We start from the raw sequence: 70,574 nt of genomic DNA, 5'->3' as shown, positions 1-70,574 counted from the left end.
CTAACCAAGCTTTTTCAACACTGAATGTGCTCTCACTCTGAAAAGAGTAGCCCTATCAAGGTTGAAATTAATTCATGCACTTTTACACAAGACACTATAGCTAAATTTCCATGAAAGTAACATTTTTACTTTTGTTCTTGACAAGCTCCTATGTTAGAAGAGATTTTGTAACAATATCCTTCCATGGGCCTCTAATGAACTGATCAATTTGTCAGTATTTCATTTTAGGAAGGAGGCAAGGTAGAGGAAAGATACAGGGTAAGTACAAGTGAACTGACCACCTACATAAGGGATATAGACACACACATTTTAAAGAAACAGAATATGATTAAGTTGGCCGAGGTGCTTAATTACAGCCATAATACAGCAAAATCCATCATATAGCTCATCAATTTTATAACAGGATCTAATAGTTTCTTCTGTTACTGCCCTCAGATGTTCAGATTATATTCTAAATCACTGCTTTATTTCTTCCTTTTGACAGCCTCTATCAGAAAGAAAGAACAGCCTTAAAGGATGGCACTGCATGCATACCATGGTGTAATCCCAGATCCACAATTCCTACTCATTTTGAGGCATGAGATAAATGAAGTTAATTAAACTACAATAGAACACCACTGTAATTTAATGTTGTGTTATAGATTCAGATATACCATGCATCAAATCTGTGCACTCAAAAGCTACCCACAAGTCCGAAATGTGGGTCCCACAAGGTCGGTGTCAGGCAGTTTATTTCCAACACCAGATTACACAGCATGATCTCGTTTGTTTTTTTAGATCACAAGTTATCAAATACATATTACCCCAAAATAAATGTCAAATAAGAACAAAGAACATCAGAAAACAGACCTTTAAAGGATAAATAAACTTTAGGCTCAACATCAAAGCAATTCTATACCACTTTAAATACCATCAAATAAATTAGTAATACTGTAGGTAATGAATATTTAAAGACCTACCTAGGCTATAAACACCATATTGTTTTCTGATGATAGAACCATATGTCTTAGCTTGTGTGTGTCTGCAGGAAAAAAACCTCACTAGTAACACACAGGCATTTTAAGGAAACAGTTTAAGATAAGCTTTGTTAAGAGTACATTCTTTTAAAATATACTGGCCACGTGAAAACCTAACCCACAGATCACAATGTAAAATAAAAGGATCTCCATAAACCAACAAAATAAAACCCTACTAGATGTCAACCTCTAAAGTTCACGTTCAAAGTTTTTGTTATGTTACTTAGACCTAAGAGAACCCTTTGAGGGGAATTAGGTAAAATGAAAGCTTAGAAAAAACTATACTGTGCATTATTTTTATTAAAATCTGACCAAGAAATCCCAATTCTGAAACATTTGCTTTTATCTCAAAATTCCACATTTGAAGGTTTTAAAAAATATATATACAAATCAACAGACCACACCATGTATGACACAGTCATGTCAGTTCATAATTTTACATTAATCAGGACTTTAAAAAAAAACCAAAACCAAACTTAATATTAATTCAATGAAAAGAAGTATAATCATTGTAAAATATTTGAGTACCTCTTGTGTTCCAGGCAGTGAACTAAGTGCTGCAGGGTTAAGACCTAGGAAGATGTAGCAGTCCTTGTCTAAAAAAAAACCCTTCCCATAGAGAAGAGTGGGAGAAGGAAAAAGGAAGACAGAATAGTAAAAATGTACTGACATACAGGTACAACTAAGCTCAAGATGTTTCTTTACTCACATGTATGCATGTCACATAATCTTAGACAACTGTAAACATAGACGACTTAAGTGTGTTTCAGAGAAAGAACAGGAGATTGGAGAAAGGAGAGGTTAAGAAATAAGCAACAAAGTTAGCTCATTAGTCTACTTAAGAAGGGTCCAAGATCTGATGGAGATGAAGATAAGGCAAATGCAAAGATAGTTATAGGAATTAAAGGTAGTGAAATGGCATATTATTCAGCCCGACAAAACCTTCTTAAGGAACAGACAGATACAGTTAATGAGAAAGGTACCATGAGAATTTACCAATTATTCAGTAGCTATTATGATGCAATGATGACATTTCAGGTGTTTCGATACAATGTAACTTTTGTTTAATATACACTAGGCTAGCACTAAATTCAACTTTCCCAGATGCTTTCATCAAAGCACATGTGGCTAACTACCCAGCCTTGGCTTCAACAGATCTTAAAGGGCAAATTTCAAATTATCCCAATTCTCTCTTTTCTGGGGAAAAGTAAGCAATGGGAGACAGCACAAAATAAAAACATAAATGTTCTCCGGAACAGACTTTTCGCTGAAGCATTTGATGTGCTTAAATTCGCCTCAAATTCTCAAAACAGGATGGCGATTACTTTAGTTCAGAAAAATAGGAATAAAAGAGTGCAAGCCCACCCCAACCCCCCCCAAAATGAAACAAAAAAGCCAAACCATTGTAAATAGTTATCTATCTTCTTTACCCAATGGACTTTCTTTGGCAGAAGAGATGAGAACCTAGTCAAACTTCCTGAGTATCCACCCACCTTCATCTATTCCCCCAAAGTAATTTCCCCAACAGAGAGCAGAGCCAAGTGGACTATGATCATATCAATATCAGGCAGAGGCAAGAGAAAACAAAGCAGTGATCTGACTCCTGGTACTCGAGGTAGGTGCGCTGAGCTTCCAGAGGCTAGGAAAACCGAAGGTAGCCAACATTTGATTATCAATTACTCCGATTTTTTTTTTTTTTTTAAAAAATGCAGGAAAAAGAAAGGAGTGCCACACTATCCGGAAAGGAATGCAAATGCTGAGTCATCACTCTTCATTAGAAAAGAAAGGAAAACTCGAATAAGCGGTTGGAAGATGAAATTCATTCATTAGATCAGGCTTCAGGTAAAAAACAAAACAAAACAAAAAAACAGCAAGATAAAAGAAAAGGCGCTCAGAAGACACACATCGAATAGTGGCTAGACATCACTTGATCCAATTCTGAAGGTCTCAAAGCGCACACAGATTAGGAGGAGGTAACACCAAAAGAGCAAAAGCAGTTTAACAACTGGTTGTCAGTTTAGCGTAGGTAGAGCTCAAAGTAAACTTCCAAGAAGGGAAAGATGCTCCCGCGGCAAGAGGCATCCCTTTTGCACTTCAAAAGTAGCGGGCGCTTGGCGAGTATCTCTGACAGCGTGGGCGGGGGCACGTGGGGCAGAAAGAGAGAAGGGGGTTGAGTGGAGTCAGAGTGTCCAGTTTCCTCGGAGAGCTTAGCTTGGGAGAAGAGCCGGGAGCGATGGAGCTGGGGGACGTGCTGGGCGAGAGCGCTAATTCCTCGGGGCCCGCGGGGCACGAGGCTGCGGTCCCACCCCCGGTCCCACCCCCACCCAGGCCCTGCCCCCGTGGGGACCGGCAGCTCCCGGCCCAGTCCAGGGCCCCCACAGCAGAGGGGGAGCAGGAGCTCTCCCGGGCCTGACAGCCACAGCCGTGCAGAAACCCGGCCTCGGAGAGGTGTGCAAAGAAGGGCGCGAGAGGAAGAGGTCGAAACCAACCCCAGACCCCAGGAAGTGACTGGGGGAAGGGAGGGCTTCCTTCCCAAGGAAAAGGGGACAGACGAGGAATGCACTTCGCGTCCGCGCCACCCCGGCCAGGGAGCCGCCGTAAGTCCCAGCTTCGGCCCCACTCTCCTGCTCCCTCCCTCAGCGTCCCGCGGTGCCCGGGCCTCTCGGCGCCTGGCAACCCCCGTCTCGGGTACTCACAGAGTCCGGGGCTGCCCGTCGTCTTCCATCATGGTGGGTGCGACGGAGCGATCCCGGGACAAGGGGGAGGGCAGGGCTGGGGAGGGGAGGGGGTGGGGAGGAAGGGGAGGGGGGCTCCGGGCACTGGCTGGGGACAGAGGAAAAGCCACCGAACCCTGCTCTCGGGCTCTCTCCCCCCAGCCCGCTCCGGACACTGCGCTCCAACCAGGAGGAGCAGGAGGAGGAGGAGGATGAACAAAATGGCCACCGCCACCAGCCAGGCAGGAAACGGGGCAGAGCGCAGGCGCGGCCCGCCAGGTCACCGCTCAGGCCAGCCGCGACGGCCTGTAAAGGGAATAACTGAGTGGGGGGAAAAACTGGCCGCTAAGGAAACCCTGTGCCCAGTCCCGACGAATCACGTCTTCGCTGAGTGCCTGCTGGCCGGCTGAAGCCCAGCCAGCTCAAGAAGAGATCGAGTGAAAAGGGAACCGCCGTGCAGCTGAAGGTTCTGGGAATTGTGGTCCTGGAAATGAGAGAGGGAAACACTTCTCCAGAGGATTTCTGGGAACTGTAGTCCAGAGGAGAAGGCCGGTTCCCGCGGCGCGCTGGGTCGCGAAGAAGAGACTTCTGGGTAGTGTAGTCATACGTGAGGACGTGCGGCGACCAGGAAGTCGGCGTGCTAGAAGAAGAGGGAGACAATAAAAGCGACGTTAAGGCGGGGAGACGGGAATGGGAAAAAAACGCTTGCAGGGAAGTAAACTACAAATCCCAGAGTGCCTCGCGCTGGGGGCTGTCCTAGCCCTGCTACGAGCATTTTAGGGCTCTTCAGTGGGCGCAGCTTGTGCTACGGCTCCGCCTTCGTCCAGCCTGAGAGCGGTTTCTTTAACTGCGTCTGGATTCGTGCTTTGGCTCCGCGTGGTGTCCGAGCCTGCCGGCCTTTCTAGCCGTCCTCTGTTCATCAAAACAGCCGACCCTGGTCATCAACCGCCGACCCGCGCGACGTGCTGGAGGGGCTGTGGTGGACGTCGGGTCGGGGCTGAGCTGGGAACTGCGCTCTCTGGGTCCCCTCGGGCTTCCTAAGGTCCGGCTGTGTCTTTGGGGCGTGTTTTCCCGCAATAGGTATTCCTGGCCTAGGCAGGCTGTTTGTAGATTGCTTTATAAGTTTCAAAGGTTCCCCCACCCGTCATCTCGTCGGATAAGGTGGTGAGTAGAGCGCTCTACTTATCCGTTAAAATGACTCATCGAGGCCGTGTAAGGTGCAGTGATAATGCCCTCAACCCCCTTACTTAATTCTTGGAGTGGAAAAAAAAAAATCTTTGGACAGAGACGTGCACAGACTTAAGGTTGTGTTTGCAGATACCCATCCTGTAGACGGGAGATGAAGTCTTGCTTGAGAGGAGGGAGCCATTTTCAAACTGCTGTAGGCCTGTAGGATGTTTTTTTGTTTTTTTAAAGATTTAATTTATTTGACACAGAGAGGTCACAAGTAGGCAGAGAGAGAGAGGGGGAAAGCAGGCTTCCTGCTGAGCAGAGAGCCCGATGTGGGGCTCGATTCTAGGACGCCGGGATCGTGATCTGAGCTGAAGGCAGAGGCTTTAACCCACTGAGCCACCCAGGTGCCACCTGTGGTATATTTTTGTTTTTGTTTTCCCACAACCGTCCACGGTAGCTTATGTCCTCTCTCCCCACCACCTGTGGGAGAATGTTAGTGAATTTGTACCCGTTCCTAGTGAAAGGTGCTGATAAAGATTTCTTAGCTTGTTGCCCAACCTTAAAGGTCCCAGTTAAACAGCGCCTTAAGAGTTGGCTTTGCCAACAATTACTGAGGTTGAGGGGGATTTGAACCTGGAAAGCTTCATAGACTCGATGGCAAGGAAGTTGAACTCCTAATTTAGTCAGTGGGAATAGCAAAGGGCGTAGAGACCAGGATCCAGGGTTAAAGTATATAGTTATTTGGGGAGGGAGAAGAGGGGAAGTCATGGTGTAGGGGTCTTGAGAGCTGAGAGAGGTGGGCTTAAAGAATTGTGTTGTGAAGGATTTTTTGTTTGGGGTTTTTTGCTTTTATTGGACCTAGGTGTAGAACTGGATTTATCATAATCCACCTAATCCTTGATCCATGCCTGCCCCATTGTATTAGTTTCCTATTACTGCTGTCACAAACTTAGAGCCTTAAAATAATAGGAATTATTTATCTTAGAATTCTGGAGGTCGGAAGTCCAAAATCGGCTTCAGGAGCCTGACATCAAGGTATTGGCAGGGCTGGTTCATCCTGAAGTCTAGGGAAGGAATGGGTTCCTTGCCTTTTCCAGCTTTTAGAGGCTGCCAGCATTCCTTATATTTAGGCCTTATCCACCATCTTCAGAAACAGCATAGCAACTTCTTTCCTCTCTGACCTCTGCTTCTATCCTGACACCTCTTTCTGACTGATCTTCCTCCCTCCCTCTCACCTGCAAGGACCCTTTGTGATTACACTAGGCCCAGGATAATCTCCCCAACTCAACACCTTTAATCACATCAGCAAAGTCCGTTTTCCCCCCTGAAACACATTTACTGATTCTGAGGATTAGGATTTAGGCAACTTTGCTAGGCCATTTTTCAGCCAACGACACACAACCCACCTTTATTAATTTAGTTGCTTTCAGTGTAATAATAGCTGTGAACTCTCCACCCTAAAAAAAAGTGACAACAATTTAAAACCAAACGTGTGGTTTGCCTCCCTCACCCCCACACTAAGTGATCCTCTTGGATCTCCTCTCATGGGGTGAAAATAATCACCAATCTTCACCATTTCTTGTCCTCCTTTTTATAACTTTTTATTCCATGTATGTATTTTTTTTTTAATTTTTATTTATTTGACAGAGAGAAATCACAAGTAGGCAGAGAGGCAGGCAGAGAGAGAGAGGGGGGAGGAAGCAGGCTCCCTGCAGACCAGAGAGCCTGACATGGGGCTCGATCCCAGGACCCTGGGATCATGACCCGAGCCGAAGGCAGAGGCCTTAACCCACTGAGCCACCCAGGCACCCCTCCATGTATGTATTTAAACGGAATACAACTATATACAGAGAGAGACTGTTGTGTCTGTGTATACAACATATTTTTAATTGTTTTAAATATAATAAAAAAGAGTATGCTCCCCCCCCCCCAGAGTATGCCCACTACACACCTATTAGAATAGCTAAACTCCAAAAAAAAAAAAAGAATAGCTGAACTCCAGAACACTGACAACACCAAATGCTGGCAAGGATGCAGGGCAATGGGCACTCTCATTCATTGCTGATGGGAGTGCAAAATGGTACAACCACCTTCAAAGACATTTTGGCAGGTTTTTTTTTACAAAGCTAAACATAGGTCCTAGGTATTTACCCAAATAAGTTGAAAAATTAAGTCCACACAAAAACCTGTGCGTGGATATTTACAGCAGTTTCATTCATGATTGCGAAATGTTGGAAGCAACTACGATGTCTTGCGATAAGTGAATGGATAAACTGTGATATATTCAGACAATAGAATATTATTCCGTGAAAGAAAAAAAAAAAAAAAAGAGCTATCAAGCCAAAAAAGCCTATGGAAGAATCTTAAATGCATATTGCTAAGTGAGAGAAGCCAGTCTGAAAGGGCCACATACTGTATGATTCCAATTATGTGCCATTTTGGAAAAGGTGTAATTGTGGAGACTAAAAAGATTATGGTTGTCAGGGGCAGAGGAAGGAAGAGGAATGGGTGGTGCACAGAGTGTTTTTACTGCGGTGTAACTATTTTGTCCGATACTGTTTGGTGGATCCTGCAGAACTGTGCAACTCAAAAGAGTGAATCCTAATGTAAACTGTGGGGACTTTAGTAAATAGTAATGTATCAGTATTGGTTCATTACTTGCAACAAACATAGCAAATAAATGCAAGATGGTGATATTACAGAAACTGTGTGCTGTGGTGGGGAGAGGGTGTATTGGAACTTTGTACTTTGGGCACAATTTTTCCATAAACCTAAAACTGCTCTAAAAAAATAAAGCCTGGGGACACCTGGGTGGCTCCTTCAGTTAAGTGTCTGCCTTCAGCTTAGGTCATGATCCCAGCGTGCTAGGATTGAGCCCCATGTCAGGCTTCCTGCTCAGTGGAGAGTCTGCTTCTCCTCCTGCCCTCTGCCCCTCTCCCCTGCTTATGCTCTCTCTGTCTCTAATAAATTAATAAAATCTTTTTTTTTTAGATTTTATTTATTTATTTGACAGACAGAGATCACAATTAGGCAGAGAGAGAGGAAGGGAAGCGGGCTCCCTGCTGGGCAGAGAGGCCCCAGTGCTGGGCTTGATCCCAGGACCCTGGGATCATGACCTAAGCCAAAGGCAGAGACTTTAACCCACTAAGCCACCCAGGCGCCCCTAAATTAGTAAAATCTTTAAAAAAAAAAAAAAAAAAGTAAAGACTCTTATAAAGGAATAAATGTGCTTCTGTATCCTTTTGAGATTTTTCTCTCCTAATTTAAGATGCAGCCATATTTTATGTATCTGACTTACTCATTTTCACTATTGTGTGATTTCCAGTGTCTGAATAAATCACACTTTGTCTGATTTCTCATTAATGGATATTTGGGTCACTTCTGGGTTTTTTCTGTTATGGATGGTGCTGCTATGAACATACTTTCGTTTATCTCCTACTACATAGGTAGCTTTCTTTGGTCTGTTTGGGTTTGTACCTAAAGTAGAATTGTTGGGTCACAGGATACATGAATATTCAATTTAAAAGATAATGTCAAATATTTTTCCAAATATTTCCTTGAGCAGAAGGCAGATTCTTAATTGATTGAGCCACCCAGATGCCCAGATAACCATTTTATGTATGTATGTATGTATATTAGTCACCATACAGTACATCATTCGTTTTTGGTGCAGTGTTCCATGATTCATTATTTGTGTAGAACACCCAGTGCTCCATGCAATTGGTGCCCTCCTTAATACCCATCACTGAGCTCACCCATCCCCCCCCACCCCAACCATTATTTTTTAACTGCAGTTACTAAATAGCTCTCCCCGGCCCCCAGTTGATGGGATATGCTCCCTCTGTCATTGTGCAGTTTGGGTCCTCTAAGAAGACACCAAAATGGGATTTGATGTGCCAGAGATGCCCCAAGGGAACCCTGTGAAGGATGGAAGGGGGAGAGAACTGGAGTAGGTCAGGACTCCCACAGCAGAGGTTGGAGACTTGTCAAAGGAGAGAAGGAAGGAAGGAAGGATTGGCTAGCAATAGCCTCAGACATTGTGTGACTCAAAGTCTTGGCTAGGCCATCGAGGTGCCCCAGGGCAAAGAGTGGCCCTTAGAAAAACTCCCGTGTGGAGCAGAAATGGCCCAGCCCCAGTCATTCCGCCATCTCAGACAGGCTGAAAGCCCTGGGAGATGGCAGGATGGCGCCTGCGTGAATGCTGTGCAGGGATGAAGCCGCGGTCTTCTGTCCCGGAGGAGACCTGGAGGCCATCCCCCAACTACACTCCGTGCCGCAGCTTCTCTTGCAGGGCCGACTCAGCTGGGCACCTTCTTGGTCACCAGAGCTTCCTGTCCGCCCAGGTTTGTTTCTGGGCTCTCTTATTCCATTGGCCAACTTGTCTATGCCTGTGCCATGACAAAAATAGATCCTCCTAATAAATTCTACACGTGATCTTAGCCAAAGGATAAGTTCTAATCCTGGTGGCGTTAGTCACATCTTCAGACGTGTCCTTGTTCTTGGTCCTTACTCCTTCATGTGTATGCAGAGCTTTTAAGCAGAGGAGTCAGATCAGATCCGTACGATAGCCGAAGAACTCAAGCAGATGTGTGGGTCATTATAGGGATGGGAGATTTCAGGCTGAGAGAGCTCGTGGGTCGTAATTTCCATAGTCCACGCAAGAGATCAGGGGGTGTAGATTGAGTGAATTTCGACAGTAACAATGAGAAAAGACAGAAGGTTATGGATATAAGATACCCAGGAGGCAGAAGGGTGGGAGAGAGGGAAAAAGGAGAGAATTGCCACGGTAATGGCTTGGCGGGCTGCACACGTGGCCGAGCCCTTCACTGAGTCAGGAAGTGCAAGAGGAAGAACAGGTTGCAGGGAAAGTTAAGTTTGGTTTTGCATCTGCTGATGGGGCACGTATTTTTTTTTTTTAAGATTTTATTTATTTATTTGAGAGAGAGAGAGCATGAGAGTAGGAGAGGTCAGCAGGAGAAGCAGACTCCCTGCCGAGCAGGAAGCCCGATGTGGGACTTGATCCCAGGACTCCAGGATCATGACCTGAGCCGAAGGCAGTTGCTCAACCGACTGAGCCACCCAGGCGCCCTGGGGCACGTATTTAAAGCTACTTGATGTACACATGGATATAGACATCAGGAGCTCATGCAGAGGCCCAGACTAGCTTTGGGAGGAATCAGTCTTCAGGAGTCATTGTCGTCCAGACGTCTCAGTATGAGAGAAAGCATCACCTGGGGAGGGTGAAGAAGATAGGAGGGCTGAGAGCTTGGGAAGACACTAACCTATCAAGAGAAGTCAGAGCAGGAGGAACTATCTAAAAAACAAACTAAAAAAATTGATATAGAATAATCAAAAAGAAAAGCTATCTGAAACAGCTTGGGATGGCTACTGTCAGAAAACAAAAAGAGAAAATAAAAAGAATTGACAGCCCTGGGGATACAAATACATTATATGTTTATAAAAAATAATAATAAATAAAAAATAAATAAAAATTTTTAAAAATTGAAAATAAAAAGAATTGACAGCCCTGGGGATACAAATACATTATATGTTTATAAAAAATAATAATAAATAAAAAATAAATAAAATAAAAAATAAATAAATAAAAAATTTTAAAAATTGACAGCAATGCAGAGAACCCTTGTGCTCTGTTGATGGGAATGTTGAGCAGTGCAGGTGTTGTTGTGTAAAAAAGTATGGGCTGGATGGTTGGATAAACTAAATGTATCTGCATACAATGGAATATTATTTGGCCTTAATACGGTATTTTTTTTTAAGATTTTTTCTTTTATTTATTTGAGAGTGAGAGAGAGGCAGGGAAGAGTAGAAAAAGAGGGAGAAGCAGACTCCCTGCTGAGCGGGGAGCCTGATGGGGAACTTGATCCCCCCTGCCCGCCTGGGACTCCCGGATCATGACCTGAGCTAAAGGCAGATGCTTAACCGACTGAACCACCCAGGCACCCCAGGAAAGAAGGAATTTTGACACATGCTACAACATGGAGGAACCTCAAAGATGTCATCCTAAGTAGAATAAGCCAGTCACAAAGGACAAATATTATATGATTCCATTTACATTCAGAAGGATAGAGAGTAACATGGTGGTTGCGAGGGTGGGGAAAAGGGAAATGGAAGCTTCTGTTTACTGTTTAATGGATAGAGTTTCAGTGTAGGACGATGAAAAAGTTCTGGAGACAGATGGGATGTTGGGTGCACCGTGATATGAATGCATTTCATGCCGCTAAACTGTACATTTAAAAATGGCTCAAATGGTGAGTTTTATTTTACCACAATCGCTTGAAAGGCTCAGAGATTTCTTCAAGAATATGAAATGTGATGAACACCTGATTTATTTGACCTTATTGGAAGGAGAACAAACAAGTGAGGGAGTATTTGGGGATACGTTAATAATAAGTACACAGAAAACCCAATGAACAGAAAATAAGACATTTACCAGCTCCTTAAAAAGAGAGTTGTGTGGGGCCGCCTGGGTGGCTCAGTTGGTTGAGCATCTGATGCCTTTGGCCCAGGTCATGATCCTAGGGTACTGAGATCAAGCCAAGCAGGGAGCCTGCTTCTCCCTTTCCCTCTGTCTACCACTTCCCCTGCTTGTGTGCTCTCTCGCTCTCGCTCTGTCAAATAAATAAGTACAGCCATCTCAGCCCCTACTGTTATCAGAGGCTGCAGTGTGTAAATCATCTAGAATCAATTTAGAAAAATCACAAGCCGATGACCTACATGAAAAGGAAGGAGTCCTCAAATCTGTGGTCTGTGACTTTGAGGGCCAGGAATCTTAGTCCTCCAGAGGTCTCGACGTGCCCCACCGTGTCATCCTTGGACTCTCTGGTCTCAGAGTGGGCAAGCCAGGGTCCTGCTCAACAGGGTCATCAGTCAGGAGACTGCCCTCACTCCTCACCCCCTTGTCCTTCACCCCAAACCCCTGACCTTAGCTTCTTCTCTTTGCTCCTTTTCACTGGCTGTCAAGGATTGCCATAGAAAAAGTGGATAACCTCGTCAATGGTCACCATTACAGATTTACAGTTTCTGATCTCTACAGGGCCCTTAACTCCATTCAATGTTCCTTTGGTGCCTCTGATTCTCCTCTGTCAAATATGTATAAAATAGCACACAGGATTGCTGTAAAAAGTCAATGAAATAACACAGGTAACACATTTAGCTTTTATATACAAATTATTCCCAAGACTCTCTCTCCATTTCCTGAGCTCCCTGCTTGAATTCTGAATAATTTCATGGGCTCTTCACCCTCCTCAAAATTCCATTCTGGCATCTTTGTCTTGGTGAACGACATCATTCCTGCAAGCCAGAAACACTGACCATGTACGTTCCTCGCTCTCTTACTCCCTATATTCCTTTGATCCACAGTCCCTGTCCATTCCATTTCCCCTCTGATTTGTCATTTACACTCCCCCCACCAAGCCTTTGGTCTCTAATTTCCACGGGTTATAGGAATAGCTTTCCTTCCCGGTTCTAATCTCTCCCGCTTCTAATCTCTCCCGCTTCTAATCCACTACCCATTTTGCCCCTAATCTTTCTTTCTCTTTTTTTTAAATGGGACTTCAAGTAAACAGAACTGGATTTATCACAATTCTTGGTTTTCAGTGCATTGTCATCATTTGTCCACGTGTGGCCCTTTTAAAATGTATTCATGTTTTAGTGAAGTAATGAACAGCGGGGAGCGCCTAGGTGACTTAGTGAACTGTCTGACTCGATTTCAGCTCAGGTCGTGGTCTCAGGGTTATGAGAACGAGCCCTGCATCGGGCTCCACGTGACACGGAGCTGCTTAAGATTCTCTCTCTCCCTCTCCCTCTCCCTCTGCCCCTCCCTCCACCCTGCTCAGGTGCTGACGTGCTCTCTCTCCCTGTCTGAAAAAAGAAAAAAAAAAGAAAGAATGAACAATCATGATCTTGTCAGCTAACCTGGGAACCATTACATTAATACTAACATGGACTTAATAGGATTCTTTTATTTCTTACTCCTCTACCTTCTCCCCACAGATGGAAGTCCTATCCTTAAGTTGGAGTTTACCATTATTTTCTAAATTAGAATTATAATGCATGTGTATGTGTGTGTACATACACACACACACACACATACACACATAGATATATATATAAAATTTAGTTTTTCTTCTTATAACTGTGGAAAAGTATGTAAGGCCATATGTACTCTTGCTTTTTTCACTCCTTCATACTTCATACCTTGGCTAAAATTTAAAAAAAGATCTGACAATTCCAAGCAGGCAGCTTGAACTCTTACATGTTGCTGATAGAAATGCAAAAATGCTAGATATCCTACTCTGAGTTAGTTACCCAGTTGAAATGAAAACTTGTATCCACACAAAACCCATATGGAAATGTTTAGAACAGCTTTATTCACATTCACCAAAACGAGAAATGTACTGTGATAGTTAATTTTATGTGTCAACTTGACTAGACTATGGTACCCAGCTGTCTGGTCCAACATTAGCCCAGATGTTGCTGTGGGGGTATTTGCAGTTGTGACTGACATTTACAGTCTGTTGGCTCTACGTAATGGTTACTCTCAATAATATGGATGGGCCTCCTCAAATCAGTTGAAGGCCTTAAGAGCAAAAACAGGTTTCCTAAGGAAGCACTTCTACCTTGAAGCTGTAACATAGAACTCCTGCCTGAATCCCTAGCTTGCTGGTCAACCCTACAGATTTTTGGACTTAACCAGCATTCCTCTCCTCCAATCACATTCCTTAAAATGAATTCTTTCTTGTGCTAGATAGAGACAGGTACTGATCCAGGTGATAGAGATATAGATAGATATAGACATATGTATGCTTGTATATGTATATTTGTGTATATGATTCTATGGAATTTATTTCTCTGGAGAGCGCTGACCGATACATATCCCAAGTGTCCTTAAACTTCGGAATGGATACACAAACTGGTACATCATGCAGTGGGAAAACCCTTAGGAAGAGGAATTAGCTAGGCAGGCAACAATAGGAATGAACCTCCGGCATCATGCTAAATGAAATAGACCCGGTTCAAAAGGCTACATGCTGTGTGACTCCATTTGTATGAAATTCTGAAAAGGGCAAAGCTGTAGGAATGGGAAGCAGATCAGTGATTTCCACAGGCTGAGAAGGGCTAGTGGAGGAGTTGACCCCAAAAGGGTATAGGGAGATTTTGAGATGTGATTGAATTGTTCTATAACTGGATTTTGTGATAGTTATAGGACTAAATTATACCTTCATAAAAATGTGCTAAAAAATGAACAGGAGGCAGTCAAGTAAAAAAAAAAAAAATTAAAAAATTATTCTAGGGCGCCTTGGTGGCTCAGTTAGTTAAGCAACTGCTTTCGGCTCAGGTCATGATCCTGGAGTCCTGCATCGGGCTCACAGCTCCGGGGGAGTCTGCGTCTCCCTCTGGCCTTCTCCCCTCTCGTGTTCTCTCTCACTCTCTCTCAAATAAATAAAGTCTTTAAAAAAAGAAAAAGCAAAAGAAAATTGTTCTACTGAAAAGAAACTATATGATAACACAAAATTGCCAACTTAAATATATTAATGATACATAGGGATTGACAATAATTCTGCAATATAGTAGTTATCTTTTACTTACTATGTTTAAAATTTTAATTCCAGCATAGCCAACCAGTGTTATATTAGTTTCAGGTGTACAATATAGTAGTCATCTTAAACATGCTGTCATTAAACTTAATTAAGATAGGCACCCTACATAAAGTTAATATGTTTTGACTTTTAATTTAAATATTGCTATTTAAGAAATCTATACAAAAAAGTCAATAAATTGAAACTGATGAAAAGAACAAAAACCCCATGTTGTATGTGGCTATAGTTGATTTTTCGCTGCTGTACAATATTTCCTTGTGTGCCCACTGCAATTTATTCATTCTCCCTCTAATAATGCATTTTATGCTATCATGTATGGTATCACTACAAATATTAAATAATGATTTAATAAAATATTTGTCCTTTTCCTGAAAATCTTTAGTTACTTCCATTGCCTATAGGATAAAACCCAAGGGGACCTTTGGGGCTACATCAGTAGGATGTCCTGGACTCTGGCTTCTCTCTGGGTTTAACCAAAGGGGATACCAGCTAGACTTGCCAGATGAAATACAGGAACCCCCCCATTAAATTTGAATTTCAGATAAGCAATTTAATTTTTTTTTTTTTTTTTAGCAGAAGTATTTCTTATGTAATCTGGCAACCCTTTGTACTGGCAGGAAAGGGGAAAGAGAATCTCATTTATTCCCCAAACTTCCCACCTGCTGGACCACTGCAATGGACTGGCTGTAGGCCCCACATCAGAATCTGCCTGGCTGCCGTCAACACACAGCTCACAGGTTCTAGAAACTGGTCCTTCCTCTTGCTCTGTCAGGCCTAAAAGTGGTAGTTAATAGCTCCCAGCTATTATTAGTAGCAGGATCCTGTACCGACTTCTTATTGCTGTTACTAAGTCCTGCCCACACTTTTGGAAATAGATCCTGATTCAATTCTTTTCAATTCTCTACTTTTGGTGCGTTGTCCATGCCCTGCGGGATATCGACAAGCCTGGACGTGGCTCTTTGAGACAGAATGCACAGCTCCTTGCCCTCTTTTTTGGTACTCCCCCAGCAATTTATGTCTACCCATGGAGCTCCTGCCAGGATCAGAGTGTGGGACCCTCTCTCTGGCCCAACACACCAGATCCAGTCAAGCCCCTCTGATTCTTTCTGCTAGTTGGTCCCTGTTCTCTCCTCCCGGGTGGGATCTCCTACCTTGCTTTCCTCTCTGCGCCTTTGGTATGAGCGCGGTGCTCTAAGCTCTCTAGGCCCCCGGTCTCTGAGACCTCAAGAAACCTTTACTTTCTGAATAAACCCAGATCTTGTGATGGAAAGGTGGTGGCTTTCAAGGCCACTGTTATAGTTAAATGTTTGAAAAAATCCACTCAGAAGGCCTGTGAACTTCTAGGACCTTCTAGGCCTTCTGTGCCAGACCCTGACATTCTCCCCGGTGAGATGAGAAATGTTACTATCTTTATGGATGAGGGCGACAGGGCAGTGAGACGATGTCAGCACAGAATAAAGCCTCAGTTACCTCCGTATGTTATGCCACGGTGAGGTTATCTAGTAAGTGAGAGTTCAGTGCCATCGTGCTTAGGAAAGATTTAAAAAGAGTTAATAATAATAGGTGCCTGGCTGGCTCAGCCCATGGAGCGCACTACTCTTGATCTCAGGGTTGTGGGTTTGAGCCCCGTGTTGGGTGTAGAGATCACTTAAAAATAAAATCGTAGGGCTGCCTGGGTGGCTCAGTCGGTTAAGTGGCTCCTCGGGTCATGATCCCAGGGTGCTGGAATTGAGCCCGGTATCAGGCTCCCAGCTCGGCGGGGAGCCTGCTTCTCCCTCTCCCGCTGCCTGCTGCTCTACTTGTGCTGTCTGTCTCTATATCTTTATGTCAAATAAATAAATAATTTTTTAAAATTAAAAAAAAAATTAAAAAGTTAATAATACCGGTCCTTATCCCTTATCAAATGTTCCACCTGGGCTGAGCTCTGTGCACACACCATCAGTCGTCAACACGCCTGCAAGACTGTGAAGCACTGGGCGCCTGGGTGGCTCCGTGGGTTAAAAAGCGTCTGCCTTTGGCTCAGGTCATGATCCCAGGGTCCTGGGATCGAGCCCCACATCTAGCTCTCTGCTCGGCAGGGAGCCTGCTTCCCCCTCTCTCTCTGCCTGCCTCTCTGCCTACTTGTGATCTCTGTCTGTCAAATAAATAAAATCTTTAAAAAAAAAAAAAAAAAAAGACTGTGAAGCATTCCATCCGAGTCTCAGCTCCCACCACCCCCCCTTGCGCTCCGGGACGCTGGGCTGGGAGTCCGCAAGCCACAAGTCTCCTTTGTCAGAGGAAGTTTGGAAGGTGAAGGAAGAGACTTGCCCCTTCTTAAATCTGTTTACTGCTTCCCCTGGAGCAGCAGATGGTTCCAGTTTCCAACTTCTTTCCTCATTCCCAGCACAGCCAGAGGGCATGGGCGGTGTGGGGACAGTAGGGGGAGAAGCGGGAGGTGGGGTGGGGCATAAGGAGGGCGGAGGCCTGCACGCCCCACGTCTGTGCCCAGCTCCAGGACACCCCTCCTCCAAGATCCCGAGGTAGTACGTGGCCGGAAGCCCCTTCCTCTAAATTTGTAGGTTCGGTTCCTGTGATGGATTATTACACCGGTGACACCTCCCCCCCCCCCCCATGGATCCTGCCTTCTGATATCCAGGCCCTGGAGTGGTCCCCTTGGGCGGGACATGGCTAGATCAGGCGATCTGCTTTGGCCAATGGGACAGACAGGAATCCGAGGCTGGAGGAGCATCTGTGCTCTGAGGTGTCTCCTCTCCGGACTGTCGGGCTGGGAGGAGCGGGCTACCTCTCACACGACCCAGCCTACCTTCCAGTGCAGGACTGAAGTCTCGGTGAGACCAGGAGAAGAACTGCCTAGCCAACCAGCCAACCCCGAGAGCGGTAAGTCTCTAAGCTTTGGGGAGGTTTCTTGAGCAATAATAGGGACCTAAAGAGTTCTGGTCATCCAGGCTCTTCCCTCCACCGCGGGGATGGTGGCTGCTTCCCCACAGCTGTTCTCTGGGACCTCAAAACACCCGATCTGTTCTCTCAGGCCTCTGACACACGCTTCACAATTACCCTGTGTTCTCTTTGTGAACGCAACCAGAGTAATTTCTGTTTTCCTGACTGGACCCCACTGACACAAGTGCTATTATATCCATTCTACAGATGAGAAAACTGAGGTTCGGAGAAATTAAGAAATATGCCAAAGGTCACTGCTCACAAGGGCCCCAGGCTGACTCCGCAGCCCTTGCTATACTTCACAGTAACACTATTAATCTACGACAATAGATAACTGTACTGTACCATAAATGGGTTTTTCTAGATGATTATGAGGACAATTATTTGAAGTTGATGTCACCGCAAGAAGGGCTTTTGTTCAAGATCCAGAAGGCTCCAGCTCCTGACCAGCAGAGGGAGCTCTGTCCCTAAGGACTCAGCCAGAGGCTGGCTGACCCAGAGGGGAAAAAAGATGACAATTCCCGTCCCGGTCACAAGATTTGGAGGAGCACCTCATCATTGGAGACTGTAGGCTCTTTGAGGGAAAGGGAAAACAAGCAATGTAACAGTTGTTGGACGCGTAAGAACAATTTAAATGTGTCCATTTAAATTGTCAAAATATGGGATTGGAGCTGCCCTGTGTGAACAGGAGGGTCCTCCGAGAGAGGGAGTTCACGTTCCCTTCCTGGCCTCCTCCCAGCTCGGGCTGGATTCCACTCCAAGGTTAAGTTTCTCTGGGGTCGACCACATTTCCCCGTGACAGAGTAGCTGAGTAAAAAGGACCTTGTCTCCATCCGCATGTGGTTCTTTCCTGAGTCCCTTCCTGTACAGTGGTAATAGGAGGAAGGAAGGAATGGACTGCTTCCTCCCGGGAGAGCTTGTGACTGTCTCGCTTCTCCTTCCCGCTCCCTCGGCTCCCGGAGCTGCACCAGCCCTGCCCTTGCTCTAGAGGTCTTCTCACTCCCGCGCTCTGGAAGCACTCGCCCTGATGACAAGGGGTCTCTGTGAAACCAGCTCTTCCTCGCAGCACAGCAGCAAAACCTGAGACTCCAGTCTGAGCTCTGGGGTGGTAGATAAATACTAGACCTCGAAGCTTGTGAGCAGCTTTCACAGCCCAACCGATGTAGGGTAAAGGGGGCAGCAGGGGGCCAGCCCCGGTACCTCCTCTCCCTGCACCAGGGCTTGCAGGGAGCAATCACAGATCCTGTGGCTTCCCAGCTGCCTGTCGTGGCCTCCAGTTTGGGAACTAGGGCTAGGTAGAAGTAATAAGCCAAAGATCAAATTTGGGCATTCTTGACTTCCCCTAGCCAAAATGCCATTTTAAAACATGATGTAGTAGGTAACACAAACTAAGGAAATTTATCTTCTCACAATTCTGGGGGCTCTAAGTCTGAGACCAAGGTATTGGCAGGATTGGTTTCTAGTGAACCTCTCTCCTTGGCTTGCAGATAGCTTTTCCCCGTGTTTCCACGTGGTCTTTCCCTGTGTGTACCTCTGTACTAATCTCCTCTCCTAAGGATATCATGGCCCACCCTAATGACCTCATATAACTTAATCACCTCTTTTTAAAAATTCTCTCTTCAAAGCCAGTCACCAGGGGCTGAGGACTTCTACTATGTTTTTTGTGGAAGGGACACAATTCAGCCCTTTAACGATCAGAATGACAGTATATTCCATGTATGACAAATAGAAGGAAATCCATATCCCGACACAATGTAGTGAAACTGCTGAATGTCAAAGACAAGGAGAAGATCTTAAAAGCAACGAGAGAGAAAAGCCACACCTCGCAAAAACTGTAGGATGGCTCCCCATCGGCATTCCAAGATCCAGCTTCCAAACGGGGGCTTAGCCCCTGGCCCGTCTCTCGAGAGGTCTTGCCCTGAGGTTGGCCTTCTCTGAACCCATGCAGCATTCCAAGCCTGTAATGTGGCCTTCCTGTTCAGCTGCAGCCCGAGGGGGGCTGGCAAGGCCACCAGACCTTAAATCTGTCTCCCACACACACCAAACGTTGAAGATCCATTTAGGTTACAACACCACTTTAAAATCAGACCCGTGTAGGGGTAGCTACAGCGGGCAAAAGGGGTCTGGATGGTTGTCGGTGGGGGAGATGGGATCAGTCGGATTTCTGGGCCAGAAAAAAGAAAGGTGGCCTAGACAGGATATAGTTCACGTTGTTGCCAAAGGTCCTGAAAGCAGGTGTCTGTGGCGTGGGAAAGATCTTCCCTGACACCCCTGTCTCTAGTGCTCATGGTCACCAGTGCCTGAGGCCTGGCATCTTACAATTTAATTTGTCGGGGCGCGGGGGGTTGGTCTACTCCGTGAGACAGCATCAGTCCTAACCCCTGTGCTGGGCACGCCCTCGAGAGATGTTTTATGAACCAGCTGATGGGAACCCTTGGAGAATCTTTGTCTGCTAGAGCCTACAGTGGGCTCTGACCTACTTGGGGTGGGGGTGGGGGGCGGATTTAGAACCGAGCTGTCCTTCCACTGCTGTAGCCACTGCCTCCACCACCTCCTGCGTGGCAAGTGGCCTCCACCTCCCCCCCGACCTCCATTTCAGTGCATTCTCCACATTGCAATCAAATGATCTTTTTGAAAAGACAGGAATCAGACTACATCCCCGTTTTGCTTAAAATCTTCTGCAGCATTGAGAATGAAATCCAAACTCTTGGCTGTGGTCTGTGAGATCCTGCAAGACAACGGAGCCCACTGGTAGAGTTTCTTCTCTTTTCTTCACCGTGATCTAGTCATCTGGATTTTTCTCAGCTCATCAAACATAGCCAGCTCTTTCCCACCCCTTGTTCTTCCTTTTTGCTGAGAATGGTCTTCCACAGCTCTTCCTGGTGCCAGGCCCTTGGCATCTATCAAATCCCAGCCCATATCTCTCCTCCCTCACCTCCGATGGGAAGTGGATTCCCCTAGTTACTATTTCACCCCTATTTGTTTCCTTCTTGGTGGCAATCATAAGCTCTCTTGGTTTTGTTAGCTTGCTTATTTATGTCTGTCTCCCTGCCTAGAATCGGATAGGACAAGGACCCACCTTGTCACCTCGTCTTTTGCCCATTGGATCTCTAGCCCCCAGCACCGCGCTGGTGTCATCAGTAGGCTTCACATGCCGGGTGCTGTCCAGCTGGGGTCCCTGGACCCTTTAGCAGAATGCGTACACTCCAAGGGAACCCAAAGCCCAACAGAATCACAAGATCTGCACCCCTGGCCCAGTCCAGCTCAGTTCCCAACCATCCAGGCTACTCTGAAAATGTAACTTGACCCCAGGAGCCAAAAGTAGTTGAAATGCAGAGCTAGCAACAGTTTACCTCCATAAATTCGACTCCCTGTTGCTCGTGGTATTAACTCGGTTTCAGGCACTTCCACTTCAATTAAGACTTGGCACACTTCAAAATACCTCTGAACAGCAGGACACTGATTGAATTCGAGGTGCCAGGAAGCCAAATGGAAAAATAATAGTAAAACCACTGGTCCTTTTACATTGTAGTTAAAAGCTTGAACAAACAAGTATTACACCTCCTGTCATGTTCTCTTCTGTTCCAAATTAATCTGGAAGAAGCAGAGTAACTTACACTGTTTTTAACCTGCCCCATTAGGCATGTCCGGGCTGGTCCACGGTGCTCTCAATGTGACGCTCCAGTTTGTCACTCTGCAGCACTGTTGTCATACAGTGTGGGTCAAGTTTATAAGACCTGTAAGTTTTAGGGCGCCTGGGTGGCTTGGTTGGTTGGGCAGCTACCTTCAGCTCAGGTTGTGATCCCAGGGTCCTGGGGTGGAGCCCCACATCTGGCTCCTTGCTCAGCGGAGAGCCTGCTTCTCTTTCTGCCTCTCCCTGCTACTCCGCCTGCTTGTGCTCTGTCAATTAAATAAATAAAAATTCTTAAAAAAAAAAAACCTGTAAATGTTGAAAAGTTTTGATTATTCAAATGGCTTTCTGCATGTATTTTCAAATAAAACTTCTCAACAAATACTGTAATTGTTTAAATTGTATAAATGTTCATAATTCTATAATTGAAATGTTTCTCCTTTGGTCATAGAAATAATGGTACACCCATTCAGTGAAACGTTACCTGGTTATTGCCCAAGATTAGTAAGTGAAAACAGCAAGTCGCAGAACAGTAGATATCATATCTCCATGTGCATGAATATGTAAATATATTTTCTTGCAAGCATAGACTATTTCCAGAGGGAGACACTAAGCCATTGCTGGAAGGAGGACAGTGGTGGATGATAATCATTAACGTATGTCAGGTGCTCGCTCTGAGCCAGCCATGGCACCAGGCATTTCCCATACGCCTGCATTTAGTCCCCACAATGACCCTGAGAGCGGGGACTTAACTATTATCCCTCCTTTACAGATGAGGAAACTGGGTCAGGAGAAGTAAAGTAACTTAACTTCAGCATCCTATATTATTTGAGGGTTTTTTTTAACCTTAAATTTGCATGATTACTTTTCCATCATAAAAAACAAACTCAGGAATCATTTAAAATCTTTCCCTCTTGGATTTTGAGACCAAGAGAGGCAGTGAAAATACTCAGGGCCAACAAGTTCTATTGTGCCAGCAGAATACATAAAATACCATAATAAATAAAAACCCAGATTGTGTTGCTTCTAGCTTGTGCCCTTTTTCTGGCAGGCTTGTAGGGAGGAGGTGGTGAGGGGCTGCTGGAATCATCTGCAGAATTCTGTAGAAGCAGGAGCCCAGGAAAGGCAGGGGGAGGCCCTTCTGATTTTGGGTGAGCTGATCCCACTGGTCACCATGGTGACATTAAGGGAGGCCTCCGGACTGAAGGGCAGCACCATCCCCCAAGTAGCCTAAACAATTCAACATTAGCCACCAGCTGCAACCTTTCATCTAGCACTACCTGGATAGAACCCATTATTATTAAACACCCCCTACGATGCCTCCCACTCACACTTCATTCCACACCCATGATAACCCGGAGCTCCATTATTCCCCCTTTAACAGCAAAGAATCTGGCACTTGGTGCAGTTCAATAATTTGAGTCCCACAGGAAACTGCAAGGTTGGGACTTGAAGATGGGTCTGTCTGACTCCCTGTTGACTCCAACACTGGGGTTCCCATGGGTGAGCTGCTGGCAGCCAGGTCTCCAATGTTCAGCCCTCCCTTCCTAAGAGCCTTCCCCCAAATTGTGTAGGATACCAAAAAGAAAAAAAAAAAAAAAAAGATGCAAGGCTCCTGCTTCATGAGCCAGTCTGTCTCTCCCCGAGTCCCCATGCTGGAGCAAAGTGACTAAAGTAGCATCTGCTCTCAGATCACCCTGTTGCCACCTGCCTGACGACCTCCCAAACTGCCCGGTTCTGCCGCCCACCAAACCCGAATTCCAAAACTTTGCCCAACCGCATTCTGTGCTCAGAAACTCCACTGCCCCGCCTCTGCGAGAATGAGATTCTCAGAAGGGCACATCAGGCTCTGAATCTCACGCTCCAGAAATCTGACGTCTTAAAGGCAAGGTCCTGGGGCAGGTCCTAAAGGACTTTCTAATGCTAAAAACAATGGTGATAGGCAAAGGCAGGTAGACCCCGCCAGTCTCCTGGCACTTGAATAGGGTGTTGCCTGGAGTCACGTGCATACCCAAGCGCATGAGCACACACACACACACACACACGCACACGCGCGCGCGCTCGCTTTTATTTATTAATTTATTTTTATTTTTTTAAAGGTTTATTTTTTTGTCAGAGAGAGAGAGAGCACAAGCAGGGGGAACGGCAGGTGGAGGGAGAAGCAGGCTCCCCAGTGAGCAAGGGGCCCAATGTGGGACTCGATCCAGAGACTCCGGGATCGCAACCTGAGCGGAAGGCAGATGTCCAATCCGCTGAGCCACACAGACATCCCTACACCCTGTTTCCGCCCTCTGGGTCTTGGCTTGCTCTTCCACCTGCCTCCACACCACTGACTGGGCGTTGAGCTTGGAGAGCTCAGCCTCTCCCTCAAGCCAGGCTAGTGCTTTCCCGCCGCTGGGGTTTACTGCCCATCACAGGGTTCCCAGCCTCTGACGTTGAAATGTGGCTCCCGCTTTGGACTGCAAGTCTCACACTGGGGACCAGGCTGCTCAGGGTCTTGCGGGAGGCCCGGAATGCCATGGGAGTTGGGAGCAGGTAGGGCGCCCAGTCCGGCAGAGGTGCTCTCAGCCTCCAGGCGGCCTCTCTGCAGTGTCGTGGCAAGCTTCCCGCCGGGCAGATTCATTACATAATGCCAGGGCTGGTATGTCTGCCGCTTATCCAAGGTGCATCTGCAAGAAGCTGTAATTGAAATAGCTTCCAGGATGGAAAAATCACTTCTAGAATTTAATTTCCAAGCTTGTGGCCTGGATCGTTCAAGCTGATTACAGGAAATGGTTGGAGCGCTAATGTTCCCTGTGCTGAGTCCAGATGGGTGTGTTTACTAGGCTGAGAAACGTTAATCCTGTCTTTGGCATTCACTTTGGAAGAGAAGGAAAAAATAGGGTCAGTACCGCCAGCCAGCCTCCATTATACTTCTCCTAAAGAATGTTTATTCAAAACAAATCACGGGGGGGGGGGGGTGGTGGTCTGCCAGTTTGAACCTGGAGCTGCTGGGGGAACGTTGTTGTTCAGGACTCAGTGTGCAGCTGTTACTGGTTTTCAAAGTGCGGGAGGAGAATTTTGAAGAGTCGGTCCCCTGGCCGATGTCGAGAGGCTGAATGATGACAGAAGGTGTGCCCCGGGAGAGAGGAGCAGAGATCAGAATCTGCTCTCCGTCGTGGGATGTCATCAGCAAGACTGTGCATGTGGTCAAATGATGACATGACAAATACGAGCTCCACGTTGACTGAGCCCTGGGCTTTTTGCCGAAGATTATGCTAGAAACTTCACATTCTCTCTGTCACGTGATCCAACAACTCTGAGACAGAGCCCAATTTTATCCCCTCTTACTGTTGAGGAAACTAAGTTTCAGAAGGTGATTTGTCCAAAGTGGTGCTTGGCAAACACTTTCACAACTTGAAACAATTTTTAAAACCCCCTACAGCCACAGCGCCGCCAGCCCCTGTGTAGTGAGAATTCAAGTTCCTCCAGAGGGCGGGTCAGCAGGGGCTCCCCAGGCAATGGAGAAGCAGGTGCCCTGTTGGCCCCTAGCGAACATTCTTGCACACAGCACTCGAGACAACATAGACGACAGGTTCATTAACTCGATGAGTGACCAGCCACCTGCCTGCCCAGTCCAAGCCCTCTGAGAGTCTGTCTTTGGGTGTAAGGACAGCAAGCAATGAGGAAGGGAGTGGCGCTTGTTGAAGCCCCGTGGGTCACTCTGGCCTGGAGAGATTTCTGGGCCTCCCAAGCTCCCGTGAATGCTAAGGAGACAGCAAGGAAGGGAGGAGTCCCTCTTCGCCACTCAGGAATGCCTCTAGATGCTGGTGCCAGAGAGACCGTGGAACCCCCCCTGTGGCCCCTGAGCTCAGCCGTGTGACTCATCCCCACAGCCCTGCCTTGTGTCACTGTTCGTGGAGCACTGTAATTAGTTAATGAAGTAGCTAAATGATATTTCTCTAGTCATTCAACCACCCCATCCTCAGGGTGGTAATTGTATTTGAGGTTATTTAAAAACATTGTTGTATCCAAATAGAGTTTACATCAGCAGACATCGTGATTAGTAATCCTGCTATCCATGGTGTGTCTAAAGGGTGCTATAAACTGCCCGGTGAGTCGTGCAGAAATGGCTGCCCTGAGGAGTTCCTCTCCCCAACCCCAGCGGGGCTCCACTCCCTGAAAGGGAAAGCAGCAAAAGCAACCCATGGCCAGAATCCAATTACCCTTGTTTTAGAACAGACTGTTTCAGGGGATGTCTCCATTAATTTCATCCTCATCTTTAGACAGGAACCAACTCTTCCTTATCTTTGCAAGAAAATGTTCTGACACAGACCTTGGTCTGCCTTCCTTTACCACCTTTTTCGGAAATACGAGTGATACAGTTAAAAGCATGGGCGTGGCTTGCTAAGCATCTCTAAGCCTCCATGTTTTTGTCTGTAAAATGGGGATTTCAGTGTTTCTCGTGTGTCAGGCAACGTCCCAAGTGTTTTGCATGAAATCATTTCATATGGTCCTCAGGATAACTCTGAGATATTATTAGGTACTGTAACTAGGTATTATTATTATCCCCACTTTTCACGGCAGGAAACCCAGTCACGGAGAGGGTCACTAACTTCTCTGAGATCACTTCCCTACAACTAATGGAGATAGGATCCAAACACAGGAGACTTATTCTAGAACCTATGGAGTAACCACTCTGCTCTTCTGCCTTTTTTTTTTTTTTTACAAGATTGTGAGGATTCAGTGAGATTTGTTAAATAAATATTTACTGTGTGCCAAGTACTGTTCAAGGTGTGAGAGTTAAGGATAAACCCTTGCCCTCATGGATCTCACATCCTGGTATGGAAAGATTCTCCACGTAAACGTTACTGCAACCCCCAGGACAAAGCTAGCTGTTGGGGCTTTAGAAGTTTCTGTGTATTTTAGTTACTTATGTACACATCGTGATACTGCTATCAGATTATAAATTCCCTGAAGACAAATTAATTTCTGCTTCTTTTCTATATGTCTTCCAACTCCCTCTCCTTACACATAGTAGGGAGTCAGTAAACATTTATTGAGTAAGCAAACCTCTTGATCCTATACATATATGAAAGAATTGCAAAAAGGGCTTTCTCCATGTATTTTTGTAAAAGTTCTCAATGTAAAGTCAATCTGTAAGTGATAAGTATATCTGCAATGTAGAATTGCATAGCCATGTCAATTGCTAAGAGGTTCAAATGAGATGCGTACAAAAAGTTCTTTGAAAACTGTAACGCATCAAAAATAGGTAATGAGGGGTGCCTGGGTGGCTCGGTGGGTTAAGCCTCTGCCTTCAGCTCAGGTCATGATCTCAGGGTCCTGGGATCAAGCCCTGCACCGGGCTCTCTGCTCAGCAGGGAGTCTGCTTCCCCCTCTCTCTCTGCCTGCCTCTCTGCCTACTTGTGATCTCTCTCTGTGTCAAATAAATAAATAAAACCTTTAAAAAAATAGGTAATGAGTTATTGGTATATGTAATACAGAGAGGGAGAGAAAGATAGAGAGAGACTTCTGTGCTTCTAGTGGAGTGGATACTAATCCCAGGGCATAAATTGCCCCTTGTATGAGGATGGGAACCCACCAACCCGCACAAGGCAGCTGTGAGTAAATAGTATTCGCACACAAGCCAACACAAGGAAATTTTCTTGTAAAGAAGCAAAAAGGTATATTAGCTGTCTATTGTTGCATATTTCCCCAAAATTTAATGGCTCAAAACAAGAGCAAACATTTATGATTTCACACAGTTTCTGTGCATTAGGAATTTGGGAACAATTTAGCTGGATGGTTTTGGCTCAGTGTTTCCCACCGTCAAGATGTCAGCCAGGTTTGCAGTCATTGGAAGGCTTGGCTGGGGTGAGAGGAGCCACTTCACGGGTGACTCACTCTGCAGGCGGTGCGGGTCCTGGCTGGGGGCTCAGCTGCTCCCCACATGGGCCTCTCTACAAGGCTGTCTTCAAATGTGGCAACTGGTTTCTCCCAGCGGGAGTGAATTCAAGAGATGGGACAGAGCTCAAGAAGTATGTCTGCTTAGCATGGCCGTGGCTCACCGGGCACAGTGCCAGACAGAGGGGACCACAGGTGGGGAGAAGGAAGAAAATTGTGGACAAAGATTCCCATAACCACATAATTATAATTTGTTTACAGTAAGACAATACTGGAGGTTCCCTGGAGCAAGCGGGGGTAAGACCTCCTTTTTTTTTTTTTTTTTTAAGATTTATTTACTTATTTTAGAGAGAAAAAGAAAAAGCCCAAGTGGAGGAAGGGCAGAGGGAGAGAATCTCAAGCAGACTCCCCACTGAGCCCAGAGCCTGAGGCTGGGCTTGATCTCCTGACCCTTGAGATGATGACCTGAGCCGAAGCCAAAAGATGGGCCACTCTTAGGGAAGCATCCCCTTGGGGAAGACGTCTTAAGAAGACCCCTGCCGGGTCCTGAAGGGGGAGATGGAGAGGATCCAGATGAAAAGAAGCAAAGATGGCATTTTCAGCAGGAAGGAGCCACAGAAATGATTTGGGGAGAGTGGGACTCTGTGGTGGGACTGGAAGGGAGGGCAGATGGGAGAAAAGCTGGCGAGGTCGGTGACACTGCGACGGAACGAGGACTGTGGGTGTCTTGCCCCCCTCACCCTCTGCCGCCAACAGCAACCTTAGAGGCGGGTCGGGTCTAAGGCTTCCTATGAAGATCTGTAGAAACATGTGAGCATCCTCCCCTGCAGGGTCTAGTTCACGAGGAGCTGTGTAGGACTTGAGGAAAGTGGTAGTCTCCATTAAAAAAGACGCCCGTGCTTTTGAAGAACTAATGGCTTCTCCCCCTAATGACTAGCTCCCTGTAATAGCTATTCCTCCAAATATAATTCCTCAGGCATCCAAATTAAGCAAGGCTTTATTCAGCACCAAGAAGGCCACATCTGCATAATGAAAAGATTTCATCAGAAGCCCGAGAAATCTCCTGGTGGGCTCCTCATCAAATAATTCCTCATCCTCCTGCAAACAACCTCCCAACCAATTCAGAAAATAATGTCTGGAGAAGAAATCCCTTGGAGCAGTTCAGGCCCCGGCAAGAAGCAGCTTAGAGCTGATTCGAGAATCATACCAAGTGAACCCCACTGCAGGTACGTGAGTTCCAGATTTTACTATTTCAATGTCCTAGGGCCAATTTTATGTCTCACAGACCACGTTCAGAAGCAAAAGCAAGCTCCTGGACCTTCACTTGGAGAAATGTGTTGCGTTGGTGAAGCCCAACCTTGGGTCCCTTGGGTCGGGGGGAGCATTCTATTACAAAAGTTTCTGGAAACTGCATGGCTTGTGGTTAAGCCCCTGCCCCCTGCAGCCAGCCTGCCTGGGTTTATATCCTAGCTTTGACAATTTCTACTGTGTGACCTTGGCTAAGTCACTTGGCCTCTCTGCACCTCTGTTTCTCATTTGTGAAACAGGGATTGTCTTAGTCTGTTCAAGCTGTTGTAACAAAATAGCACACCGGGTAGCCTAAGATCAACAGAAATTTATTGGTCATCGTTCTGGAGGCCAGAAGTCCAAGATCAAGGTGCTTATGTGGTCTCATTCTGGTTGGAAGCCCTTCTCGCGGTTCACGGACAGTGCCTTCTCACTGGAAGAGGGCTGGGGATCTCTCTGGAGCCTTTTTATATAAGGTACCCTTGTGAATTAATCACATCCCAAAGGCCCCATTTACTGTTACCATCACCTTTGGGGGTCAGGATATCAACATGGGAATTATGAGGGGTTCATAAGCCTTCACCCCAGAGCAGGGATGAGAACACTAATACCTCCTTTTCAGTGTTCTTGTGAGGCTTAAGTGAATTATCCTCATAGAAGATCGGGAGTGCCCGGCACATGGAAAGCTTCATGTGTTTGCCGCTATTATTATTCTAGTGCAAATTAATTCATCTGTAACTCTTCTCCCATTAAGCTGCAACTGTAACAAATTGTCACTTGCAGTTAGCTGTTCTGGCCATAATAAACGGCACCGATCATCTGGCTATGATCATGGAAGAGAGCCTCCAATCACCAAGCTCTGTGGCTTATTATTCCCAAGTACACTTTGAATCTATCCACTTTTCTCCAGTATAGATAGTAATTATGCAGCAGGCTCTGGACCCAGAGTGCCGAAGTCCAAATCCTGGCTGGGTGACCTAGGGCAAGTTTCTTAACCTCTCTGAGTCTTAGTGTTATCTGTAAAATAATAATAATGATACCTACTTGAGAGGGGTTTGCGAGGATTGAATGATCGTGCAGGGGCGCTTGGTCACACACTCAACCAGACCTACTTTTCATGACTTATTCCCATTCTACAACCTCCCTTACTTCAGTGTCCATTAGCCTCTCAGCTAGTCTCCTGACCTCCAATCTTGTCTTCCTACAAGACATTCTTTACACAGCAGCCGAGTGATTTCCTAAAAACTCTAATCTGATCATGTTACTGCTTTGCTTAAAATTCCTGTTGCCCTTGGAATAAGGTCACGCAGCCCTAGAGAGGCCTCCCTGGCCCTTCATGATCCGGCCCAGCCTCCTTCATCAGCCAGAGCCCTGCTCCCCAGGGCTGCGACCACACAGGCCTCGTCTCACATCATGAAGTTTCCCCAGCACAGGCCTTCCCCCCGGCCCCACGCCCCCCACCCCCATGCCCTTGCCACTCAGCTAACTCACTCCTACTCACCCAGCCAAGGGCAGCTCTCCGCTGGCTTCCTCGGAGACGCCTTCCCTTTCTTCTGGACAAGGAAGACTGTTCCTTCTTGGTGCTAACAGCTGTGATGAAATTATTTGTATCGTTTTAATGGTGGCGTAGGAACTTGGTCTGGAGTTTATGCGGTTCACGAAACAATCCGCAGAGCTTGATGTAATGCCTGCCCTACAGTAGCCACTCAGTAAATGTTTAAAGAACTGTGAATTATTGAACGGATAAATTAAACAGATGTGGCCTTCCATCCTCAGGACCCAGCCCGAGTCTGGTGGCAGGTGCCACCCGGCAGAGCCCTGCTGCACTTTGCCCTCCCTTGCTCGGGGGTGGGGGGCGGCAGGGGCAATGGGACATGCTGTTGGGAACCTGGCAGGTTGAGGACAGGCTGAGGACAGGCTGCCGTGCTAGCAGATCAGAGCAGGAAGGCCCTATTAAAGGCCGGTCATCCTCCTGCGCCACAACCCCTTCCCAGCCTTTGTTAATACTTCCAGTGATTGGGAGCTCACTCCTAATTGTTAGCAAGTTCTTCCCCATTTCAACCTTAATTCTGTCTCCTAAAATGTTCCCACCCATTCGTGAGAATTTTTTTCCTTTTTTTTAAAAAAAGATATTATTTATTTATTTGACAGAGAGCACAGGCAGGGGGAGCAGCAGGCAGAGGGAGGGGGAGAAGCAGGCTTTCTACTAAGCAGGGAGCCCCACTTGGGGAGGGATCCCCTTACTCTGGGATCATGACCTGAGCTGAAGGCAGACACTTAACCAACTGAGCCACCAAGCACCCCCCCCCCTTTTTTTTGAGAGAGAGAGAGTGTGTGTGTGTGTGAGTATGAGCAGGAGCGGGAGGGGGAGAGGGAGAGGGAGAGAATCCCAACAGACTCCACACTGAGTGCAGAGCCCAAGTGGGGTTCGATCCCATTATCCTGAGATCCTGATCTGAGCTGAAATCAAGAGTTGGAAGCTTAACTGACTGAGCCTCCCAGATGCTTCCATTTGTGAGATTTTTATTTCCTTCTGTGACTTCTGTATTTTCTGATGTTTATGGAGTGTATATAAATTGCTTTTATAATTAGAGAGAAAACAATGCATTTAAAATATTTTTGGCTATAAAGCCTAGTTCTGCCCCAGAACTAGGGGCAGAATATATATATATATATATATATATATATATATATATATATATTTTTATTTATTATATATTTATATTATATTTATATATATTTATATTATATATATTTATATTATATATATATAAATATATATTTATTTATTTATTAGAAATCCTTTACATTTTATATTAACAACAAACTTTTATATATTTGTATTAACAAGAAATCTACTCGCCGGCCTCCTCTCCCCCCTGAGACTGGTGACGGGAGCCAGCAGGCGCACAGTCTGGCTTCCCTTGCCCTAGGCCCTGCCTGCTATTTGCTCCATGGCTGCCATTAACTAGCAAATGCTTTTTTCAACTTTCAAGCGCACTTTTACCAGCTAAGAGCTGAGGCCCTGCAGTACTGTATGGACCCCCAGGGGGCCACCAGGCCTTCCCAGAGGGCCTTCCTCACCAGTTCCCGAGACTGTCTTGGCTTCTTACAGCCAATCAGCTGTATGGCATAGCTCCATGGGTGACCCATAGGATATGAGTAAAATTACTCCAGGGCACAGAGGGATTCTGGTCAATCAAAACAGGTTTTTCCTCCAGTACAAGTGGGTTAACCTCTGTCCTATGCCTATAAGAACAACCCTAAAGTATGCAGAGAAAGACCAGGTTAAGGCTTGTTGGGTGCAAAGTTTCATTTACACAAGACTTAAAATTTAAAACATGTTTCTAAACAAGGATGTATAAATATATGTACTTAAAGATTACTCACATTAAAAAAAGTTCAGACAGTAAAGGGAATAGTGCTAATTACTCCTCTCAGTTTCCCAAGAATAGGCTTCTTTTTGATAGGGAAAAGTGATAAAACTAAACCAGCTTGGCCTGTCAGGGTGAATAGCTGCTGCCCAGTACAAGAATGGGATCTTTCAACACGAATAACAACAAAGAAGAAAGAAAGAAAGAAAGATTCATTAAACTAAGGAAGCTGAGCTTCCAGAGGGATCGAAGGAAAGAAATAAAAAGGGCTCTTCCAATTTCACAACTCATTTTCCAGAAAATGGAGGCAGGTTCACAGAAATGCTCTCCGAGGTTTGTTTGCCACAGCCTTGGAAAGGGGAAGAAAAACAAGTATTCAAGCACAGGGTCAGCAAGAGAACTTGTGTCCAGCAGCCAAGAAGTGTCACAGAAACACTGAAGTCCGGAAAAGCTACAGAACTTTCTCTGATCACCCAGAGAAGGCAGGGTGACCTGCGGCTGATTATGTTCCCTTCCTATTCAGTCCCTAACACGTAATAGTAGGTGGTCAGTTAATAGGACGGTCCTGGTTCAAGACCAAGGAAAGATCTGATAAGAGCGCAGTGATAATAATGTGCCACATTTTACAGGAAGCGGTGTTACCTGATGTTATGTCCTTCCCATCTTGTCTCTGGGCAACAAGACTACGGATTTCCCATTTTCTGGTTTTTGGCATTGTCTGAATTGTTTATGAGTATGTGCTTTGAAATGGAAAGAAACCAAATGATTTCCACATTGGGGAAAAAAGCGATTCTTACAACTGTCATTACCAATTTCTTGTCCACTTTTGGAACAAGGTAGGGAATTAATCCTGCCACCGATCCTAATTCAATAGGAGTACAAAGTGAATTCGTTCATTCCGCAAGTATTTCTTCGACACTGGCTTGTGTTAACGGATTTAGGTGGGCATGGGGAAACACCAGTTTATGGCCTAAGAGGGAGACAGGCATGAAACACACACTCCCCCTAACAAGTGCCCAGGTGCCGCTCTGACAGCCACCATGGGGGAAGGCAGGCACCTGGTGCCGGAAGCACCTGCGTCTCTAGGATTGGCCCCCCGCTTGGCCCTAAGTCCACACATGTTCTTGCTATTCCCCCTCCATAGATCCTTCCTCCTTTTTCTACCTCTTCAGACGTGACCTTGCTTTAGAATCTTGCTCACATCTCCAGTTCCTGCTCAAGGCCTCCCTGACTGCAGGGGCCCTCACTTCCTCCCTCCCTTCAGCATCTCTCCCAACCCATGCTAAATCACACTGTCGCTGGTAGTTGTATTAGTTACAGTTCTCCTGAGAAACAGACCAACAAAGTGTTGTATAGAAGCGTGTGTGTGTGTATGAATATGCATATGTGTGTATACATGCCCGTGTCTATATCTATATCTATATATCTACTATCTGTATGGATAGACACACGTGGAGGTGTGTTGAGAGATTTATTCTAAAGAATGGGTTCACAGGATTGTGGAGGTCCAAGCCCCAAATCTACAGGGTACACCAGCAATCTGGGGATGCAAGGAAGAGTTGCAGGCCCAGTCCCAAAGCAGTCTGCTGGCGGAACTCCTTGCTTGGGGGCCATCCGTCTTCGTTCTTTTAAGGCCTTCAGCTGATTGGATGAGGCCCATCCACATTGTAGAGGGTGATCTGCTTTACTCAGAGTTCACTGATGAAACCTTAATTCCATCCAGAAAACATCTTTATAGAAACATCTCTATTAATGTTTGACCAAATATCTGGGCCCTGTGGCCAAGTTGACACGTAAAATGAGCCATCACAGTAGTGTTATTTCCCTAATAGAGTATACCATCTTGGAAGGCCCAGGTGAGCTCTTACCAGTCTGAATCCTCCCACAGGGCCTACTTCAGAGGTTATTGGCAGGAAGCATTCCAAAATCTCCAAAGAGTGGAAGGATAGAACAGTGAGACTTGATAGACCCTCTAGAAGCAAGCTCGTGCATCTTCTGGGAAAAAGAGAGGATGTGTGACCAACATCTTCTTAATCCCCAGACTACAAACCACAGGGCGGCAGAGAACCCAAAGGCATACCCGATCCTTTCTCTGCTCTGAAAAGGACTCTTCAGCCATACTCAGTCACACTTCCCAGGACAATCATAGAATTAGAAAGAAATGCCTGTTCACTTGGATTTGAATGCAGCACAGCCCTAGCAAGTGAAGGAAAGACAAGAGGAAACCACCAAAGCATGTTGTGGCCTAGGGAGAAATTTCCGACCCTGGTCTCTGACTAGATTTTTATGATGTGCGTACTTGTTTCAAGCTTCCTCTTTTTCCCAACCCCGTTACTAACTCTATGCAACAAGCTCTACCTCTTGCTTGCCCCTCCCCACTCCAAACCAAACTCAGATCAGCCCCCTTGGGATTCAGCAGGCTCAGAAGAGGGGTTACTGCTTTCCCAGTTCAAGCTCAATTTTTTTTTTAAGATTTGAGAATGTGCACTAGTGGGGAAGTGGGAGAGGGAGACAAGCAGACTCCCCGCTGAGCAGGGAGTCCAACATGGGGCTCGATCTCATGACCCTGAGGTCATGACCTGAACCAATTCCAAGTAGGCTGCTCAACTGACTGAGCCACCCAGGCATCCCTCTAGCTCAAATGTTTAACTCTAAACCCAGAATCTAATTTCTGGGCTTCCCCTTGTTTTCTGAGCAGGCCACTGCTTAGACTGGAAGAGGAGGGGGACCTGGGCCAGACCTCTCAAATAACTGGGGAGGGGGTGGGTCCTCAAGTCCTGTTTAAACGCCAGCCCCATCTTCACGTACTTGCAGTTATCTGGTGCCCATCTAAAATTCCTTCTGTGTCATGCTCGCTTCGGCAGCACATATACTACAATTCCTTCTGTGTCTGTAAAAATCCTTCTCATTCCTCCTCAGTCCCACTAAAAAATGGGCAAAAGATAGGTACAGACTGTTCAAAGAAAAGACGTTCCCAATGTCTCTGAAACACATGAGAAGATGCTCAGTTACATTCACAATAATAGGCATGCAAATTAAAAGTCCAAGGAGAATATAACAGCCCAGCCAAGATCAGAACGTTAGGTAATGAAATCTGGTAAGATTGTGGGTCTGGTGCAAGGCTGACCTTCTCTGACCTCCTTGGAGAGCAATTTGGCAAAAGATCTCAAATTTTAAAATGCAGTGGCCTGATGACCAAGCACTTCCACATCCAGGTATTAATAAATTTGTACGTTCATGCAAAATGACGTGTGCCCAAGAATATACACTGCAGCATTGTTTTTAATAGAAGACCAGGGACTGTCTAAATGCCTATTAATAGGGGACCGTGTAAATAAATTGACCACTGTACAGACACTTAAAGGAATAGGAAGGTCTGTACAGATTGATATGGAAACTTTTGCAGGGTTCGTGCTAAGTGAAAAGAGTAACGAGGATGCCAGTGCATGGTGTGTGTTTGTGAGTGGGAACACACGTGCGCATATATGTTGGTAAATGCGTGGAAAACCCCTGCAAGAATGTCCAATAACCTGGGAACGCTGGTTGCTTCCAGAGCAGGAACGTGGGAGGCATGGAAACATCCAAAGGAAAGAGGTTTGTTTTTCATGGAGTACCTGAGTACCTGCGATTGAATTATGACCCATAAAATGCCTGAGTCAGTCCTAACCCTCAGTATCTCAGAATTTCCTTATTTGGAAAAAGGGGCTTTGCTGATGAAGTTAGTTAAATTGAGGTCATACAGGAGTAGTGTGGGTCCATAATCCAGTATGACATGTGTCTTTATATAAAGGGGAAATTTGGACACATACAGGTGCACAGGGACGACACTATGTGAAGAAGAATGCAGAGGTTGAAGTGATTCTCAGCAAAGCACCAGAAGCCAGGAGAGGAGCATGGAACGGTTTTTTCCTTGCACTCCTTACTTCTAACCCTGCAGATACCTTGATCTTGCATTTCTGATTTCCACAGCTATGAGACAACAGATTTCCATTGTTCTAAACCATCCTATTTGTGGTACTTTGTTACAAAGACTTAGCAAATGAATACAGTATCCTTTGGCGCCTCTTACGTTCTGTATCATGCACATATATTACAAACTTAAAACACATTTTTTTTTTCAATACAAATGTTCTTTCCTCTCTGAAATCTCAGATTCACAGAACTGGATCAATTGCTCCATCTTTTGCTTTCTGAGAATATTTTTTCGCTGCAATGTCATTTACCATGTTGTGATATCATTTAACTGTTTATCTGTAATCATTTAACTGTAATATCATTTAACTGTCCCATCCACAAAAGGAGCCAAGCCTACCTTTTATTCATCATCATATTCCTAAAGATTGGCCCTCAGATGTTCGCTGGAGTGGACGACTAAATGGAGAACTAGACATTTTTCACTGTCTTCTTACAGTTCCATCACTATTTATCGATTTTTAGCTTGACAAGCTATCGATTCCTTTATTCATTGTCAGGGGGACATGGCTGAAACCTGACTCTAAAATTTGGAGAGTTTTGACTGGTGGAAGGAAAACACATCATTTAAAGACATATATAAGCTTCTGCACAGCAGAAGAAACAAGCAACAAAATTAAAAGACAATCTATGGACTAGAAAATTTTTGCAAATCACATATCTGATCAAAGGTTAGTATCCAAAATACAGAAAGAACTTATCCATCTCAACAGCAAAACAAAACAAACAAACAAACAACAACAACAACAAAACAAAACAAAAAACCCAAAAACAAATGATCCATTTTAAAAATGGGCAGAAAACATGAACAGATATTTTTCCAAAGAAGACATACAGATGGTCCATAGGGAGCTTCTCGCTATGGATCATGGGAGCCACCTCTGAGCAGGTGACAAAGGCGGATGGTATGGCTGCTGAACATGTTTCGTAGTGTGACCTTAAGTACCTGCCCCAGAGTGGGTGGCTTAAAACAACAGAAATTCATTGTCTCACAGTCCCAGAGGCTAGAAGCTGGAAATGGAGGTTCGGCAGGACTAGGCTCCCTCTGGAAGACCCAAGGGGAGGACCTTCCTCTTGCATCTCTGGTCTTTGCTGGCAGCCCTTGGCTTATAGCTATGTCACTCCAATCTCTGCTCTAGCCTCTCCAAGCCATCTCCCTGTGTGTGTCTCTGTGTCCAAATTTCCTCTTATAAGGATACTGGTCATTGGATTACCGTCTGCCTAATCCAATATAACTTTGTCTTAACTTTATTTTTATTTTTTTTAAAGATTTTATTTATTTATTTGAGAGAGAGAGAGTATGTGTGTGAGGAAGAGAGAGCAAAGCAGGGAGGCAGGGCAAGGGGAGAGGCAGAGGAAGAAGCAAGAGTCCCCGCTGAGCAGGGAGCCCAGGACCCTAGAATCATGATCTGAGCTGAAGGCAGATGCTTAACAGACTGAGACACCCAGGAACCCCCAGCATGACCTCATTTTAACTTGATTCCACCTACAAAGTAAGACCTCATTCTGAGGTTCCTGGTGGATATGGATTTTTGGGAGGAAACCAACCTAGTACAGCTGTTCAGCTGGCTGGGACTCACTGAGAGTGGAGAAGCAGCAGAAGATGAAGGAGTGTTTAACCTTACCGTCAAGCACAGGCCCTGGAATCAGACAGACTTGGTTTCCAACCCCGCTTCTTCCTACTCGTCAGCCATGTGAATTTGGGCCAGTTACTCACTCTGAGTCTGTTTCCTCATCTGTGCGATGGGCTAATGCCTCCTAGGTTTGCTGGGCAAAATAAGATCAGCTCCTGACTCGCTTAACATAGCACCTGATATTTTAAAAATTTAGTTTTGGGGGCACCTGGCTGCCTCAGTCAGTGGAACATGCAGCTCCTGGTCGTGGGGTTGTAAGCTCAAGACCCACGTTGAGTGTAGAAATTACTTAAAAAATAAAATTTTGGGGGGCGCCTGGGTGGCTCAGTCGTTAAGCATCTGCCTTCAGCTCAGGTCATGATCCTGGAGTCCTGGGATGGAGTCCTGCATCAGGCTCTCTGCTCAGCAGGAAGCCTGCTTCTCCCTCTTCCACTCCCCCTGCTTGTGTTCCTGCTCTCACTGTTTCTCTCTCTATCAAATAAATAAATAAATAATCTTTAAAAAAATAAAATAAAAAAAAATTTTTTTAAACTTAGCTTTTAATGCTAGACTCCCCATTTCCATGGCTCCTGCAATCCTTTCAGGGGGATATGTAGATAAAGAGCAAAACAGGATAATTTATGATTAAAGGCCCAGATGTCTGGTACAGAATGACCCCATCACAGGGGGTCAGAGAGCAGGGAGCAGTTGGACTTCAGCGGGCAGACTTTAACTCTTAATAACAAACTGATGTGAAGTTCATGCTACAATCTGAAATTCTACGGCCAAGCTGTACAGTTGACTCTTGAGCAACATGGGGGTCAGGGGCACTAAACCTCCCATGCACAGTTGAAAATCTGTCTATGACTTTTGACCCCCCAAAACTTAACTACTAATAGCCTACTGTTGACCAGAAACCTTACAGACAGCATACATAGTCCATTAATGCATATTCTGTGTTACATGTGTTGTACGTGGTAGTCCTACAATAAAGTAAGGTAGAGAAAAGAAAATTGTGCAGAAGATCATAAGGCAGAGAAAATACATATACAGTACTGTACTGTGCCTATTGAAAAAAATCTATGTATACGTGGACCCATGCTGTTCAAACCCATGATGCTTAAGGGCCAACTGTCTTGGTTTTTTCCCCTCCCCCTCCACCAGAGGATATTTCTAGAGCTTATCATTGAGGTCTTGATCACACAACTAGATATCTCTCATTCCGCCTCTGCTCTAACACCTCCTGCCTGGGGCTTCTCTTCCCTGATACACTGGACCGTCAGGACACTGGGGAGAGGCCAGAGCTCCCAACCAAGTGGCCTTGGTTTCCTGGTCGAGGCTGCCCAGAGTGGAAGGGTCGTGTTGGGAGGGATTGGCTGGTAAAGTTGTGCATGGTTGCATGTGTCGTTCTCTGATAGCATCCCCGGGCCAAAAAAAAAAAGACTTGTGATGTCCAGTGTTTTGCACGGATTGGGGAGAACTAACTGTTCTCTTATGCCGACTCATGTGTTCCATTAGAAATTGATTAGATTTTTCAGACACCAAAATCTTCTGGGTGACATTTGGATTTGGAACTCGCCATCAGAGCTGGGCGAGAGTCCACAGTCTGTGACCTGTGCTGTGAGTCAGCCGGGCACATCCCCACATCAGGGGGCCTCACATGATGGGCCATAACAGCCTGAGGTTGTTCCTGTTTCCTCAGCCTTCAGACAAATTATGTGCACAAAACTTTGTTCCTGAATTGTAGCCTTCTAAAATTTTTTCTTGGTGACTAGGGGGACAAAGCCATTAACCAGGCATGGGCTGGTTAACAGCATGGGCTCTGGAATCAGTCACCTACATTCGAATCCCACCTGCACAGATCATGAGCTCTGCGACACTGAGCAGGTTAGGTAGCATCTCTAGACCTTAAATGCTTCATCTGTTAAGGGGGGGGGGGGTCGTAGTAATACCCTCCCAGAGGGCTGATGAGAGGATTGTTCTAGGTTGGGTTCCCCCGAAGGAGATTGTGAGACATAAGTTGGCAAGCTGGGTTTCTTGAGGGAGTCCTTTTTTTTTTTTTTAATTTGTTTATTTGACAGATCACAAGCAGGCAGAGAGAGAGGAGGGAAGCAGGCTCCCTGCCAAGCAGAGCGCCCAACATGGGGCTCGATCCCAGGACCCCAGGATCCCAGGATCATGACCCAAGCTGAAAGCAGAGGCTTTAAATCATTGAGCCACCCAGGGGCCCCGAGGGAATCCTTTTAAGAGGGATACCAGTGAAAGGGAGAGCAGGAAGCAAGATGGGGCGGGGAGAGAAGCTGAGCCCTGAGGCAGTCCCAAGGAAAGCAGCAGCCACCTCAGAGAGCGCTCCACAAAGGGGAGAGCTCATTATCTCTACCCTGAGTTGGACCAAAAGGCAGGGCCCTTGTGCCCCTCCATAGATCAAGCCCTGGATGAAGGGTGCTCCCGCAGGTGATCTTACGTGAGGCGGTCTTCCTCAACAAAGCCAGTCCCCCAAGGACAAAAGAGACTGATCTTCCTGTAGTGTTCCCAGCATCTGCGGGAATAATTTCTTCATTCCCGGAAGGGGATCACAGCCTCCCCAACAAAGATGAGCTAATCGGCATAAAGCCCATCACACAATAACTAGCCTGCAGTAAATTCCTAGCAGATGGCAGCCATTACCATTACTGCTGTTTTTGTTACTGTTATTTGCCAAGCACTGTGCCAGAGGCACGTAGAAGGGACATGTGACCCGGACGAGGAGGGTGAAGGAGTGTGAGTCAAAGGGGATACCTGGAGATGAAGAGGAGTTACCCAGGCAAAGGGAGTTACAGGTGCTGGGGGTGGCGAAAAAGATGGAAGGAGCAGTGTGTGCAGACGAGAGAAGTGTGCGTGTGATACGGCTCACCAGGGCGAGCGCGGAGTACGCACCAGGGAACGAGGAGACTGAGTTTTGGGCCCACCAGGCCAAGGAGTGTGGACTTGAGCATAGAGAGGGCAATAGAAGCCATGCGATCATCCTAATCAGAGAAAGGACATGGTACATTGGCACTTGAACAAGGTCACTCTGGCTGCCATATGGGCAAGGAATTGGACATGGACAAAATTAGAGGCCATCACCTGGGTCTACAGAAGAGATTAGGGTGACCTGGGCCATGCTGGTGGTACCCAAGAACAAATGCACACAGTCAAGGAATGCTGAGGCAGCAGAATACTAGGCTTGGCAATGCTGGGTGGTAAGAGAGAAAGAGGAACCCAGAGTCATGCTTAAGCTTCTGATCTGGGCAGACTCCCGAAGGCCTGGTATCTTCATCCATTCAGGCGGCTGTCATAGAATACCAGAGACGGGGTAGCCTATAAACAACAAGAATTTATTTCTCACTGTTCTGGTGGCTGGGAAGTCCAAGGTCAAGGCACCAGCAGAGCTGGTGTCTGGTGAGAGCCTGCTTCCTGGTTCACAGATTGTCACCTTCTTGCTGGGTCCTTTTGTGCTGGTAGAATAGTCAGGGAGCTCCCTGGGGTCCTTTTTATAAGGGTAGGAACCCCATCCATGAGGGTTCTACTCTCGTGACCCACCTCCAAATAGCATCACATAGGGGAATAACTTTCAACATACAGATTTGGGAGGACACAAACATTCAGTCCATAGCACCCGGGAACTAATGTCTCAAGAAAGAAAATGTCCCAGAGAAAGAAAAAAATTAAAAAGCCACCACAGACAGACAAGCTCCCTGTTATTTGGAATGGCTCAAAGGAGCTGCTTTCAGCCAGCTCTCCAAGACTTACGGCTCCATTTTAGGCAAACCCACTCAAAGCCCCTCATGGAGTACAAGTCTCAGAAACAGCTAAATTAATCCCAGAGAAAACTGTTTCCTCTTCTGCTTCTGCCTAGGATTTAAAAAAAAAAAAAAAAGCCAGTAAAGAATGCTCTGTGTTTAAGCTGTAGTTGTGGTGGAAAGCAAAGTGAGCAGAGGAAAAGATACATATTTGCTTTGCATTCAACCTTCAATAAATTTCAATATTTATTGAATATGAACTCTGAGCCCAGCCCTGTGCTAAGAGCTTCAAATAGGAGAGTAAACTAGACACTGACCTGTGAACTTGAGGGTCCAGCTCCTTCAGCAGGAATATTTCTAATGGTAAATTGATACACTGGCATTTGGATTGTATATTAGTTTAATGTGTGCTTACTCAACTGTGCTTTTTCACAAAATTGAGTTTTTGGGTTTCAGAGCTGACAAGCAGACCCATGCAAATGAGAAACATTCCACTGGAAACGAATGATCAGGAGGCCATTCTCGCATTTTTTTCCAAAAGGAGTGACTTGAGGCAGGAAGAAAGGTTCCAGGATAGTCTCTGAATTTGAGTTGAAAAATTAGGTCCAATATTAGTTCCAAGTGTTAAAAAACAAAACGCAACCGAGTAAATTGGAGATCTAACTGGCTTTATTAAAAAAGATTCATGAACCAAGCAACATCCCATCTAGCAAACAGATGCTCTGAAGAGTGATACAAAATGGAAGGTTTTTATAAGAAGGAGGGTGGAGCAACAAAGGAGGAGGAGGAAGAAGAAGAAGAAGAAGAAAAAGAAAAGGATTGTTTCGGGCAAGATCATCTTCCCTTATGAGGAAGGACAGGGGTTCCTACTTTGCAAATAACCTCATCTTCCTTTGGGGGATAGAGAAGGCTCAAGCAACAGATTACCTCTTTGTGCTTATCAGAAAACTCCTGATTGATGGATTTATTTTTAATTTAATTTTATTTTTATTTTAATTGATGGGTTTAGACATATTTCTGGGGGAGGTGGAAACTGAAATTAGGTTAGGTATTAAACCCTGGCCTGGTTTGGTGACTTGACCTGGTCCATGTAACACCATTTTGACCTGTGATTTTCTTTTTAATGAAAGCAACTTTCCAGAATATTTCAGGGGAAGGGAGTGAGTCTGCCTGCCCAAGAATCTGAAATGGAACCTCCTCCAAATTCTCCCTCTGGGGGCACATGCTCTTCTTGGGAACTGCTTGGTTTAAGTTACAAGCACAACCACCACTGAATCAACCAAAGAATTTTTCATGGTTGGACTTGGCCCCACGTCCCAAATGAAGGTCAAGATTTAAGATAGCCAAGAAACCATCTCTACTATAAAAAGGATCCAGACCCAAAAGAAGGTGATTTGTCTTTAGAATCGTTCAATGCAATGACAGTTTGAATATTTGAGATGCAGAGAAGCACGGCTGACGTAATCTTTTTTTAGGCTTCCGAAGAAGACAGGTGAATTTCTATTTGTATTTGCCTTTTCTCCCAGGCTTTGTTACGGTGTCAAATCAACATTCCGGAGCTCCTCACGCCCTTGAAAAAAAGTGATTAATACGTACTTGAGGGACGCCAGTGTCCCCAAGTTATCAGTGTATAAAGGGAGCAAAGTGGGGTGTGTGTGCGCGAGACTCTAGTTTAAAATCCACGACTTTAAAGGCTCGCGGTGGCTTTGTTGTTATAGGAAGGAGCGGCAGCAGGCCCCAGCGCGCGGTCCCAGTCCAGGGAACACCCACTCGGCTCCACGCGGAGGGAGGGAGTTTGAAAACCGAAACCGGCCCAGCGCTCACCGACGACGCCCTGCCGGCCACCCGCCCCGCCAACCAGTCTCGGCCCGGGAACACCCGCCTGGGCCGCTGGGCCGCGGAGGCAGGGAAGGGGGGAGGGGCGGCCGGCCCAGGCCCCGCCCCGCCCCCGCCCCGGCCCCGCCCCGGCCCGGCCCCGCCCCGGCCCCCGTCCAGGCCCCGCCCCGCCCCGATTATAGCCGCTGACTCAGGGCGGAGCTCCGCATCCAGCCCGCTCGCCGCCAACTTCTCTGGATAGGACCAGAAGTTTCTAGCCGGCCAGTTGCTACCTCCCTTTATCTCCTTCCCGGTTGGCAGCGGGGAGGCCCTTTCCAGACACTTCCACCCCTCTCGGGCCACGTCACCCCCTCCTTTAATTCATAAAGGTGCCCGGCGCCGGCTTCCCGGACACGTCGGCGGCGCGCACCGCTCTCGATCCGGCCGCGGCCAGCGAGCGACTCGGCGCCTGGAGGCCCGGCACCCCACGACTCGGCTCCCCGCGACCCGGCACCCCGGCGGCCGCCCCTCCGGGCAGACCCCGACCCAGCATGAGCGCTGCCACCCACTCGCCCATGGTGCAGATGGCGTCCGGCAACGGCGCCGGTGACCCCCTGCCCCCCGGCTGGGAAATCAAGATCGATCCGCAGACCGGCTGGCCCTTCTTCGTGGACCACAACAGCCGCACCACGACGTGGAACGACCCGCGCGTGCCACCCGAGAGCCCCAAGGTGAGCCAGCCTGCGCCGCGCCCCGGCCGGCGGCCCCCCTCGACGGCGAGCGGCAGGGGCGGCTGCACCGGGCGGGGCTGCGGGGACCCTGGGCGCACCTGCCGGCGGACGCCCGCGCCCGGCGTCCTGGTGTTGGCAGACCCCGCTGCGGTCTGCCCTTGGTCCGCGTCGGGGCGAGGGGGAGGCCTCGGGGGGGGGGGGAGGGGACTCCCTCCCCGGGCCACGTTTGGTTCCCGGGGGTCGGCCCGGGAAGTGCGACCCGCGCGGTGGCGCCAGGTGCCGTCCCGCCGGCCGAATCCGAGGGGCCGAGGGTCGGGTGGCTGGGGCGGCCCAGGGGCCCGGAGGGACGGCCGGCCTGGTCAGCTCCGGAGGCCCGGGCCAGGTCCCGCGGCGGCTTCTGCGGCCGCTCGCCCACCCGGGCCGAGGTCCGGGTTTCACTGCTGTCCGCGCTCGGGCGGACGCCGCGCGGGGCCCTCGCAAGCTGGCGGGGTGCTCTCGAAGGACTTTTGCCTCCTCAGTTTCCTCAGCTTGGTCGAGGGGCATCTTGACTTTGTTGTCTCGGGCACAGAGTGACTCAGGGGCTGATGTAAATACATTTGTCCCCCTTTTTGTATCTGCAGTTAAAATTGTATTATTGTTTGAAACGGTTTCCGTAAGAATACATCCGGTATGATTTGTTGAAAATAAGTTGTTCTTCTCCCAGGCAATTTCTAAAGATATGAGACTGTCTCATGGTTGACCATTGGCTTAAGACATTGCCTCACACTGGCATGAAAGAATTTTCTTTTTTTAATGACATCCATTCCCTTTCTCGTTATGGTATTAAGATACCTAGGATTAGTTTCTAATACACAAATAACTAATACAGAAGTACTTTTGTGAACGCACCAGAAGCATGTCTCATTTACATATATGCAAAGTTATATGCTCTTTAACTCTTAAGAGCATGAAAGTTTGAAAATAGAAATTTGGAATCAGTAAAAAAAAGAAAAGAAATTTGGAATCAGTCTGATTACAGCTAAGTGTGCTACACTTCCAATTTTCTATAAATTTGAACTATTTTATTTTATTTTAAAATTTTGTTTATTTATTTATTTGAAAGGCAGAGATCACAAGCAGGCAGAGAGAGAGAGAGTGGAGGAAGCAGGCTTCTGCCGAGTAGAGGACCCTGGCTGGGATCATGACCTGAGCCGAGGGCAGAGGTTTTAACCCACTGAGCCACCCAGGCGCCCCTAAATTTGAACTATTTTAAAGTAAAAAGCCTGTCAAGAAAGAAATACACTTAAAGAAAGGGTCCTTTTATGCTGTCTGGGCAAAATTTTTTTTAAAAAACCATAAAGAACTGGTCAGTTGTTTTGAAGATTTAAAAATTCACAAAATTAAAAGTACATTATAAATCATTATTTTAGGAGAAATATTTGTATCATCCACTTTCCTTTGTATGCATTTTTTAAATTAAAAATATTGTTGAGAGCCTGGTGCTCAAAATTGAGATGTTGAACATTAAGCAACTTACATTTATGAGAAATTAATTGTATATTTTTATCTGAAAATTAGTACAAGAGTATGTAATTAGCCAGGATGGGCATAATTATATATACCTTTTTGTGTCTGTTCAGCCCATAATTGGGTGAAACTGAAGCGCATTTCAAACCAGTCCTGTTCCAGTGTTCTGCATGGATGTAGATTTTTGGTGTGGTGTAAAACTATAATTTCTCAAGTCCTCCTTTATATAGAGACAGGGACTGTCAGAATCTGCCAGCACCCTTTGTTGTGAGTGAAGGTCAAATTTGAACATAGCTACTGTAAGTGTAGCATATACCCAGATTGCCAACACTTTGTTTTTAGAATAAGACTCACCCAGCAAGCTGAGATCTTTGTGTACCCATCCAGTGGATTGGTTAGGCTGTGGTTTCATAAACCTTTTGAAAGGGGAAAAAAACAGGTTGAGTTACTATTGTTGTCCACAAATAGAGAAAACAGCTTCTAGATCAGGTATCTGATGCCAGAAAAATGGATTTGAAAATTAAGTCAGAGTTTTGAAAGGCCCACGAAGATCTTTTTAGCTCATCCTCTTCCTTTTACAGAGAAAGAAATCCAGATAGTTCAAAAATGTTTCCAAGGGTCACTCAGCAGGTGCTAACAGCAAGGAGAGCTACACCAGAAGGTGCTGATCAGAGGCAGGGCCTCTGCTCAGAAGACGGTAGAAGTGTCTAGAACTTTTGTGAAGCTGTGAACCGTGCTGGCTGGAATATTTGGTTGTCTTTGTGTCCTCCTGGCCACCAAGTGCTGCGTGGCTGACTGCTGTGCTATGCTGACTTGGATGGCGATGACTGGATGTGGTAACTCAAGAGACGAGTTCTCTTTACCAGGTTAACTACCGGAGGTTTGCCCTCATGGCGCCAGAATTGAAGGAGAGAATAAACATTCAGTTCATTGGCTCTTTGGGCTTCACGGCTTTCATACCTGTGTTTTGAGATGCACAGAACGTCTGGATGACTAATTCAGTTTCACTTCCATGAATGGCATCTTCCTCCGAATGAAATACAATGGAAAATCCTTCAATATTGTTTTATATTAGAAACTGGCTTCTTAATGCATAACAAGAAGGGGCCCTGGCATGAAACAAAGGGCGATTTTGGAGGAGCTGAGCTAAAAGGACCCTCTGAACCTCCCTATCTTCAAGAGGAGATGCCATCAGTCAATAAAGCGCCATTTGTTAAGAATGAAAAAACAGAGGAAGCCCTTTTTTGGCAGAGGCTGGGAGTGTGGGGGAGGGGGAGACCGCCTCTGGGCGTTTGCAGTCTAACCTTGATGGTAAAGGAATGGCTTTCAGGGAAAGGAAGGGACTAGAACTTCGTGTTTCACTGAGTCTTACTCTCTGTGGTTTTCCAGTTGGTCTCCCACAATGCCCTGAGGTAGTTAGAGTGACACTCTGTCCCTAGTTTTACAGAGGGGGCAAGTGAGAGCAAGTGTCTTGCCTTTTGTTGAAGAGGCAGGGCGGCTATAGGCTAAGACTTTGGGCTTGATCCAGCTCCGCTCCAAGCAACTGGACCTCCCCACCTGCAGTCTTCCTGGATGTCGATTTTCTGAGCACGTGGGTTTGCCACTAATCTCCTGGCAAGTTCGTTCCAGTCCAGGCCCCTTCCCTGGCAGAGAGGTTGGCGCTCACTGAAGATAGCAGCCGCACCTCCCGGACCAGCGGCTTTGGGGTGCTGTGCTGCTCTCTCACAAACCTTCCTGGCACCAGAGGGAGACCCTTCTCACTTCACGGGCAGGGCTGTTCTAGCTTTGCAGATCTTGGAGGTCACTAGCACAGATCCCCAAGGCCAGCAGTCTCCTGGAAAGCCTTTAAGAATGTGGATTGTCAGCGGGGTCATCCCCCTATCTGCCTCCCCACCCCCCATGTTGAATCATATTTCTCAGGATGGGGCCCAGACATCTGGGTGTCAGAGAAGTTTCTCTGAGGATCCTGATTTTTGCCAGACTGGCATTTGGGAGCCACTGGTGATCCCATTTTGTAGGGGGAGGGGAATTGCAAGTTAGTGCCCACCTTCCTGCAGATAGGCCCTGGAATCCTACAAGCTGTGCCTGCTTAATATCTAAGCTGCAGACCCTTTGCCTGAGGCCCCATTGTCCTTCTTGGTCCAACTCCCCTTGTACCTGGCTTGTGCGAGTGTGAATATGGGGTGGCATTGCCCGGAGTCTGACTTAGGGCAGTCCCGAGACCCTCCGGTACCCCAGAGAGAAGTAAGCCAGAGCATTTCCTTCGTGCTTTGCCCTCCCACCAGAAGCTCCTCATAAAAATCGGACCGATTACACTTGTGTCCTAGGAGAGAGATGGAGAAATGTCCTTTCCGAGGAAATTGGAAACGTTTTGACTTATGACTGAAGTAGGGAGACCCATTTATTTTCTGCTCCCGGTTTAGCAGAGCCTCCTGAATTTTCTTAAAGATGAGATCATTCTGCTCTTTGCAGATCGATTGCAGGCTCTTGGGCCTCTTAGCAGAATCTGAGCACGATCAGGAGATGAGCGGCCATTCTCCTTTGTATTTTCTAGCAAGTTGCATGATGGGGGAACAAATTCCTTTGCGACTGATGACAGGGATTTGTTGGGAGGGGGGTGAAGAGCGTGGTCAGAGGCCTCAGATGTCCAGCTCATCCAAGACCTTCATTTTACCCTCCAAAGAACAGGCTGTGTTGGGCTTATGCAAGAACTGAACATAATTCGCCCCTGTTTTGTAGGGTAGATTTGCCCTTTACTAGGCTAAAGCCGGTACCCGGGAGCTGTGGCGGCATTTGACGTTAGCCAGGGCCAAGGAGGGCTTAGCTGTCTGATGCTCTTGGGGCTAGTTTTGAGGTAGAAAGCTTCAGACCACCTAAGGCTTCATCAGCCCTGTCCTCCTGTCCTCATTTTTGGAATGACACACAGTCGCCTTCTATAAGGCACTCTACGTGTTTATTAGTTCCTTTGACCTTTTTAAATGGTCTGGTGTTTATCATCAAAAATAGGAAACCATGAATAACCCAAACCCACTCTCTCCTTTGCATTTTTGCTGCTTTAATGTTGCTCTTACATACTTAAGAGATCTTACACAGGAAAACTGGGAGCAGAAGACAAAGGCCTTGCTTATTAGGAACCTCTGAGGACCCATTAGTGCTGATGAGCATTGAGGAAACCTCTGTCCGCCTGATCGCTTGATCGTGCAATTCCTGAGCCCCTCCCATTCCCCATTGCTGGTTAACCGAGTCTTACTCGGGCTCCTCTTCGGCCCCCGATCCCAAACTCGCAGCTGGACTTCTGAAGCTAAACCCCAGAGCTTGTCCTTTGCAAACGTGGACCTTGCTCCTCACTGCCCGCCTGACCCTGTATGGGATGTCTGGTGTTACCAAGTCTTCACATATTTCTGAGAAGATTTCTTCAGAGGCCTTAGAAGCCAGGCAGCTTGCAAAAGCTTCATGAGAGAGAATTTCTTTAGGATAGAATGAACCTTATTGTTTTCTTGTTTATCTCTCTATACACACACACACAGACACACACACACACACACACACAGCATGCATGTGCATATATACCTATGCCAAATGCTGGGTGGGTACTTTACAAACCTTATTTCTTTAAATCCTCAGAACAGCTCTCTAAGATGAAAACTATTAGATGCATCGGAGGCCTGTCGGCTGCGGCACCACGGAAAGACTGTTGTAGCCAGAGGTTTTACCCTCACCTGGGGCAGTGGGGTCAGGAGGGGTGACAGATAATGTTGCCCCCCCATGGGCCTGGCTGCTTCTAGAACTCCTTTATGCTCGGAGCATCCCAGGCACGGCCCCAGTTGGTTACAGACCACTCGTTTCCTGAGCCTGTGTCTGAACTTAGGAGATGGGCCCAAGTCTCCGTTCATTCATTCCATGTGAAAGTTCCTGAGCTCCTGCTCTCTGCAAGTCATGGTGTTCAGTGCCTCTGGAGGACAGGTCTGTCTCCTTCCATGCCATTCTCCGTGCCGCATTTCTGACATGACCCTCTCTCCAGTTGGAAGTGGGCCGTCTCTGCTCCAGACTCCATGTTACTTTGATTGGAATCTTTCTTCCAAAAGGTGCCACTTGTCTGCTTTGCCTCGGGCTCTAATCCCCATGGGCTGAGAGTTGGACTTGGGGGGGGCGAGGGGACTGTCCTCTTTCTGCCCCTCAGTGCCTGGCAGGGTCTCCAGGCTCAGTAAATGGTTCTGTGCGGAGAAGGGTAAAACCTGGGCCGGGCTCCGGAGTGGACAGGCTGCTAAAAGGAAAGCCGCCCTTATTGCAAACTGAAGTGCAGGCTGGAGCCCAGAGTTAGTGGAAGTTGCTGGAAGCCTTCTGTCGGTTTTTAAGCACTGAAGTGTTGTCCTGGGCTCCCCAAGGTCCCGCAGGGGCAGGTTCCTTTTTACTGCATTAGTATCGATTTCCTAAGTCTAGAGAAGATTTCCTCTATCTAGTCTGAGTCTAGAGAAGCTCTTTTTTGTCCCCACCAGCGATGAGCATCTTGGAGCAGATGAGCTGGAGAGGCCCGGAGCTCCCAGCAGCCAGACGCCGCTAGTGCCCAGCTGCACAGAGAGCAGCCTCAAAGGAGTCTGTCTCTCTCTCTCTTTCCCCATGTGGCTGACAATAAGACCAGACGGTGCACAGTGAGCCTTCTTATTCACTGTCCGTTCAGAAAAGCCCAGAATTACAGATTGCTCACTGCCTCCGTCAAGTGCCTGTAAACGGAGTGGCTGCCCCAGAGCGGTGTCCCCAGCAGCTGAGGGGAGACTCGCCACCGGTAATTCCCAAGCATCCTGGTGGAGAACAGCCATTTCCTATTTTGAAATCACGTCCTCTGTGTTTATGAAGATCCAATTGTAGATTTCCACCCCCCTGTCATTTTAAAGATTCTTCTTAAACCCTGGATGGATGAGTGAATAGTTAAATCCAAACAGCAGGAGGCTAGGAAAGAATTTATGTGTGCAGAAGACAAGGCAGCCATATCACTTTTTGAATCTTCCAAATTCATCCCACAGACCCTGAGTGTCAAGAGGGGGACCAGCTCTCCGGTCAGCTGGAGCTGGGTTTTCTCCCTCCGGAGGCCCCACGCGGGGCGCTAGGGGCTGTGGTGACTCAGAATTGAGCGGGCCCTCGGCCCTCTCACAGGCCCTGCCTCAGCCAGGCAATGACTCAGCACCAAGCACTGGCTCCCTGGCCCAGAGCACACTTGAACTGAATGTTCCAGGTCTTGAGCCTCAGCCCAGCTGGACTGGGCAAACTAAATGCTTTCTCCCCTGCTGTGGTTTACCCTGGGAAGATGAAGAATTTGAAGACATCAGCCACAATTACTATGACAGATTCTATAGGTGGGGAGGGAATAGTGAAAGGGTTAACACATCCCCAGCCTCGACGTCAGACAAACCTGGGATCTGGTCATCTCAGATGAATCAGCCATCCTCTCTGAACCTCAGTCTCCCCTTCTGTCAAATGGGAACACCACCTTACCTGTCCAGCAGGACTGCGAGGATCAGGGGTCTAGTGCCTGGAAAGTGACGAGTCAGGGCCCGACTGGACATGTGTGTTCAATCCGTGGACAGAGTCACAGCCTCTGCTGTGAAGTAGGAGGGCAGTCACCACATGGCAGACACATCTGTCTGGACATGGGTCTTTTGGCTCCCAGGTAGGCTTCAAGTCTTTTTTCTCAAGCAAGCCTCTTACCCCCTCGTACTACCTTAGCTGGCTGTCTTTTGACTAGTGCCTGGATGCCCTCAGCACCCTTCCCCGGGATTCCCAGGCCCCACCTAATTTGGGGACACAACAGTGGGTGGGGAGGGGTCAGATGAAGGCTACTGGGCCTTCTGGAGCCTCAACCAAACCGGCAGCGCACAGCCCCAGCCAAGTTCATCCCTCAGCCACGACAGGCCAGGAGACGCTCTTCTGCATGGGGTGATGTGTTAACCCTTAATCTTGACTCCTGTAGGGGAGTGTCTCCCTCCACATCTCTGTACAGACCCCAGGGCTGTTGCCAGGCAGGAGTAAGGTGCCCCGTTGGTGTTGTGGGGAAACTGAGTCACGATAACTAGGGGCATGGCTTTAAGGGGTGGAAATGTCACTGCAGGTGGAGGGAGGAGGGGGGTTTGCTACTTGCCACCACCCCCGTGGGGGAGTGTGGTTGTTGGAGCAATGCCTTGAGCAGCTGCACAGGGTCGGAAGGAGCATCCCCAGGAATTCCCCTCAAGGAAGCTTCCCTTGGTTAAAGGGACCCTTGCCCTCACTGCGGTTGGTGAATTGGAGATTTGTGTGTGTGTGTAGGGGGGTGATTTTGTACAAAATGTGTATCTAGGGAAGCCCTGCATCCTGATACCAACAGACACTTGCAGAGCTGGTGTCTAGCAGATGGTAGAGCCTCGTGATTGGTCAACGTCCCGCCGTATGAGACCAGACCTTGAGGATCCCAGGGAAGAAGCATGAGGGGCCTCTTTATGTAACTTCAGTTTGCTTCCTGATATGGAAATGTCAGGTGTTTTTCCATCTGTGATTCCTGATTTCAGATCCTTGAAGCAGGTGTCCCTGCTCCTTTTTTCTGAAGAGGAACTAAGGTTTTCATTTCCCTGAAGCCATGAGTTCGGGAGCTGGGCATCGGGTGACTGGGGTTCTCTCTGGTAACTGCCCTTGTGACCTTGGGCCACACCTGCTGCATGGAATCCTTGAGGAAGGCTCTAGAGGGTGGGGGAAACAGGGAGCTGGAGACTGATGCCGAAATGCCAGCCGTGGTCTTTGGTGCCTAGTTTGGAAGGTGCCCACACACCCTGCTGGGGGGACACGCTGAGATGGTTGGGGAGACGCCAGGGGGAGGTTCTGCTCCTGCACAGATCCTCCTGCCCCAGCCTGGCCTGGCTTTCTCACTAGGTTTCAGGGGCAGGAGTGCAAGGAGCCATGGTCAGTGCAAGTTGAGTGTGGATTGGTCCTTGGGGCGGGTCTCTGCAGAGTGCTGGTCTGGGGCTTCTTGGAGCAGGATGGGAGTTTAGGGCTGGGCCCCTAGAGTGTTGGCTGTGTTCGATTCCAGATTGTAAAGTATTAGATACAGTTCCCAGCAGAGAAAATGGCACCCTTGCTAATTCGTGTCCTTAAGACTCTCAGATAAAGGGGCTTCTGACTCTAATAGGCTTATTACCGACTGGCGAGACCACTGAAGTTTTAGGCATTGTACGCCCTAGGCTCCACCAACGAGAATATCTGGGTCTAGCAGTAACCATTTGTGGAATAAAGGAACGTGATTGTGTAGGGCTTGGGGTGGGCTCAGTTTACAAAGCCTTCCTTATGCCTCATTTCACTTATATTTTGCAAAAATGCCTGGGGGCTGTGGGGATTTTTACAGCTGGAGAAACTGAGTCTTCGTAGCCAGCTGTCCCGTCTGAGGGCATAGAGCCGGTGAGCAGCAGCGGGGGACACCGGAGCTGAGGGTGACAGCTTGAAGCTCACTCGGGTTCATTCCTGCTTGTTTGGACACAGCTGCAAAGAGAAGAGGCGTTGATCCGATAGAGAGCTTTCCCCACTAGGAGCACATTGGGACACCTGTCTCAGTGACCCCAGGATAAAGTCTGTGCTCTGGTAACGGGCAGTGAGGTCCAGCCGCCAGCCGCCCTGTCACTGGGCTGTGTCCAGACATTGTGGTGAGCAGAGACTCTTGTCTTACCAGCAGCGCCGTACACGGGCTTCTGAGGAGAAGGATTTTGCCTGCTGGTCAGAGTTTGCCGGGTGTCCATTACATGCCCAGACTTGGCCGGAGGGAGAGACCCTTCATCACGGTGCGGTGGGAACTGAGTTTGGCTGAGGGACCCATCAGATGGGCAGTCATACTTAATTCATGTTGAGGACCCGAGCATACCGAACAGAAAGTCTTGGAAGGATGTTGAAACTCAACTGTGCGTGCTTTAGAAGGAAGTTTTTCTTTTGTTTTGTTTCCTGCCTGCTGGAAGGGAGCCAAGCTACCTAATTGCCATCCAGGCCATGGATACATGGGGACCTCAGGATTCCTGCTTTCCTCCATCTTGTTTTCTTTGGTTTAGAAGTTTTTGTTTTTGAAGTTTCATTTGTTTTTGAAGTGTCATTAGTAAAAGTCAACACCCGACCGTTGTGAAAGCTCTTCTGGCCTCAAAACCCAATTATAGGATGTGTGTCCTACTTGAGACTCCAGGGCTGTGGAGGCGGAAGTGCTCTGAGGCAGCCCTGAAAGTTAACCTCCGCTCCTCGGACCCCTTGGCTCAGCCCACCCTGGTGGGACCTGTGACTTATGGTGCTGAGAACACTTTGGAGAGTGCTTTGCCATAGAGTTGGAGGTTGACGGGGGCTATTTTCAGGGTTCAGAGGCCACTCAGTGAATGGGGAGCCGATTGTGGATAGGTCAAGGCAAACCCTGCTCCCCGGCTGTCCCCAAAGCCACGAAGGCTGTGAAAGTGCAGCGTCTGGCCCGGTGGTTGGCATAGGCCAGGGTAGCTACCCAAGGGCTGGTGTTCTTGCCCTGTTTTCAAGGCATTGGGAGTCGTGGGGTGCCAGGGTGGCACAGTTAGTTAAGCACCTGATTCTTGGTTTCTGCTCAGGTGTGATCTCAGTGTAGTGAGATCAAGCCCCAGGTTGGGCTCTGCACTCAGTGGGGAGTCTGTTTGAGATTTTCTCTCTCTTTTTCTCTCTCTCTTTCTTTCTTGTCCTCTGCCCCTCCTGCCTTTGCTTGCTCTCTCTCAATGAATAAGTCTTTAACAAAAAAAAAAAAAAAAAACAACAAAAACATAAGGCACAAGGAGTCCTTCTGGGGGTCAGTGGCCACCTCTTCACTCGGGACATGAAACATTGGGACACTTTGAATCCCAGTGATTTCCATTTCGATTTAACTGAACAGAGTTAAGAGTGGTCACTTTTAGATTTCTGTGACTTCAGCTTTTCCTTGTTTCTGAGCTCTATGTAGCTTTTTAGAGCTATAGGGGACCTTGGAATAAGCGTCATGGAGATGCCAGGGCAGGACAGAACTTCACATGGATCAGTGTTTTTCAGTGCGGTCCAGGTTGGGCTTAGGGTCTGCATGTTTATGTATTTTCTGGGCGCTCTTGGTGCTGCCTCGAGTCTGAGAACCACGGCTTCATGGAGTATCTGGGCTTTGCCTTCATTTTACAGCTAAGGAGAGTAAGGTCCAGAGAGGGGTTTATGAGCTGCTTATGTAACACACATCTTTAGGGGCAGATCCAGGATTAGGACTGAACGCCGTCTCTTTCCACATCTCCTAGCTGCCCCCTTAGTGCTCACATTGTTATTAAAAACCAGCAGCAAAGCTCTGGTGCTCTTAAGCGTGCTCGTAAGCAAGCAAGACTTGCCTATGTCCAAGGTCTCACCCAAGCTCAGAGTCTGACCCCAGGCTTCTCTAATAATAGTACCTTGTACTTAACAGGGCATATTTTGGCTCATCTGGGGTAATTTTCTCAGCTTTTTATCCTGCCATCTCATGGAGCTTTTGAGTGCCCTGAGATACATCTCAGGGTTTTACTGTAGTGCAAAGCAAGGGAGAAGAATGGACCAATTCATTTTATAAATGAATGTAGTGAGATAAGCAGTGAAAGTCTTGTTTCCTAATCAGATCTTGTAATAGGGATTCCTGACGTCTTTGCCCCAAGATGATGATGAGCTGAGCTGCCCTGGGAAGTAGTTCCTGGAGTGCTGTCATTATAGCTAGAGAAACTGCGGGGCAGGCGATGAGGAGGGGAGCACCTGCACTGGGGCCTGCCTGGTCACGTGATCGTGGCTCATTCGCGACCCCCATCCCTGGCCCTGACACCAGGAGCGGTCCCTGGTCCCCACTGAGGTCAGAAGGGGGCAAGTCATGGGTCCTGCCTTGGGAGTGCTGGCCTTAACCAATAGGCTTCCAGATATGCTGGAACTTCTTAGGGGATTGAGGAGGCATGTTCTATTCTGCGAGAATCATGAACTGTAATATTTGTCTCTTATACTTTTTTCATTTTATTTACTAATTCTTTTAAAAGTAGGCTCCATGCCCAGTTTAGAGCCCGGCAAGGGGCTTGAACTCATGACCCTGAGATCAAGACCCAAGCTGAGATTAAGAGTTGGACGCTTAACGGACTGAGTCACCCAGGCTCCCCATTTTTCTCATTAAAAAAAAAAAAAAGTGTCTTTTTTTGTTAGATTGTGATGAAAAGCACTCTAGAAGGCAGAATGGGCCATTGAACCCTTTCCGGTGGTGCTTTCTGGTTAGTCAGCAGGGAAGCATCTGCTGCTGAGAGGAATCTGCTGGGAGCCACGGAGGCTCGCGGGGGAGGGGCGTCAGCGTTCCTCTTACAGAGCTTCGTCTAGGTGGGCGCTTCGTTGCTGGTTTAAATTATTTATTCCTGTACAAGTGCTCAGTCTCGCACTCTGTAAAGCCGATGTGGTTTTTCTGCTTGCCCCCAGCAGGGTTTTGCTAAACAAAACCCCAGTCAGAATGGGACAGGAGCATTCTTTTAGATGTGAGGCTTGTGGAGAGACATGGGGTTCTTTACTAAACGGGTCAACTCACGCAGAAGCCAGAGAGCAGCACGTCAGGGCCTGTAGCCGCCCTGAACCCTTGCGGCCGTCCGCGCCATCGCCCCGGGAACTCCAGGCTCAGGACTCGGTTTTGGTCCCGGCCCTTCCCCCTCGCTGCTGCTGTCCTGCCAGCCACGGAGGCCTCTCCGTTTCTCCTCCGGCTCCCTCCCTGGGCACCTTCCCTTTCCAGGCTGTCAGCCCCCGCAGTGCCTGCCCTTCCTTACTCTCATCCCGGCCTCCTCCCCGCCTTTCCCCATCGTCCGGGCTTCTCCTTTCGGCTCCTTCTGTCTTGCCGAGGCCTCTCTTGTCAGCAGCCCTTGGACCGTGGATGTGAGGCCTCTGCACTGTGGCCTTACGTTCGTCAGCTCAGCACTGACCGTTCCGTCTGCTGCTGGGGAGTCCAAGCAGTGACCACAGCTCTTCTCCACCCACCAAACCATCGAGACCAGGCACCTCTTCCCAGACCCAGGCGGCGTCCTGGCTCCAGGAGGCAGGCCCCGCTGTCCCCTCCTCTGGGCGGGAGGAAGTCCTCCTGCTTCCTCCCTCCTTCCTGCCTGCTGGCCTTTGCCTTCCCCTTACTCTTGTAGCCGTACAGAATCGATTCAGTGAGATGCATAAAGTGTGCAGCTCTTGGCAGGCCTGGCAGGCCTTCTGGATCCAGGGGCTTCCCCCAGGAGGAGCCAAGCCTCAGCCAGGTCCATCTAAGGTTTCCAGGCCCTGGAAGGGGCTGAGCTGGAGGCACAGCTAACAGCCGGCTCTGCGGGCCTGGTGGGGTTGGCAGCCTGCCCCTGTTCGAATCGGATCGTGCGGGTGGAATGCGGCAGGGGCTGGCCGGTGTGGGGTTCCTGAAGTGTGTGCTTTGATAGGTTTGTACGTATGTATCTGCCTGTTCACCACCTTGCAGAGAAAGAACACTTCCGTCCTGCCAGAAGGTTCAGCACCCTCCCAGGGACTCCCACTTCCCACTCCCAGGGGCGGCCCCTGCTGTGAATCTTCCCTCAGTTAGCCTTGTCCTTGGGTTTTGATTCCTTTGAGGTCTTTGTGGTCTGCGCAGCACAATTGTGTGCCTCTCTAGGACAGCCCCATCCTAGCTAGAAAAGCCCATGCCTGTCCCCTACTGACAAAGCCTCCCATGCTTTCTAGCCGGTTTTGTTTCCTGTGTGTTTCCTGCTGTCTCAGACTGTCTCGTAAGCCCCTATTTGGCAGGGATCGTGCGTGGCTGGTCTGGTGAGCCCACAGTACCCAGCATCTGGATAGCTAGATGGTCACCAGGAGGTGGTGGGTGGATGAAGGCTTCCTAACTGCCCTGCCCGAGGACTGTACGGATAGCTGAGGCCTTCTGTATGTGGCTGGGAGGGAATGGTGAGCCCCCAGGCAGCAAGCAGAGAAGATGCCCAGGACTTGTCCGGGCCCTTGCTTCAGGCTGGAAGGAAGGGCGCCCCGGCGAGGGGATCACATGCCGAGATGGCGGGTTAGGAGTCGGCACCGAGTAGCGCTGGGTGTCCTCGGTGCCTCTTGCTGCTTCCCTCCTGGTGCCCATCTCCCAGCAGGAATTGGCTTCTGAATGGGAGGCCTAAACCCACGGCCTGTTCTTGGGTGACCTGAGAACTAAGCAGGCTAAAATAATGCCGCCACCCTGAACACGTGGGTATTCTAATCTGAGAGTGCCTATCTGCTTGTGTCCCCAAGGACACAGCGACACCTTTGCCTCTCCTGTGTGCGGGAGGCCCGGGAGGCCCAGGGCCACAGGAGGGAGGTAGTTGACAGGGTCTGAAAGAGCTAAATTCCAGGCCCCACCATCGCTGCCTGTTGCACACAAACACAGAAAGAAGGCAAAAGTACAATGGCCGATCCCTCACAATGCAAATCAGCTTTCCTCACTTGTGACTGGTTCTGCAACAGTGAGAAGCAGACCCTGCAGGCTCCCGGATTCTCAGGCTTTGGCATTTGTTTGCAGTTCGGAGAGATACGTCCTTCAGGAAGGATCGTTCTCCTTCATCGTTGACCTAGCCAGCTGTGTGTGGGCGGCACAGTTCCAGAGTTCTCCTCTGCAAAGGACCGTCTAGGAGGGTCAAGACTGGACGCCTTGGGGGTCCCTGACTTTGGTTGTTCAGCCCCTGGTGGGAAATGACATTGCCCTGTGAGGGACTGACGGGCCTTGTTGTCTGAAACAAGATCTCTCTCTGTGGTACATCTGGAACTTGGCCTTCTTAAGGGTCCCAAAATAGCCAGGCGGCTGAAGGGACAACTTCCAGAGAGGACAGGAGAGGGACCCCAGCCACTCCCCGCCAGAGCAGCCTCTCTTGGCGTCATCGGACCAGCATAATTCATCCTCCGTATTTGTTCTCCTGCTGCGCTGCCTGTGTGTGCCGTATCTCCCCTTCTTGCAGCTTGTTCCGAAAATGTCCCCGGCTAGGTGGCCTCGCCCCGCTGCCGCCTCTCTGCGAGGATGTCCAAGCTGTGTCCTGTGTTTGGGTCCAGCACAACCCTGTGTTAGGAAACGCTAGGACCTTTGAGGAAGCGGGGAAGCCGGCAATAATTTAGTGAGTTGGACTTGACTCAGCCTAGCGCCTTCTGATCTGCGTCTCTGATTTGGGGGCAGTCAGTGGCTGTCCTGCATGCTGCTGCCAGCTGTCACCCGTAAAAGAAACCTGTCCGACCAGTTTCGGAAATTGGGGCCTCCCTGTGCTTAATGGACACCGTGGCTCGCCTGCTTTCTCTGGATGCCCCGAACTCGTAAACTGCTGCCCGTACGCTGGCCTTGTCGTGGGGGGATATCTGGCAGACACAGGGGTGCCTGCCAGCAGCCTCACCCTCTGGGCTCAGCTGGCACGGCTGATGCCGGAGGTGGGGGAAGGGCCCAGGATCACTGGGGAAGATGGCACTTAGCACCATGTTTTTGCCTCTGTGGGGTGTTTTCTTCCCACGTCCTAACCAGACTGTTTCTCCTTTCTGTGTTGCAGGAAGCACCGTCCTCTGCAAATGGCCCTTCCCAGGAGGGCCCCAGGCTGCCTGCTCGGGAGGGCCATGCCGTGTACCCGCAGCTCCGACCAGGCTACATTGCCATTCCTGTCCTCCACGAAGGCACCGAGGGCCGGCAGCCACGCCCTTCCTTTGTCTGTCCCCAGCCAGGAACACAGCGATTCCGAACCGAGGCGGCCACAGAGGCTCCTCAGAGGTCCCAGTCACCTCTGCGGGGTGTGGCGGAAGCCACCCAGCCAGATAGACAGTGTGGACAGGCGGCGGCAGCAGCGGCGGCGGCCCAGCCCCCAGGCTCCCACAGACCTGAGGTAAGGACAGCGAGCCGGTGTGTTCCAGGGCCCGTCCCAGACTCTGGGCCAGACACCTGCTAACACGCAGGCATCTGGGCCCTGCCTGCAGCAGCAGAGGTCACCCAGCAAAGACAGCGTGACCGCCCGCACAGCGTCCCCCAGCATTTCACAGGTGTGATAGGATAAACTGCTTGGTCCGAAGGCATGAAGGCGGAGGGGCGGCATTTCTGGGACTGGAAGCCTGGCCTCCGGCTTCCTGATCTGCTGCTCCGCACTCCTCCCGCTCTCCGTGTCACAGTCTGCTTGGAGCTGTGCTGATAGGAAAACAAGGCGGCTCATACCTGCCCACACAGTGTCCCGTGGTTTAAAAGGAACCCACAGGGGCACCTGGGTGGCTCAGTCAGTTAAGCGTCTGCCTTCAGCTCGGGTTGTGATCTCAGGGTCCTGGGATTAGGCCGCATGTCGGGCTCCTGCTCAGCGGAGAGCCTGGTTTTCCTGTTCCTCCCCACTTCTGCTGACTCTCACTGTCTCTGTCACTATCTGTCTCTCTTTCAAATAACCAAATAAAAAATAAATAAAATCTTAAAAAAAAAAAAAAAAAAAAAGGAAAAGGAAAGGAGACCCAGAGTAGAGAAGGGATGTCAGCTGTTCCGCTGTTCGACGATAGGATTTTATTTAAGCCTGAAGCCCATGCTTCAGTACACTAATCACCAAAGAGGTATTATTTTTTTTTAATATTTTATTTATTTATTTGCCAGACAGAGATCACAAGTAGGCAGAGAGGGGGAAGAGGAAGCAGGCTCCCTGCTGAGCAGAGAGCCCGATGCGGGGCTCGATCCCAGATCCTGGGATCATGACCTGAGCCAAAGGCAGAGGCTTAACCCACTGAGCCACCCAGGCGCCCCAACACCAAAGAGTTCTTAATCCAGTTCTTAGCTGGGATTTGAGGGCCCGTGGACCCCAGGAGGATTCCCAAGCAGTAAGCCCTTCTGGTTTTCCCATCTGCAGCCTGTCTGGTTGTGTGCCCTGTAGTGCTGGTGAGCACGGATGCTTGCTCTGTCTGTGCCCAGAGTTAGCCTTGCCTCCTTTGGCTCTGTTCTTTTCCTGTCTTGAAGGACTACCTGTATTTGTAATATTTTTGTTGTAAAAATCAGAAGTGACACATTAATCAGAGAAATCTGAACAGGGTCCTTTGAAGCCAGCTGGGGAAACACCCACCTATTTTTCTAGGTGGTCGTGGGCTGGCCTGCTTCAGGCCACGTGGGATGTGCTGCTCCCCGTGCCCAACACGATCCCCTGGGGTTAGAGAAAGAGGCGACGTCAGTAACAACAGGAGTAGCAACAACACAAGCAGCACATTGAGCACTTCTGTGCATGGCCCTGGGCTAAAGCATGGCCACAGATGGTCTTACTGAATCTTCAGCTCAGGAACAACGGCACATTTTTTCCCATACTTTAGATTCTCAAAAGGCTATTGAGGGGCGCCTGGGTGGCTCAGTCAGTTAAGTGTTTGCCTTTGGCTCAGGTCATGATCTCGGGGTGCTGGGATCAAGCCCCCCCATGGGGTTCCCTGCTCAGCGGGGTGTCTGCCTCTCCCTCTGCCCCCCAACTCCTCTTTTATGCACTCTAATTAATTAATTAATTAATTTTAAAGAGACTATTGAGCTGGCAAGAATTGGAATGCCCCTTGGCTCTAGAGCCCTGAGTGCTAGCGGTACATTCTGGAGATGGAAAGGTTTCAGGTAAAAGGTCCGAATGTGTTATCCTGAGCAGGCACATGAGGGAGGCAGGGTCGGAGCTCCAGGGCAGAGGGTCCCTCATGCCTCTTCTCTCTGTCTTGCAGCAATCCCAGTCTCCAGCAGCTTCGGACTGCTCGTCCTCGTCCTCCTCGGCCAGCCTGCCCTCCTCCTCCAGCAGGAGCAGCCTGGGCAGTCATCAGCTCCCCCGGGGCTATATCCCCATCCCTGTGATACACGAGCAGAATGTCACCCGGCCGGCGGCTCAGCCCTCCTTCCACCAAGCCCAGAAGACCCATTACCCAGCTCAGCAGGGTGAATACCAGACCTACCAGCCGATGTACTCCCGGGTCCCAGGGGATGACTGGGAGCCTCGGCCCATGCGAGCAGCATCCCCATTCCGGTCCCCTGTCCGGGGTGCATCCAGCCGGGAGGGCTCTCCGGCCAGGAGCAGCACGCCAGTGCACTCGCCGTCGCCCCACCGTGTGCACACCGTGGTCGACAGGCCTCAGGTACGGAGTCGGCGTCCACAGCCTGGCTCTGGCAGCGGCTCTCCAGGGGCCGAGGAGCAATATGCAGGCTCTCTGGGCCCTCCGTGGGTCCTAACTGGCTCACACCTGTGTTCCTCAGGGAAGTGAGATCTGGGAATTGGCCGGTCATGCGCAGAAGTGCAGGACGGGCGCTGGGAACGCTCAGTACTTCTGCAGCTTCTGCTCATGGGTCATTGCGGCTGCCTTCGGGACAGAACCTCCGCTGCCTGAGGACAGATAGCTCGGCCCCATGTCTAGTGTCACTCACACACCGGGGACCCGGGCACCTTAGTGCCCACCACATTTTTTCAGAGCCCTTGAGACCCCTTCCACACCCCAGCCCCAGCCTCGTCTCTAGTGTCCTGGGCAGCTTGTCTCCTTTCTCCCAGATACCCCTTCTTCGCTCCGCAAGCCCTTTCTGTTCATCCCACCTCTGTGCCTTTGCTCATGCTGATGAAGCTCCCTGAAATGCCATCCCAGCCCAGGTTCTCCCCGCCCTCCGAGGGACCAGCCAGTCTTGCCTCTTCTGTGAATCCTCCTCCTCCTTCTCATGACATTCCCTCACAGGCCCTCATGGCTGGGTGTGGGTTACTCTGTGCATTCCAAAAGCGTTCATCTGTTCAGCTCTGAGCTTAACGACAGGGACCTGTCTTCTGTCTCTCTCCTTGGGGGTGAAGGGCCACGTTGTCTGACTGATGATGGGCGGGCTGGCCGGGAAAGCTTCCAGCCTGGTGAAGTCCCAGGCACAGACCTATTCATCCTTCAGGGGCAACTTGTAGGGCACATCCTGGAGGAGGAAGTCATTCATTTTCGCAGCTTATAGTGTAGCAGAGCCTTGAGCAGCTCTGGGCCCCCCAACGTGAGCAGCGGAATTGGTTCTCTGCCACAGTTTTTAGAAGGAAAGCCCCTCGTAGGCAAATACGTGGGGTGTTTTACTATAAATGGTGATAACATCCTCCTGTTTCTTTTTTTAGCTTCTTTATTTGGAAATAATTTCAACCCTACGGAGGAGTTATAAGAATCATACCAAGAAACCCAGTATATCCTTCATCCACATTCACTGTTAACATTTTGCTCTGTTTGCTCTGCCATTTCTTATTTCAATGCATATCATCCATGTGGTTCGTTTGTTGGACATTTAATTGTGGATCTTGTGCCCTCTTATCCATCAATAATTCAGGAAATCTTTTCCTAAGAAAGACCTCATTCATAACCACCGTCCAATGATCAGAATCAGGAAACTTAACATCCTTATAACATTGCTGTCTGATACCCAGTCCACTTTCAAATCTCCTTGATAGCGGTTTTCCCAGTCCAGGAGCTAATCTAGGATCATGAGCATTGTATTTAGGTATCCTTTTTCTTCAGTCTCCCTCAGTCTGGAACAGTTCTTCGGACTTCTTTTGCTTTCGTGACCTTGACATTTTCAAAGTGTATAAGCCGTAGAGCAACCCCTCTTGAGAGTTTCTAAAGTCATTTTTATTACTGAGAGATCATTTTAAAACTCAAAGTGGGGTGTGTGGCTGGTCCCTGAGTGGTAAGAGCCAGAGTTGAGGACATCCACATTGGCAAAAGAGGTCTGGTGGCAAAGGGGGTTCTTGGCACTCAGATGCCTACATAGCAGCAGCCAGATCCTAACTTGGGCTCAGGAATCCCAGGAAAGCATGTCCATGTGCAGAGGCGGAAATGCTTCCCCTCGTGTCTTTCCCGCATAGATCCCGGAATCGGTGAAACAATGTTTAGTCTTTTTTTCCTTACCCTTGTTTGTGGTGGCCTCCCTTTTAGCGTTTGTTCAAAGATCTCTTTTTGAAGGTTTGCAGAGATTTGATTTAACAACATTATAGCGGAATTTAGTATTTTAAATCAGGAGTATTTTAGAAACCATGTAGTCTAACTCTTATTCTCCAGTTGATGAAATGAGGATGTGTGAAATTTTTAAAGGGGCCAAACACTTGGCAAAACACTTTTGGCAAAAATACGGATTAGGAAAACTATATGCACCCCTGTGTGTATTGCAACATTATTCCCAATAGCCAAGATACGGAAGCTGCCCAAGTGTCCATTGATAGATGAATGGATAAAGCAGACATCGAGGGTGTATACATTGGAATATTACTCAGCCACGAAAAAGAATGAACTCTTGCCATTTGCAACAACACAGATAGACCTAGAGGGTATCTGGTGAAAGTGAATAGTTGGTAAAAGAGAAATACCGTATGATTTCACTCATACGTGGAATCTAAAAAACAAAACAAAAGAGTAAACCAAAACACCCCAAGCAGACCCTTAAATCCAGAGGATAAACTGATGGTTGCCAGTGGGGAGGCACATGGGGGATGGGCAGAATATGAAGGGAATTAGGAGGTACAGACTTCCAGTCACAAAGTCACAGGGATGAAGTGAGGTGTAGGGAATACGGTCAGTATCAAGAGAACGGACGGTGGTTGTGCACTGCGGGACGTGTAGAACTGTCAGGTCACCAGGTTGTGCTCCTGAAACAAACAGTGTCGTCTGTCCACTCCACTTCAATCAGGAAAGGGGGGTGGTGGGATGTTCACTGAAATGCTGGGAGAGCCAAGATTTGTTTTAATTACAGCTCATTCTAGAAACTACCGCTTGTACAAGTTACCTTAAAAAGCATCTCGGCCCATGTATCCGGGAGTCAGCGCGGGGACACATGGCTGAGTGTTGGCTCAGAGGAGCCCCGCAACATCCTTCCAGAGCTAACTATTTCGAGCATCGTGCTTATTCTCAGAAAAATACATCAGTCTGGGCAGAAATCACGAGGCTGTCGTAGATTTTAAAAAAGAGATGTGGGACTGTCCTCCCCGGAACAGAGACAGTCCCCCTGGTGGCAGGGAGAGGTTGTGGCAGTTACTCCCCCATGGCTGCCTCGCCAAGATTCTGAGTCATGCAGGACTTTGCTTGGAGCTAAGCTAGCTCGGCAGTCCGTGAGGTTTTGGTGAGCAAGTGTTCATTTTTGAAAACTGTATCGGTTTTGTTTTTGTTGCCCTAAGAATACCATCTACAGCAAAGTTCAGTGAGCGGTAACAGACGCATAGTCCAGGGTGACGAATGGAAATGAATGGTTCGGCCCCGTACATGATCAGGATGTTTTCATTCTGTAACTGTATGTGGCTGACTTCGAAAATCTCTGCTACTGTTAAAGCCATTCCCCAGTTTTCTTTCTCGTCAGTAGTACTCACTACAGACAACCGCCTGGGACTCTCAGCCGGGTATTAAAAATATCTTTGTGTCCTTGCCTCTTTTCAGCAGCCCATGACTCATCGAGAATCTTCACCTGTTCCCCAACCTGAAAACAAACCTGAAAGCAAGCCAGGCCCAGTTGGACCAGATCTCCTTCCTGGACACGTCCCGATTCAGGTGATCCGCAAGGAGGCAGACTCGGTACCTGCCGCCCAGAAGCCCCCACCCGCCTCGGAGAGGGTGGAAGTCAAGGTTCCGGCGGCTCCGGTTCCTTGTCCTCCCAGCCCCACCCCGCCTGCTGTCCCCCAGCCCCCCAAGAATGTGGCTGCCCAAGATGGGGCAGCCCCCGGCCCTGCCCCCACAGAAGCCACACCGCCCAAACCAGCGGAAGCGGAGGCGCCCCCAAAACACCCGGGCGTGCTGAAGGTGGAGGCCATCTTACAGAACGTTCAGGGGCTGGAGCAGGCCGTGGACAACTTCGAAGGCAAGAAGACGGACAAGAAGTACCTGATGATAGAAGAGTATTTGACCAAAGAGCTGCTGGCGCTGGATTCGGTAGACCCCGAAGGACGAGCTGACGTCCGTCAGGCCAGGAGAGATGGTGTCAGGAAGGTTCAGACCATCCTGGAGAAACTTGAACAGAAAGCAATAGATGTCCCGGGTCAAGTCCAGGTTTATGAACTCCAGCCTAGTGCCCTTGAAACCGATCAGCCACTGCAGGAGATCATGGAGATGGGTGCCATGGCAACAGACAAGAATAAGAAAAGTGCCGGAAATGGAGAAGATCCACAGACAGAAAGCCAGCAGCCGGAAGCCAGAGAAGCAGCAGCTGCAAACCCAAGCAGCACTGACACCGCAGACACAGCTGGAAACACAGCTGCCCCGTAGTCCCCGCCACACTCAGCAGACCCCAGCGCTGGGAGCTGCTGGTGTGTGTTAAGGAATTTTAAGTTGCATGCATTTCAGGGACTTTAAATCAGTTTGTTTTTACTATTCATAGGCACTTGGTACACAGTAACTTGGGTGGAGGCCAAACACACTAATTAAAGGGCTAAAGGGAAAATGATGCTTTTCTCCCGTATTCTTATTCTGTACAAATGAGGAAGCTGCTTGTTTCAGAAGTTTAACCCCACTGCTTGTTGTTGGGGCCCTTTCTGTACATGGGCATCACGTGTCAGCCGTGGTTGTAAGCTGTCTTCGTGGGGCTCTGGACCGAAGGAGCTTTTTGGCTGGTGGGTGGGGTGTTGATTTCCCATTGCACAAGTATGGAACCCATTTTCCAGAAACAATGCCCTTTTAATGGGATGACTCTCTTCATCTCATAGCTAAAATAGCTAACTTCAAATAGAATAAAATGTACAAGGAGCCCTAGGAATATCTATATGTTGGATGACTTTAATGTTACATTTAAAAAAGGAAAATAAAGTAATAATATAACTCAAGATGGTTTTTGTGATTTCTGAAGTTTGGAGGAGCGGCAGCATCAAGTCTGGGTCTCACTGGCTTCAGTAACAGTCCGTGGCAGCTGTGTTTGCAGGCCGGCTCTGGGATCCACGAGCTCTCTCTGGGTCCGGCTTGTGAGAGAACAAGTGACCATCACGTTTCATCCTCAGATCACAGCTGTGAACCAGGAAGACTCGGGGCTGTGCACCCAGGGGATGGGAACGCCGCTGTTCGGTTTAGCCCAGCTTGGGCCGCCCCAGCAGCATCCTTGCTCACCTGGCCTCAGGCCGCCCTCGCGCCTCAGCAAGGGGCTGGGAGGGTTCAGACGCACACACGAAAACCAGTCCCTTGTGATGCCCGAGGCCAACCCAAGTGGTGTGTGCGGTCCAGGTCACTGGGGCTGAGAATGTGTTCTGTGAGAGTCTTGGGGTCATCTTTATCTGACACTCCTCTGAGTCATCAGACCAGGCTGGGTGTATCTTCTCAGATTGGGTTCCTAGAAGCCACTGGGGTTAGGATCGGGTGCACTTGGAAGCCACTGGGTGCAAAAGAGACTTCTTCGTATGCCAGTGTTTTTGAAAGCTTGGGGAGGACCACCAGCCTCTGACTGCTAGATTTGGGTGTTTTAATTTCTTGTAAATAAAAAATAGACAGTCTTGAGAACTTGGAACCCTCAGAGGGCATGTTGATGTAGAGCCCCCGTGCCGAATTCCTCATGACTGTACTGAGTTTAATATTGGTGTGTGACTGTGCTGTACAAAAATACATGCTCCTGGAGTTGCCACTCTTAGCCCGCTGAGAAAGGCTTCAGTCATCCCGATGGGAAACTGCCAGCATCGCTCCTGGGTGAACTCATGTGGGGAGTACAAGCTGGCTGCCGATGACACACCATTGATTCCAGAAACCCGAACATATAAAAAGGGGAAAGGCCTCTACTGGACTTTTTTAAAGGAACCAAAGATAAAGAATGTGACTGCTTCTCTTTGTGACTTGGGCATCTATGCCCAATGGACCTTAATGTGAAGTTTCCTTGGGTGGTTGTGAATCGGACTGATGTTATTTTTATCACTAAACATTGATATCCCTTGACTGTGGTTAGATTTTTAGTCATCCAAATCAGATGGTGCCTGGCTGTCTGGGTAGGAATTCTATGGCCTGTGTTGGTGGTCCCTGGGTCTTGTACAGGGGCAAGAGGTTGGCTCTAGGGCTGGCTGCAGGGTTCTTATTAACATAGCTGTCTTGGTCTCCGCATTGGGGCACAGATTCCACTGAGTATCTGGCGGGGGCCGGGGGAGGCTTCTTCTGTGTAATCATCCAGGAGCCCTTTAGAGAGCATCGCTGTGGAGAACACAGGCTTGAATCAGAACTCTTGGGTTCAGTTACAGCTTGGGACAGCGGACAAGTCCCATAGCCTCTTCCTTCCTTGTTTCCTCAGTTGTAAAATGGGGGAAAGTGATTAAATAAATTGAGAGGTGGAGTATGGAATGTAACAAATGTTACTTCTTCTCAGTGTCCTCATGAAGCAGGGGACACAATAGGAAGTGACTTGCCCGCAGAGCTGGGAGCAGAGACAGGATTTGAATCCAGCCCCAAGAGACATAAAGGCCACGTTAGTCTCACCACAGTGCGCCATCTTCTTCTTATTTTTTTTTAAGATTTTTTTTTATTTGACAGAGAAATCACAAGTAGGCAGAGGCAGGCAGAGAGAGAGGGGGAAGCAGGCTCCCTGCTGAGCAGAGAGCCGGATATGGGGCTCCATCCCAGGACCCTGAGACCATGGCCGGGGCCGAAGGAAGAGGCTCAACCCACTGAGCCATCCAGGTGCCCCTCTTATTGTTATTACTATTATTATTATTATTATTATTATTTTAAAAATTTTATTTCAGACAGCATGAGTGGGTGAGTGGGAGAGAGGGAGAAGCAGACTCCCCACTGAGTAGGGAGCCTGATGCAGGGCTTGATCCCAGGACCCTGGGATCATGACCTGAGCCAAAGGCGGACTTTTAATGACTGAGCCACCAGGAGCCCCTGCATCATCTTTAGCACCAAGTGGGCTATGGGGGTCAAGAGGAACAGGACTATCTAAGGATCACGGAAATTTGAAAATAACCTCTCATCTCAGACACTGTGTGTGTGTGTGTGTGTGTGTGTGTGTATACACACACATACATATATATACATACTTGCATACATATACATTTTATAGATATAAATATACATTTATTTTATATATATATACACATATATATGTGTGTGTGTGTATTTGGTGTCAAAATCCTGTGAAATTCCTGTCTCCTGGATGAAGCAAATGACGTGGAACTAGCAAGTACTGGCATCCACACTGAAAGCTACTTGCACCTTCAACGCTGGCAGTCCAGGTCCCTGGGCTTGGTTTCCAGAACTTTCTAGAGCACCCCCACTTCCTCTCACCAAGGGTCTGCACTGCTCTAGCACATTCCCACCCTTGAGTGTGCCGTTGCCACTCTCGTCTTTTGTCCAGATCTTGCTCCCCCTTAAGCCCTCCATTTTGTGAAACCTGCCCTCCTTGGACAGTACTTTCCTTCTGACTTTCCCTCCCCCAAATTCCATGCCTTCTGTCTGTTTGCCAGGGTCCAATTGTCTTCCATCTGTTGGAACATCTCCAGTCGTTTCCTGGAGAAGACTGTAAATTCCCTGAGGCAGTCCATTTTGAAACCTCCTAATTCTGGCGTTGTTGTCCAGACCTGGGCACTGAGGTACCTTGATGACCAGGAGAGACTTAAAGTCCCTTTGACTTAAGATCTTACGTTTCCAAGGCTCAACTGACATTTACTCCAAAATGGGCATCAATAATAGTTGATGAGAGTTTAGGGTCCCTGGCTGTGATGAGTGTGGGCTAGTTGTTTCCTTTCTCCGGGACTTCCTCCTCCCCTCGCATGAAATGTGGGCCCTGATCAGGTGGTCTGGATGGTTCTGGTGAGTCCACGCTTCTCACAGGCTGAGTCTCTGTGCAGCACGGCGCCCCACCGTGGGCTGTGCGTGGGCTGTGCGTTCCTGGAGCTCCTGGGTGAGTATGGCCCGTTTGCCCACTGTTCTGTAACATTAGACAAATGCAATCATACGCCAGGAAACAGGATCCAGAGTCCAAGTTATTTTGGGATATGCAGGAGCCTGTGGGAAAATGCTGGAACATATCTGAGTCACTTCGGCAAATACCTTTCTTTCCGTGTTCCAGCATGTTTTGTGTTTCCAGGCGGCACAAAAGGGCGCCAGCGGGCGCACACATGCCCCTGTTGGACCTGCCCTTCCGGAGCAGCACTCCCTGGATCGCCCCTGGTGTGCCGCCTCCCCTGAGCTCTGAAAAGTGAGTGCAGAGGGCTGAGCGGCTGGTTTAAGCTCTTGGAAGCCTTAAGGGGTGGTGGGGGCGGGGGGGGGGGCGGCATTGTGGTGACGCACCCAGAAGGGATTCAAAATAAAAAGCAGTAGTAAGCCCCAAGTAAGTGTAAGGATGATCTCAATGTGCCAGGTGACACTCTGTTGCTTTTTAAAAACTGGAAATGAAATTCCTCCCAGAGTGTGTGTGTGTGTGTGTGTGTGTGTGTGTGTGTCCGCACATGCACACTTCGGTATGTTCCTGCTCTCTTGGGACTCAGGTCGTCTGTTGTCCAGCACCACCCACCAGGAACCAGTGGGGATCAGAAAGAGCCACCTCAGTCCCTGGCAGGGTGCTGAGCAGGGGGAGCAGGGACCAGGAGCAGAGCACAGAGTGGGGAAAGCCAGCAGTGCTGCCATGCTGCTCAGGGGGAGGGAGGGGAGGCAGCCGCAGGTACTGTAGGTCCTGCGGATGGGGGTCCTCTCCAGACAGGAGCCCAGGCCAAAAAGGCCAGAACCGCGGGTGTACCTGGAGGCCAGCCTGAAGGTGGCGTAAGGAGATACAGAGGGGATTGGAAAAAGCATCTCAAGTAAGAAAGAAGGGGCCTTAGTCAGGAGCACTACTGTTCCTGACCCTGCCTGCTCCAGCCAGAGCTCTGCCCTGATGCCCTTGCTTGCCCTTGTGGGGGCTGGGCTTTCTCCACATCCTCGTCCCCCAGCAAAAGGTCTTCTCTGGTCCCAACAGGAGTCTTACCATACATCTCTTCCTGGTTTTCTTCCGCTTCCTCTCTCCTTCTCTCAGAACAGGGCTCCTTCTCCTGGTTTAGCTTACAAAAAGCACAAACCAGAAGGAAACCTTTCTTCCTTGTTCCTCAGTTTACCCCCTTTATTATGAAATATGGTGAAAGACCCAAAGTCACCAGCGGGTCTCCCACATAGTGCTCTCCCAGCTGCATCCCCCACCAGCACCCAGCACCCAGCACCCTGTGGTCGCAGTGCCACACCTCCCTGTGCTTCTCCCTATCAGAACTGCCAGACTCACCTTCCTCCCCTGCCCACTCCTAAACAGTGGGTTTTTCCAGGCTCACTTCCCTGACCTCCTGCTCTTATCGCTGCATGATAGTTAGCTGTGTGTTAACTTGGCGAGGGGACAGTACCCAGATACTTAATCAAACACTAGCCTAAGAGTTGCTGTGGAGGCATTTTGTAGATGTGGTTAATGTCTACAGTCAGTTGACTTGACATAAAGGAAATTACCATCGATAATGGGGGTGGGCCTCACACAATCAGTTGAAGGCCTTTAGCAGAACAACTGTTTTCCTGGAAACGAAAAAATTCTGCCTTAGAACTGTACGATCAGCTCCCACCTGAGTTTCCAACCCGCCTGCCTGACCTACAGATTTCAAACTTGACTGTCCCCATCGAGTGAATAATTCTTTTTTTTTTTTTTT

The 70,574-nt window shown here is 48.3% G+C and overlaps 2 protein-coding genes across 10 annotated transcripts in view; one reads left to right on the top strand and one right to left on the bottom strand.

Moving 5' to 3' along the window:
- Positions 1 to 3,899, bottom strand: part of TIAL1 (TIA1 cytotoxic granule associated RNA binding protein like 1) — an 18,157-nt gene extending 14,258 nt beyond the window's left edge. For 3 of the 8 annotated variants that reach the window (XM_004751827.3, XM_004751828.3, XM_045068446.1), the window contains exon 1: positions 3,713 to 3,899. In XM_004751827.3, coding sequence (XP_004751884.1) covers positions 3,713 to 3,744 — 32 coding nt within the window. In that variant the 5' untranslated portion in view covers positions 3,745 to 3,899. Of the gene's footprint in view, positions 1 to 959; positions 1,022 to 1,544; positions 1,626 to 3,712 lie in introns of all 8 variants that reach the window. The other 5 variants (XM_004751830.3, XM_045068445.1, XM_004751829.3 and 2 more) reach the window with 3 other exon arrangements.
- A 39,113-nt stretch (positions 3,900 to 43,012) lies between these two features.
- Positions 43,013 to 65,771, top strand: BAG3 (BAG cochaperone 3). 2 transcript variants are annotated; one of them, XM_045068505.1, is made up of 4 exons: positions 43,013 to 43,527; positions 58,548 to 58,874; positions 60,700 to 61,104; positions 64,399 to 65,771. In XM_045068505.1, exons 1-4 carry the CDS (start codon positions 43,348 to 43,350, stop codon positions 65,215 to 65,217), a joined length of 1,731 nt encoding a protein of 576 aa, XP_044924440.1. In that variant the 5' UTR covers positions 43,013 to 43,347; the 3' UTR covers positions 65,218 to 65,771. The 2 variants fall into 2 exon arrangements, with proteins under 2 accessions (XP_044924440.1, XP_044924439.1); XM_045068504.1 differs by having other exon boundaries at positions 64,396 to 65,771.
- Positions 65,772 to 70,574: the final 4,803 nt, after the last annotated feature.

The sequence above is a fragment of the Mustela putorius genome, unplaced genomic scaffold, assembly GCF_011764305.1.
Source record: "Mustela putorius furo isolate JIRA1106 unplaced genomic scaffold, ASM1176430v1.1 tig00003909_pilon_pilon_pilon, whole genome shotgun sequence".
Taxonomy (NCBI): domain Eukaryota; kingdom Metazoa; phylum Chordata; class Mammalia; order Carnivora; family Mustelidae; genus Mustela; species Mustela putorius.
Note: the sequence above shows the minus strand (reverse complement) of the source record. Positions and strands in the feature narration are given on the sequence as shown.

Coding starts and splice junctions, on each gene's coding strand:
- BAG3 (XM_045068504.1), top strand. CDS start 43,348: ATGAGCGCTGCCACCCACTCGCCCATGGTGCAGATGGCGTCCGGCAAC. Junction 58,875..60,699: donor CAGGCTCCCACAGACCTGAG/GTAAGGACAGCG, acceptor TCTGTCTTGCAG/CAATCCCAGTCTCCAGCAGC. Junction 61,105..64,395: donor CCGTGGTCGACAGGCCTCAG/GTACGGAGTCGG, acceptor GCCTCTTTTCAG/CAGCCCATGACTCATCGAGA.